We start from the raw sequence: 72,089 nt of genomic DNA on the forward strand, positions 1-72,089 counted from the left end.
GGGGGAATAGTATTTCATATTATTTATGTAGGCCTTATGTAGCCGAAAGTGACAACTAAAGTGATTCTTGATTCTTGATCCAAGGCTATATTGGCATCACATTTTTTGCTTGTTTTTTTTTGTTTGTGATTATGCATTCATTTGTCCATAACTTAAATCTTGCAGGTGGGGTTGATTTAACATAAAAATATGTCAGTGTACATTATTACATGTTTTGTATTAATAGGCTAGCCTAGATCTGCAAAGCAATAAGCAACTAAGCCTATAAAGCTGCCAAATAATTGTAGTGGGGTTAAAAAAAAGAATCACACTCGCGTGAAGTGCTCTTATCAGCATACATCATCTCATTCCCTGCTCAGCAAATCAAATCATCACATTCCGTGGTGCACACAAGCACACAAAGCTGGGCATAGCAGGGGCTAGCGCCCCTCAAAAATACAATATTTACTCTAGGTGTAGAAGTATAGTAGCCTATAGTATAAAAAATGGAAGCATGGCCTACTCAAAATTTAACTTAAGTAAATGTACTTTGTTACTTTTCCACCCACTGACATTGACATTGATGAATAGCCTTCATACCAAACATTGTCCCAAACTGTAAGAGACAGCAGCAGCAGGCAGTCTGTTTGTTTAGATACCGTAGCATGTTTAAAGAGGTTGCAATTACTTCTGGTTTGCTAGTTCAATAAAACCTGATGCGTTTACACAGCATTGTAAATAGTGTTTCTGCTACTGTAGCCTACGTTCCTGGGGTAGATTATGTCACTGTCATTATGGCACGCACTTTTGTACGTCAAGGGCAGGGGGTCCATAGACTTGGCTGCTACATGACGAGGTGGCAGCCAAGTCTATGGACCCAAAAAACGTTGTTTTAAGCATGCCCACCCAGGGCGTCATGTGTGGGGCGGCATGCCCCCCGCCCCCCACCATTCTTGGTGTTTTTCTACATTGGTTACAGTTGTACTGTTTCTTTCCTTTAACCATCCTGGCTTGTTTGTTGTATGAAACAAAATTTGTTACAAGATATCGGCCACATGACGTCCTACTTTGTCATTTAGTGCCCTAAACAAACATTAATAAAGTCCATAGACTTGGCTGGCAAACGATTTACGTCATAAGTGCCTCATCTTATCTTCAAAAGCCATGTATTGGAGGCCCTCAAAAAGATAATTGATGCTTGAATCAACAAATAGACTAATCTAGCCCTATTTTGGGCATGCAGTTTAAAGGGAACAGTTGTGACATTTTTCTGAAGATTAAAAAAATAGTGCTGAAAATAGCAGATCTAAAAGCTCCAATGGATCGTATCGCGACGTGCCGTGAGCTTGTAGATCTGATATTTTCACTATTATTGCATGACACTGTTGTGCGACGACGTCTATTAGTCTATTTCGATGAAGCAATTTGGTGTAGAGGGAAAAACAGAGGGGGGCCTAACAGATCCCTTGAGGACTCCTGTCAACAAAGTATATTGGGTTCAAGTGGTTAGAGCCCCCAAAATTCATCAATGAATACAACTTTTACACAATCCATTCCTGGTATGGATCAATAGTCAACTCAATACAGAGTGGCTCTGACATTATAAAGAATTGCTTGAAATGAGATGTACTCATAGACACAGATTAACTCACAAGTCATCTCCCTTCTCTCTGTGTCTCCTGTTCACACAGTGTGTGAGTGTTAGCAATTAATTACCAGTCAGTCATGCTAGTGGATCCTTCTTTTTTGTTTATTGAACTTTCATTACATTGTGTAAAAACACTGGAGTTGAAGACTGCAGCTCGTCTCTCTCTCTTGTAGCAGCAAGGTATGAAGATCAGATCATGTTATTCTGCCAGCCAGACAATAAATAATCTGCCTCTTTGGATGATGTCAATGTTAAAAACTCGATCAAAAGCTGCAGCGTTAATTTCTATTTTACACAACTTTATAAACATATATTTATATATGTTTGTGTGAATTACTTTTTTGCCTATATTTATATAAAAATACAACAGTAGTTTGTAAAATAGATTTGAAGTAAAATATAGAGGATTAGCAACGAGTCCATCATTATCACAGGATGGCATTGTTGAAATGCAAATGAATAACTAAACCAACATGGCTGGAATGCAGTTTGCCTCTGAAATTCCTCATTATATGAATCGTGTCATGCGGAGTCATCTTCATCATCATCTTCACCGAGGGTCACTGTCTCTGTGCTGTGAATCCACTCGACTCAACATCTCCCACTGCGACAAAGCTCCCCCCAAAACCACAACACACAGGTGAAGAAAAAAAAAATAGAAAAAAAAGCATGTGATATTACAGGCAAGTCTGTAAATAGACTACAAAAGTCACAGTACAAAACAAAAACAAACAAAAAACAGATGGAGCTATATAGCACGACCAGGCACACGCCGCCGACTGTTCAGCTAAAACTGGATAATTTGTTTTGTAAAAACGATACAATTAAGAACTAGAAAAGAGGTCTGTAGCACCTTAAGGAGCTTTAGAAGTATATGTTAGCAGCTCAATCCAATACAAAAAAAGAAGAAATATTGCAGTATTGCAGTGTTTCTTACATACACATTCAATAATGTTCACTGGTACCACACTGAAGCTTATAAAGAAGGTTGACATGAATTGCTGAAGGTCTGTGTCTCTCACTGAAGAGCATCTCCCATCTTGCTTTGTTCATCAGGAGGGCGGCGTACTCTACAAAGTACTAGCTAGAAGACCACCGATTACCAATAGTTTTGACTGATATACAGTATGTGTATTTTTTGGGGGGAAAAGAAAAAAATAGTCATCTAACTTAAACCACTTGAACGTTATTCATTTTTCCTCAGACCTACAAGCTTACAATGCAACCATTTTGAGCTTTTAGATCAGATCTATTGTTGCCAAACATTTAACCCTTTCGACTAATGACCAAAATGGGGACACCAGGCACATCGGTTGCAATACCAATGTAGCAAAAAAAAAAAAGAAATCGGCCAAAGCAATATTTCAGTTGAGCTCGAGCAACAAAACAAAAAACATTATTATCCTTTCCAATGTCAAAAATACCTCCAGGGACAATTGGAGGTAGTTTCACATTCATTCAGCGGCCATTTTTCTGGGGGTGAGAAAACCCACTCCATCAAGTGAGTATGACTTAAGATCAAAATGGCTGCCGTATGAATTTGGACAATTGATTGTTCGGTTCGGTATGTGATTGATTAGCAAAGTGTCTTTTCCTCCCAATACTTTCACCAGTGAGTGACGTCAGTGGGCTAAGGAGCGCTCCTGCTAATAGACCGCGATGGAAGCGCGCTAACGTGAGCAAGTTGCCGTATCAAACGTTGCAAAGTTAGCTTGAGCCGCCGGCTCAGCCCCGTCCGAGTTGCAACCAGATAGGCACAGAATAGTAAATCCTAGTCCCCCCTACTTGTGTGCGGTCCAAACGAACACAGCGAGCACTCCCTAACCCACTGACGTACAGTCGTACACTCACTGGTGAAAGTATTGGGAGGAAAAGGCAGGTTGCGATTGATTACACCAGTAAGCTACTGGAGTAGGTTTCTGGATGAATAAGAGAGGTCTGATCCACAATCAGATGTAGCTTTTCTTCTTACAACTAAATTAGCTAACTTAAATTAGCTTATTTTTTTATTTGCAACAGCATAACTGGGTCTGAATCGAAAGAAAGATTTTAAAATAAAAATGTCCCCATGACTTCACTGGATTCAGCCAGTGTGTTACCAAGGTCCTTTAAACAAGGCGGGCTTCGCAATGAAATTATAGATTAGATCTATTCACTTGAAAACAGTCTTCAGACTTGAAACAATGAGAAGGCTGAACTCAAGTAATTTTTTTTTTAACAAAATCAAATATTGACTTTTTGAACAACAAACTAAACATATGTATATAAGTGCTATAGTCGGCATGCTGTACAATTGCCTGTGTGATCTCACCTATATAGGGCTGAATCAAACAAACAAAGAGCATCATCTAAACATAATAAATGTGAATTTCAAGGTAGGGTTACTAGGGTACACTAACTGTTACAAGACTCCTCAATGAGATACACAGAGCACTTGTGCAAGTAAAGCAAAATGACACTTTGATAGGAAAAAACACTGTCAAAATTGTACCTGTAAAAATAAAACATTTTATATTGTATTTACATGTTATTGTTCTCTAAAGAGCTAAATATATCATCTACACATTTTTTGTAATAAAGGTTTTAAACAAAAAGGTATTGGAGGAAACAAAGGCATTCAATGTACAAAAAGTGCTATGATTACAAAACAAAAACAATTACCATATAGCGGCTTGCTAAAATTTCTTGTAGAACCACAAACCTTCACAAGATACAAATAGCAAACTTCCATAATGCTTTAAAACATGACACATTCAGTTCCACATCACACGACCCTTAAAACAATTGTACTATTTCCATTCATGTTCCCTCAAATCCCGTCAGTCATGAGAGGAATAGGAGAATCTTAACACTATTGTTTACCTTTTTTGATTCTCGGAGCAACAGAGTATATGATTATGTGAGGTAAATGGCAACACTATTAGGCACATGCTGATAGTGTACAGTATGCATGGTATTGCATGATAAACTAAACTAAACACATAGAGGGTATACTAAGATGCAGCAACTCACAACCAAACGGGGTCTGGTGCAGTTGAGCTGCGATGGCGACTTGTGCGTTGGGCTATATGACTTTGTCCGTGCTGATGACTGACTGAGCAGCATATCTACTTTACATTGCTTCATTTACAAAGGACACTTATTGGTGGGAATGAGCACTTGGATAGTCTGTTTTCACTCACTGAGACAAACAAAGATTGTACTGCAAAGTTCGAGTTGCTTGGAATGAAACAAAAAAACAAAACAATTTGAAAAAGTCTACTTTCTAATCTGTTTTTTTTGCCATGCTGGTAAGGATTTCTCTATATTATGTATCACAGTCATAACTGTAGTTCATTTTAGTGATTTTAGCTCATTTTAATTTAAAGTGACAGGCGCTTCCATGTTACTGCCAAGGTACCAATCCGTTTTTTTCCTGATGTCTGAATTACCACTTTTAGTAGGCTAAAGTCTTCCAAGCAAGTGTCAATGGATTTTTTTCCCATTTTTTTAGGCACCTTGAATTAATTTACTGGAATAAAGAATGAGGACTTGATTAAATTAAAGTATCAAAACAACAGCGATTAATTCATTCATTCCAAAGTGCTGTGCCATTTGTTTCACCTATTCTTATCCTTGATATGTGGCCAAATTATGCTTGCAAAAGGTGTGACACTTGGCATGTCGCTCATCAAAAGGATGCATGTTCACTTTAAAATGATGTTGAGGCAAAAATTGGCCATTTCTGTCAAGCGACATGTTACATCAAATGTTTTTGCCAAAGCACAGATTTTGCTTGTCACTGTTCAGTATCACTGCTAAAACACATCAAAAACTGCAGCTTGTAGGTCTGCTATTTTCACTGTTTTGAATATCTTTGAACATCTTTGTACATTTTAGAAAATGTAACTTTTTTTTTAACATGAATTAATGCCCTAACTCCTGACACCATTTACTGTATGACACAAGGGGCACTGTCTCTTGGCACATGTCTTGGTTATACGTCTCTCAGTTCACATCTCTGTAGCACTATGATTTCAGATGTAGTTTTGAGTGGCAGAAGTGTAAAGGCCTATTCATACTTCAGTTTTAGGTGATAAGGTGTACACCGAAAACTACAACATGGGTGGTAAGCGACTCACCATTCATCCAAAGAAACACATCTCTCTGTTTTTACTAACCACCGTTTCGGTGGCCACCATATGAATAGGCCTTAAATCACCCATGCTTTGGCCTAGGATTTCTTTAACCTTTGTCTTTTTTTTCATCCAAGGAAGGTTTGCTAAGAACACACTCTTTTTCATCACAGCCCTCCCTGCTCTACATTCATACAATTAAGGCTAATTTATATCCATGATTATGACACTTAAAAAGTATTTTTGTTGAATGACACTTTTCGATAGTTCGTGACACTGGGCTACAACAACAAAGCCAAAACTACAGGAATAATTATGCAAATTTTCCTCCAGGCTATAGCTTTAGCATTCAGTTCAGAATCCAGATATAAAAGTGCAGCCGGCTGCCACAGAAAGTGGAGAAATGTCATTTTGCAACATCCCACGCGGTGAACAAACGTGCATTTGTAATAATTTCTAACTCCATTTAATGGAATTTTGGATAAAGGCCGTTTGGAAATGTCAATTTTGTCTGTATAGGATTATAGGAAATATCAGCTAACATGGCAAACAGACCGGTTCTACTGACGTAAAAAAAAAAAGGGTAGCTCAGTCCGTAGAGCTCACCTTTGAAGCATGACATTTGGGGTTCTATCCCATAGGTACCACCAACTCAACGTATGAATACCATGGCTTGGGTAATTGATACCTAATTTTTAAAACGGTTGTGGAAATAGTCAATCTACAAGCTCCCTCGGTTTAGTGTATGATAAAGGAGATAGACACCCTCGTTGCTCAGCTAATCTCCCTACATACTTGTGTCAAAATATTGATTATGGGGGCGAGGCTGTCGTTATTGAGAAATAAACCCCTTCAGGGTGTTTCAAGACCTACATCAGCCTGTCAGGGTTTATTTCTCAATAATGACCACGTCACTGTTCATTATGATGTATTGTATATACGAACAATGCAAGCATTTCACTGCTTAGCATTTGAAAATAGATCTTAAATTCTAAGTGTGTAAATGGGCAGCCATGGCTTTATAAGCAGTTGTACGAGGACTTGACTGACATTTTGATCATGGCCTGTGTGCTCATCGTCTGGTGTTTGTGTGTATTTGGCCGTTATTTAATACATATTTTTTATGTAGACTACAGGAAAGAAAAATACTAGTGATATACATGGCTGATGGGATTCAGGTTTAAAGTTAAAATGTAGATGTAGATCCCAGTTGTAAAGAAGTTGTAAAAGGATGATGCATTTCTTAGATACTGAAATGCTGCTTTACCAAAAATAAACATACAGTAGCTTATTGGCAAGCGATACTTCATATCACGTGCGATTTTGCCAACCGACCCATTTCTATCAATTCCTTTTGACCACGGATAGGAGACTGTGTGCTTGTTTTCTTTCCTGTATAAAACTAGCCCTTTGATAAATAAAACAAAATTACATTAACAAGAGGGGTAAAAGGGAACAGGTCAGTAGCCATGTTCAAAACCATCAGCAGGGACACAACATTGAACTAGTCTAACACACCATAATTAATGCAGAACACAGTTCCCCGGTGCTGATGGCCATAAGTTAAAACGCCCCTCCAGTCAGTAAGTAGGGATGGATCACTGTCAGCTAGCCGTTTGGATAAGCCTACAGTAATAGCTCAGCAGTGTTTTTGTGTGCCACGGTTCAGACCCGGAGTGTGAATGGTCGGATCTCAGCGTGGAAACGTGTCCGTTTCATTGTTGCCCGTTGACCCAGATCCGTATAGTTGAGCTTTTGCTCTCCAGCTGGGGTCGCTATGGCTCTGCTGTCTTGTCTCCAATGCCTGATGTATGCTCCGTCATACCGTGGCGTTGCGTGCCGAAAATAGCAGATGTATAAGCTCACAACAGCTGTTTTTGGCGCGTGACACGGGCGTACAGCGAGGTATACATCGGATTAGATGGACTTTAGTGGGAGTCGAATGTGGCCGATGCAGCAACATGACATGCCTGACATGTTGCTGTTCGGAGCCCGCTGAATGGATAACACTGCACATTTCATTAACTAGCAGCCATGCGTGTTTGCATTTGGTTGACTTTGATTTGGGGGCTGGGGAGGGTGGGGCTTGTTCATAAAGACCTAAAGATTTTTTACGTTTTTGACAAAAAATAATAAAAAAGCAGCCCTGTTGAAGAGTTGAGGTGAAACTGTCACGGATCAACTACCAAAGTGAAATATGAAAACCGTAATACTGTTGCTCAGTAGTTGCTACTCAGTACCTAGTGTAGAAAACAAAAACAAAACCAAGGATGAGTTTGTGGATCGCTCAAAAAAACTTACCACAAATAGTATAACGAAGACGCATTATGACAAAAGTTCAATTGTGACGACTTGACATCACAATAGTTCAAAGTGCTATATGAAAAAAACAATATACAATGCAAAATCTGCACGCTAAAGTCAATAAATTCTAAAGCAAGGAAGGGGGGTGCAGTTAGGTATAGAGTGGAAAAGAAAGGAAAAAAAATCACTGCAATCTTATTTCTATTTCAATTCATCTATATGAAAACGCCAAATCCCAAAAAGATGATTGCGTATAGTGGTGGTGGTGGTCATGGTGCTCAGGGTTCACAACGTTGTAATGACAGGATCTGTGTTATTCTCAAAAAGATATCCCAACAGTACCCATTCAAATGCTGACTGAGCCAAACCACTTGTCGAGGTGTGTGTGTGTGTGTGTGTGTGTGTGTGTGTGTGTGTGTGTGTGTGTGTGTGTGTGTGTGTGTGTGTGTGTACTCTCAGTGCCGATCATCACATATACATCTATCGATTATGTCAGTGTCTGCACATGTAATCATATATACTGCACAGAAGTGCTATCACGTCATATTTTGCAATCATGTGTGTGCGTGCGTGTGTGCGTGCGTGTGTGTGTGTTTTACTGGCATCACTAACTGCACTGAATAGACCGAGTGTTGGTGTGTGTGTGCGTGTGTTGCGTGCGTGTGTGCGTGCGTGTGTGTGTGTGCATGCGTGCGTGCGTGCGTGCGTGCGTGCGTAGCAGTACATATTCTATCACTGGAAAGCATGGTGGAAGCGGGGCAGTGTGGTGGCTGTGCCATGGTTGGAGATGAAGGAAGCGACCAGCCCCTGCAGGGAGCTGTCGGCCCCCTCGGGGCCCCCGCCGTCTGGGGGTAGCTGGGGGGGCAGCTGGACTAAGGACATGGGCTCCTCGGCGCCGGGGGGATAGGGGACACCGAGCCCCCCGCCGCCGCCGCCACCTCCCGCCGGGTTGTACTGCGGCGCGTTCAGAGGCAGGAAGTTAAAGAGCTGCGAAAAGTCCAGCAGGGAGGAGGAGGAGGCCAGCGAGTCGCCCGCCGCGGCCGCCGCCGCAGCAGAGACCGACGTGGCGGCGGCCATCTTGGACAGGGAGACCTCCTCGCTGCGCTGCTGCTCCTCCAGCATGCTCGCCACCTGCGGCTCCAACTCCAGCTTGGAGCCGCAGGGGAGCTGATGGGCGTCCTCGGCCGCCACCACCGCCGACGAGGAGGAGGAGGGCATGGCGCTCTGCAGCTCCATCAGGTACGTCTCCAGTTCTCCCTTTAGGTTCTGCTCTCGCTCCTGAGCGGAGGCAGTGTATGAGGTAAAGTTGGGGCACAGCGGGTACTTTAGAGAGAAGGGGTGGTGCTGCGCGGGGTTGGGCAGGGCCTCGGGGGCGTCCAGGACGGGGTACATGCCGAGCTGGAGCTGCCTGGCGGGCGCCAGCGCGCCCGGCGGCAGCTCGCCCCCGGACGGCGCCAGGCCGCAGGCGAACGGCTCCAGCGGGTCAGCCGGCTCCGTCTTGACCCTCAGCAGCTCGCGTGCGTGGCTCTTCTTCACGTGGCGCGTCAGGTGGTCCTTCCTGCCGAAGCGCTGCGCACAGTACTGGCACAGGAAGTCCTTGCGTCCGGTGTGCACCACCATGTGGCGCCGCACGTCCTTGCGGGTGTAAAAACGGCGCTCGCAGTGCTCGCACCGGTGCTTCTTCTCTTTGGTCCCGCTGGAGGACTTGCCGGCGTGCGTCTTGAGGTGTTCCAGGAGCACGACGGTGCTGGCGAACGGCTGCAGGCACACCTGGCAGGTGAGGTCTCCGCTGTTGGCCGCGTGCAGGGCGAGGTGACGCTTGAAGCCCAGCTTGGTGTTGTAACTCTTGCCGCACTCCTGGCAGGCGAACGCCTCCTTGTATGGGTCGTGAGTGTGCAGGTGATTCTTTAAGTGATCCTTGCGGTGGAACATTTTCTCACAGTATAAACACTTGTGGTTTTTCTCTGGCGAGTGAGTTGCCATATGCCTTTGAACACAGATGCATGAGAAAAAAAAGACATTAAGCAGGCGCTCAGTGGAGGTACAAAAGTTAATAAAAAGGTACGGTTGGTGCTTCTAGAAGTCTCAACGGGACTATAGAACAAAAAAGATCTGAGCACTACAAAGAGGTAAAACAGGAGGTAAGGGGGCGGAACAAGCCCTGATGTGTTGGCTTAACTTTAATAAAGTACCCTGATTTTACACCCTTTCTTTCTTGTACAGATCCGTGAGAATCGTGAATTATAAGCAAATCTTCTTTTAACCACTTAATTGACCGGTGTCCCCCAGGGGACTAAATTAGGCTCATACTTTTTATATCTCTTCTTTGACAATAGTCAATTTACAAGATTGCAGATCCGCTATTTTCGCGGAATGTTCATTGTTCACTCCATACACACACACACACACACACACACACACACACACACACACACACACACACACACACACACACACACACACACACACACACACACACACACACACACACACAGTGTGAAAGCTAGAGTGCATTGTCATTATCATTATTGTTCATTGTTAATTATTTTCAACATCATCGTCAAATCAACATCTTTAACCACTAAATGGTGTGTGAATGCCAGAGGCAGTCTGTACCGTAGCAGCTTGTATTTGGAGACAAAGGCCTTGGTACAGTCAGGGTGCGAGCAGCGGTAGGGCCTTTCTCCTGTGTGTGAGTACGAGTGCACCTTCAGCTTCTCCACGCTGTTGAAGGCCTTCTGGCACACTTGACAAGGGAAGTTCTTCTTGGGCTTCCCCTCGGCTCTCCTGCGCCTCCCGGTGGCCGGCGTGAGCTTGGCTTTCTCCAGGACGTGGTCACGGTGGCCCTGGGTTCCTGTGGCCATGGCACCCTAAGGCAGACCAGCTACATGGACAGGGGCGCACGGCCAGACTACTGCTGATGGAAGGGCTCTATCCAGTTTTATGTGCTCAACACCGCCCGGACTCAAGGGCCTGAGGAGAAGAGAAGAGAAGAGAAGAGAAGAGAAGAGAAGAGAAGAGAAGAGAAGAGAAAAGGGGGGGGGGCACCGGGGCAGGCAGAGTTAGAAGGATGATTTTCTGCTTGGTGACAGCTGAGCATTACAATGTAGCATATAAAAATGCTTGCGAACCGAACAATCCAAACGACAGATCAAAAAACAACCACAAATAGAGTTTTGTGGCTGCTTGTTTGGCACAAAATGCACCTCATATGATACACATCACCACTCAGCAATCCCTTTAAGAACCTCTTTACTTTCCTTATTCCTTGTTTACCTGGTGTGCGAGCTAATCAGGATTTATTTATTTTGTTGATGTTTTGTTTGGTAGAATTCTTTTGATTACAGCCATATTATTTCAGTTAATTTGTGTTTTATTCGCGAAGTAAGAAGAGCACAGAATTAGTAGCCACCAAGGAACTTCGAAGGAAGGGACATCTACGTCATTTTCTCTATCTAGCAATTCCAGCTGGCAGATTCGTTGCACTGGGTGGCAAACTGCAGCCGGGATTGTTTTCTTTATTTCTTTATTGATAGAAAATAAATGGTAAATGGTGCATTTATATAGCGCCTTTATGCAAGGCGCTTTCATTCACCCATTCACACAACGATTGTGGCGGAAGCCATGCAAGGCACCAACCAGCACATCGGGAGCAATTTGGGGTTCAGTGTCTTGCCCAAGGACACTTCGACATGTAGACAGGAGGAGCCGGGATTCAAACAGCTGACTTACCAGCCAAGGTGCCTGGACCAGGCCGCAGCCAGGAGTTTGATGGTCAATGAGAGCTGCCTGGACCAGCTTTGACCTTGGTCAAAATAATAATTAGGAAAATAAAGGAATCATCACACATTGCTTTTCTATTTGCACGCTGCATAATTAAGCACAGACTTTGTGTATGTTTCTGGCTGTGCCAAAGCATGTGCTGTTATCCATATCTTTGCGATAGTACAGATCCAGAAACGATACCTTACGCTGTTTAGATGCCTCAACAAAATTGCGCAGTGTACACATCGTCAGAACAAGTGATCAGAAACAACCTGCCATATGTCTTGTTTTATATTCCTGATCCGATTATATGACAAGGGCCACAATCGTTCAGAAATAGTGTTTGTTCACAAACTGGTCCACCTTGCTCACACCTTGCTGAATGGCACACGCCCGGCGTCCAGCGCTTCTCAATATCTTACCAGCATCAGGGCAAAGGCAGACATGTTTTCCATCATGTTTGCTTATATTTTCCTGTCACAGAACATGGAATAAACACCACCACAAACTGACTGGACATTGGGCTCATTCTCATCCCTGACATGTGTGAGATTCTATAAGTGGTGCTGGTGCCTCAGTGGCTGGATTGATTTGAGTTTGTTGACTAGAATTCATGCTTATTCCAATGTCGCACTTGTAAGCCACACAGGATATAGGAGTGTCTGCTAAATGCTTAAATTGTAAATTGTTTGCATATGCTCCTGTGACATCAGTTGTTGTTTACTTATGTTATGCTCATTGATAGTCTGCAGTTCTGGCAGAATTGGTGGCCGTTTTAACCACATGAAACCTAGCATATGGCGAATGATAGCAGATCAACAACACATTACAAGTTAACACAAAAGTATAGGGTCTAGTATAGAGCGGCGCAGTCCCGCCCCCTTTCATGACGACGCCAGGCCCAGGAAATAATTCCCAATGCATTTTTCCCATAGACATTTCAAAAAGTATTTATTTAAAGACCTTTTAAGCGTCGTACAAAGCCAACTCGAGTCGTGACAAATCATGACAATAAACACAATTTTTTGGACCAAACAAATAATTACAAAGAAGAAAAACAAGAAAAAGTGTTGTAACCTGCCGTTTTCTTCTTCTTTCTAATTAGTTGTTCGGCCCGAAAAATTGTGTTTGTTGTCATGATTTCTCACAACTCGAGTTGGCTTTGTACGACGCTTAAAAGGTCTTTAAATAAATTCTTTTTGAAATGTCTATGAGGAAAATTAACGGGGAATCATTTCCTGGGGCCTGGTAGGGGCGGGACTGCGACGCTCTATAAACCCCTGCATGTAAGAATGCACCACGAGGGCAATAGGAAGTAATTGCTGATAAATTACTGTATATTTACCTTCACAATTTGTTTGGATAATTAATTGTTTCCTGTGCAAATTATTATGAGCCGTATTCCTATACTTTAAAAGTAGACATGGGCCTAGCATGGGCCTACCAATTGTCTAAATTAAAAAATAAAGCTTGTTTTCCTATCTAGCTATCAGATCATCATAGATGCCATATTAGGCCAAATCAGTGGTTTTCAGTGGGCCAGGGTCACCAGTGGTTCTTGAGGGGGTTCCAGGTGGTCCCGAGCTAAATGATGGAAAGTTGGTATCCAAATGGGCCCTTATATATCTTTATACTCTTGAGAGTGTTAAATGAATTCAATACATTGCATATCGTCGCTGTCGGGTGGAAACCTCATATAAAACTGTTACTTTTCAGGACTGAAATTCAAAAGCAGCAAAAGTAGCAGATCTACAAGCTCGTTTTGAGACGCATTTCGAGCATGTGTATCTGCTACTTTGGATGCTTTTGTGTGACGCTGTAGTAGGATGAAGTAGGGCATTTGCAAAGAAAACCCCCCCACAAAAAGTTAGAATACAGAGATGAGAGCTTTCTGCCCGACAGGAGTAACGATTATGTTTTTGAAACTCTGATTTTCCACTTTTCAGAATGTGTATACTTCAGTTTTGTCAGAAAGCAAAAGTGGAGGACAATGGCTGGAAACACTGTAAAGGGAACGGATAGCATGCAGACAAACATAAGACAGACAGACTACATGGTATGAACTAGAACTTTTATTCTGAAGAAACTAGGAGCACCCGAATGAATCAACCACTTAGAGACTTCTACTTTGCAGTGTGCATGATCGCTCTTAAATTCAATTTGTTTTGTCGTGTACCTGCCCTACATTTGTGGAGGTGTGTATTCTATTAATTTAGTAAAATCCTCTGAAAAGAAAAAAACTTTCATTTTTGTCGGCTCAAAAAATGAAAGTGGGAGTCAACCCTTCCGGTTGGGCGTCGCTCCAATGATGTGACGTAGCGCTGCACTGGGTGGGAGAGGAGGGGCCGGGGGTGACTGACAGATCGGTGAGATCCAATCAGGGCGTGCGCAAATCTCTGCCGCGACCCGCCCCTCTAGACCAGAAACCTAACGCACAACATTAGGTCAGGCTACTGTGCACTGAACAACAACAATATTGCCTGCTTAACCCTAAACATATTTTGTGTTACACCATCACTAAACATCACTTACCCAATGTAAAATATTCCATAAACAAAATATTTCTTTAGCAAAATATATTAGAAGTACAGCAATACACGGCAACTTGAGGTGCTCTTCTTTAATATTTCATCATGACTTTTCACCCAAAAAAATAGATATCATGGCTATCATATGAACTTCTCCTTTGGTCCACCCATTCCTGGGACCAGTGAAAAAAGAAATCTATCACTAAACGTGGGTGAAATTCACCCGAACACCTAAAAAACAGGGATGTGGGCAGGGAAACAAACCTACCTACCTTCTATGATGAGCATCATGAAGGTACTGAAATACCCACCCCACCTCAGACATCAGCAACATTATGAAAATTACAAAAATATAATTATCTGGGTGAAAATCAACAGTGTTTAGTATTCTAGGGTTAATAAGATTATAATGAAATATAAATGCATAAATATCTAAGACAACTATGTTGTGTTCAAGGTACTATTTAGTAATTATAAGATGAGTATATATTACTATATTACTATTTGATTATGATACAGTATATGAACAGTGGTGGGAAGTAACTAAGTACTGTACTTAAATACAAATTTGTGGTACTTTTACTTTACTTGAGTATTTCCCATTTTCAATACTTTTACTTCTAGGCTACTTCGCTACATCTCAGAGGCAAATATTGTACTTTTACTCCACTACAATTATTTGAAAACTTTAGTTAGTAGTTACTTTGTAGATTTTGATCATTACAAATCATATATTAACCACTTCAGCCCTACATTTCAGCCATTTGAAAACCTGTATTCTGTATAATGAGTACTTTCTACTTTTGGTACTTTAAGTACATTTTCATACCAATACTTTTGTACTTTTACTCAAGTAAGTTTGAATTCCAGACTTTTACTTGATTTAAAACTTTACAGTATTGATACTTTTACTTAAGTAAGATTTGTGAGTACTTTTTCCACCACTGCAGGATTTGTTTGGCTTCTCATCCAGCTAAGCAGGATAAAACTCACCTCAAGATTGAACTAACCCTTATGATAATTATTCATATATACAGATTACGATATATATTCGTCATATATCATAATGTTTTATGCTCAGGTGTTGTTTGGCAGGTAGGTATTTCTCTTCCAGAACATATAGCCTAAATGCTTACAGTATGCAAGCTATGTGTAAGTCTACAGTGTTATCATTTCAATGTTACACTGTACCACTCCTCATGATTACAATTGTGTCAGTTTTCAAATATATCTTAAAGGATCCCTGTCTAATAAGGCTTATGCCTATTTTAATTACCCTCTATTCTATATCAAAAACACTTTAAATATTGTATTCGTTTTAGAAACAGTGGGCCTACATCTTTTACTCATAAGGGGGACAACATCCGTCGCAAGTTGATGATGTCATTTGCCCATGGGTGGTCCAGCCCTATGGAATGTATGGTATAGGATATGGCAGTGGTTTTCAACCTTTTTCATATCAAGGCCCGTTACTTTTTCGCCATTTGAGCCACAGACAACCATTTGATGAGATTTAGCATACTCATACTAAAAACGAAAGAATTTTGTTATCGTTGGATAAGGGTAAACCATGGGAGAGATAACAGGAAACATTGATCAAAATAACAATTCTTCTATATTCTCGTAGAGTTCTTGTAAATTAAGCAATGCAGATGTTTAACAATAATGTAACTCTTGAGAGACTAAAATGAAACCAAATGGACCCGTAAGAATCCATTTGGTTTCATTTTACGCTCCCAAGAGTTAAAGATAAGGGTCCATTTGGTTATCAACTCTCCATCATTTAGCTGGGGACCACCTGGAACCCCCTCAAGAACCACTGGTGGTCCCCGGACCACTGGTTGAAAACCACTGGGCTATGGAATGCATGTGCAAATAAAAAATGACTTCATAATTCCTACGGTTATATGCATCAAAACAATATTTTGTGTTTTATTGGCACATGCAATCCATATACATTCCATAGGGCTGGACCACACATGCATGGATAAATGACATCATCAACTTGCGACGGGTATTGCACCCTATTGAGTGAAAGATGAACTAAAATAAATACAATATTTACGGTGTTTTTAATTTCAAATTTTAGTTATAGAGGGTAATTATAATGCATTAAGCCAGGCATATACGGCCTATTATCCATATTTATGTATCAACAATGCTGTAGGCTACTGAAATACTTTTACAGAAACAATGTGTACATAATCAAAATCCTAATCCCTTATAAAACTAGTTCACTGAATTTACTCTGAATTAGAACCCTTTTTATCCTCACAAAATTAACTATAGGTTAGAAATGTTGGTGTTGTCATTACAAATTTAATTAGATCATGAATCCACATTTTAGAGATGATTCTTTTTTTATTGTACAGTAATTCAAATTTATATTTCTGCTCTGATACGATACAAATTTACAAACAATCACAATTAATGAATTACCCCTATAAAAACTCTAAAACATTTTTTTTTAAGTATATCCTTCTCAAACAAGACTATTACTCCAAAATTCTACTCCAGCAACATAACCCTAATGTATCAGCAACTACTAAACATTCTCAAATGGCAATACATGGAAGTGAGCTGGATAACCGACAGTTAGCTGTGAATATACGTTTGACATGCTTTCAAAACCAATGATGTTGTTTTCAAAGAACAATTGGCATACAGTGAGGTTAATTAATACAAAACTGTATTTTTGTTTTTTGCCTTGTGGATGGGAAAATGTAACATTTACACACAAAAATACAGATCTATTTCCACTCCAATGTTTTCTAATGAGGCAAATACATTTAAACGATTTAATGACTTTCAAAAACCTTAAAGCTCTCTTTGGTCATTATTAGCTCAGTCATGTGAAATCAAGGGGGGAAAGTAAAGACACCAAAACAGGTTTTAAGTTGCTTTAGCTTAATATTGTTAAAACTGGCAATTGATCAAACAAACAAGCAAATACTCAGAAAACAGAGTTGCACTGCAAAACACCCATGTTTAACACAATGTAAAAGGCAAATGTAACGGACCCCGGAGCGAAATGGAGGAAACGCTTTTAATTTGAAGGACTGTCAGGAAACAGGAAACAGGAAGCTCGCTCGCTCACCTGAGCCAGACTGACAGACAAAAGACAGCCCAACATCAGTCAGAGGAAATGTTTGTTCCTCACCATGCTTCTCTCAAACAAAGAGGATTGAGAGCTAAGCCTAACCTCGTCAACAGGATGAAATGGAACACAAAGGATCAAGTGAGTGCAGAGAAATTAAATAACAGATCAAATGGAAATGGAACTTTCAGATTTTAATTTGTTGATTCATTGGTTTTAGTGACTCTCCTGGAGAATGACATGGTCGAGGGACATCATGAGTTAGCACCTAGCTGGAGAGGGAACAAGGTGAATGTCAATTTGTATGGTTATTTGTTTGTGTGATATTGTTGTGGGATTTTATTGTTGTAGTTGGTGGTCTGCTCATGTGGTATTGTGGTTTGATGTATATACCTTTTTAATTGGTTTATTTGTAAATTGTATTTGTTTGTCTGTTTATATTGATTATGTGTGCCTTATATTGATTATACGTTTTGTGCTTTGTTTTTAGTTTTCACGTTGATTTAATAAAGAAACTTCACATCATCAGTCGGCCTTCAACCTCTTTATCCAGCCGGGTACGCTACAGTGAAAACTTGACCCAACATGGCCCCCCCCACCTCCCCTGCAAGACATCTACATTGCCCCAGTCTCAGATTCTGAGGCCTGTACACCAGAAATCGGCCTACTCCACTCTGTCAGCCTGCATCACAGCAGTGGTTAGTGGTCTGATGGATGATCACACACAAACACAACAAATGCACAATTGAACATTACACACACCTCCAGAAACAAAATAAAGGCTCATACAGAGGAATGTGAACTGTGGACATTTACACATTTATTTTTTGAAAAATGGTTTAAAGGGTTTTCAAGTGCCATGTGTCCATGCATATGAATTACGGTTGATAAGGTTTATGCAAGGTCCCTTTCATGAAGGTTTCATACAGTTTTAATACTGTGGTTTTGGAGTTTTTATGCAATGTGGTGATTTCATTGAAGGGTTTGTTCAGTGTTTAAATACTGCACTGAGGTTTCATTGGTTCACCTTTTATGGTCATTTTCAGTCCTTTTCTGTGCTATATGTCCAAACTATAAAATGCCAGATTTAAGTGTTGAGGTACATGGGTCTGATCTAGACCAGGAACTGGACAAACAAATGGAAAATGTCGACAAGGAAATTGAGGACTTGAAGGATGCCCTCCAAAGGGAAAAGGAACCCGAGGAAAGACAAAAATTAAAGGAAGCCATTCATGATAAAAAACAAACACTAACAGATCTCAAAGAAAGATGGACGGATTTACAAGACAAACTTCAGGACGAAACCATAAGCCCTCGACGCAGCAACCGTAAACAAGTTCCAACAGGAAAAATGCTTGCGTATCAAATGGAAACTACAGAAAAAAGGGTCAAAACATTATTAAGTATGTACGAACAATGGAAGGACATAGTGCGTACATTAAGGACGAATCTAAGAACTAAAGTTCCGGATAAGGAAATAGAACTCTTAATAACCAAATTGGAAAAAAGCAAGGACAACATCATAGGGCTCTACAACGACATTCGAGAACATGTCACACCGGATACGGATGTGAGGCGGCGGGTTGACGCATGTGAATCCATTACAAAAGACCTCTCGCAAATAGCATATGACACAATGCTGAATAATGAATTTGATGCGGAACGACAACTTAATCGCCTTCATGAACTGCGTGACCGTGATTCTTCCCATTCTATATTTGGTGCTCAGTCACAAGTCAGTTCCAGAAGAAGCCACCATTCTAGCCACCATTCTAGAACTACATCTGTGGCAGCCAGTCGACTAGAGGCAGCAGCGGACCTTGCTGGAAAGGAGGCTGAATATGAGGCCCGAGTGGAAGAGCAGAAAAAGAAAACCAACATAGAGATTCAGAAGGGAGAACTCGAGCAGCTACAAGCGGCAAGGGGAGTCAAGGTAGCTCGAGCTAAACTAAGTGTTTATGATCAGGCAGTACAAGAGGAGGTTGCCATTCGGGACAACAGCAATCCTAACATCAATATAGGAGAGTCTGCCACCTCAAAGGAAATCCAGCGCTCAGACATCACTACATCAAACGCACCCCTTGACATTATTTCCGTCACCCAGGCAATTCAAAGCAGTATGATCTTAAACAGACTTCCCATTCCTGAACCATTCATATTTACTGGAGAACCCATAAGCTTCATTGAATGGAAGGCTTCCTTTTGCTCGTTGGTAGATCATAGGCCCATTTCACCTGCAGAAAAGTTGTATTACTTAAAAAGATACGTGGGTGGTTCGGCTCGTAAGGTTCTGGAGGGCACCTTCTATAGGAGCGATGGTGAGGCCTATCGCGAAGCCTGGGACAGATTACAACAGCGCTATGGACAGCCGTTCACTATTCAAAGAGCCTTTAGAGAAAAACTCACAAGGTGGCCTAAGATTCAGAACAGAGATGCCATAGGACTGAGAGAATTTGCAGACTTTCTAAAATGTTGTCAGGATGCCATGCCCCATGTGAAGGGTTTAGAAATCCTGAATGACTGTGAAGAAAATCAAAGGCTCATGCTAAAGCTACCAGAATGGACAGCTTCCATGTGGAATCGGCAAGTAGCTCAGCGTCTGCATGACAATAAGGATTTCCCCAGTTTCAAAGACTTCTCTGATTTTGTGGCCATGGAGGCAGAAATTGCATGTAACCCCATAACCTCTTCTCACGCTCTCAGATCCTCAGATTCCAACATGGAAAAAGGACATCACAGAGAAACGAAGGGAAACAATGCTAGTGTTTTCCACACTCAAACAGACACGGATGATGGCTATCAATACCCAAAGAGTTCAAAACCTCCATGCATTCTCTGCCAAGACGGTAGGCATCAGCTTCATGGCTGCCTAAGGTTTACAGCGATGTCTTTAGAGGAGCGACAAAATTATGTGGTGGAAAAAAGACTTTGTTACGGATGCCTGAGACCCGGTCATAACTTTAAACGTTGTCGTTATCCCCAGGTGTGCGAGGTCTGTACAGAAAAACACCCTACCTGCCTCCATAATTTTAGTTATGCCATGGAGACACCCACATCTATTACAGCTCCAGCTCAAGACAATATGAACGATTCAACTGCAGTAACATCACTTAGTGTGTCCAGAGACGGGTCTCCTAACACCTCTATGGTTGTGCCAGTATGGGTGTCAACTAAGAACGAACCAAATACAGAGAAACTTGTTTATGCCCTACTAGACACTCAGAGTGATACAACATTCATTGAAAGGGGTTTGAGCCAGGCCTTGAGAGCAGAACTGTATCCAGTTAAGCTGAAACTGACCACCATGAGTGGAAGTAACACACTTGTCAACAGTGAAAGGACCTCAGACCTCCGAGTCAGGGGATACAATTCAGCTATTTTTGTGGACCTTCCAGTAGCCTACACGAAGGACTTGATACCTGCAAATCGGTCTCACATTCCCACCTGTGAAACGGCGAGGCAGTGGAATCATCTCTGGGAGATAGCAGATGAGATGCCATCGCTTAAAGACTGTGAAGTGGGCCTGTTAATAGGCTATAATTGTTCTGCAGCGCTGGCCCCTAAACGGGTCATTCTGGGAAAACGAAATGAACCATACGCTGTTAAAACTGATCTGGGGTGGAGTATCGTAGGATGCTCTTTGCCACGTCCCCACTTTTCAAACCCCACAAGTATATGTCATAGAGTCATCACCAAAGAGCTACCCCCAATCATCACCGCTGATGCCATTCGCATGTTGGAGTCTGACTTTAAGGACGGTGATGCAGATGACAATGACTCTGTTTTCAAGCCCAGGAAAATAAAGTTTGAAAATGAAAAGAAGGCCAAAAAACGGAAACAAGACTACTATGATGAGGCTGTCAAGCCCAAGAAGACAAAAAACAAAAAAGGTCAAGTTGCCGACGGAAAGAAGAAAGCTAAGAAGGAGCCGGAGGAGAAGTGGAAATGGTGGGAGGAGGAGAGGGCCAGAGACGGCTCCAAGTGGAGATTTCTGGAACACAAAGGACCAGTGTTGGCACCACCATGTGAACCTCTTCCCAGCCGTGTCAAAATTTACTATAATGGAAAGCGCATGTCAAAGAAAGAGAAACAGAAAGTAAAATTAGAGAATGAGCACATCCTGCAGGAGTATGACTTCTGTCTCATGGACCAACGCAAGGAGAGCATTGCTAATTTCCGCATTGAGCCGCCTGGACCATTTAGAGGCAGAGGAGACCATCCCAAGATGGGCATGCTGAAGCGTAGGATCAGACCCAAGGACATAATCATCAACTGCAGCAAAGACTCTAAGCACTCCAAGGCTCCCCCAGGCACAAAGTGGAAGGAGGTTCGTCATGACAACAAAGTAACCTGGCTTGTATCCTGGACCGAAAATATCCAAGGTCCCATCAAGTACATATTGAACCCCAGTTCAAGGATCAAGGGAGAGAAAGACGTGCAGAAATACGAGACGGCCCGTCGACTGAAGTGTGTGGACCGCCTGAGGTCCCAGTACCACGATGTCTGGAAGTCCAAAGAGATGCGAATCCGACAGAGGGCTGTGGCACAATACCTCAATTCTGAACAAGCACCTCCAGGAGTTGATGGAAGGTCTGACGACCAAAGTTCTCCATACTTACAATGCCTCAATCACTCTCCAGCAGCAGCTGAAGAGGCTGACCAGTGCGGACGAGCATTCTGTGCAGAAGCTGGGCCTGTTGTTGGAGACTGGTGAGCCTGCTTCCTAATTGTCGACATCTCTGACCCTGGGAGGCTTGTGCTCGGATGGATTGTTAATACACACTGTTGCCTCTGTTCTGACTAGAAAATCATATGTGACTCATACACTTCATGCCCACGTATGATTTTGGTGGGAGTGTAACGGACCCCGGAGCGAAATGGAGGAAACGCTTTTAATTTGAAGGACTGTCAGGAAACAGGAAACAGGAAGCTCGCTCGCTCACCTGAGCCAGACTGACAGACAAAAGACAGCCCAACATCAGTCAGAGGAAATGTTTGTTCCTCACCATGCTTCTCTCAAACAAAGAGGATTGAGAGCTAAGCCTAACCTCGTCAACAGGATGAAATGGAACACAAAGGATCAAGTGAGTGCAGAGAAATTAAATAACAGATCAAATGGAAATGGAACTTTCAGATTTTAATTTGTTGATTCATTGGTTTTAGTGACTCTCCTGGAGAATGACATGGTCGAGGGACATCATGAGTTAGCACCTAGCTGGAGAGGGAACAAGGTGAATGTCAATTTGTATGGTTATTTGTTTGTGTGATATTGTTGTGGGATTTTATTGTTGTAGTTGGTGGTCTGCTCATGTGGTATTGTGGTTTGATGTATATACCTTTTTAATTGGTTTATTTGTAAATTGTATTTGTTTGTCTGTTTATATTGATTATGTGTGCCTTATATTGATTATACGTTTTGTGCTTTGTTTTTAGTTTTCACGTTGATTTAATAAAGAAACTTCACATCATCAGTCGGCCTTCAACCTCTTTATCCAGCCGGGTACGCTACAGCAAATACATTATCAAATGAAATGCTGAAAATATTAATTTGACCTGTACAGTCGGCTATAATACCAATTTAAATGTAGCCACAGAGAGTGTGCCATCCGTGCACAACTGCCAGTCAACATCTGCAGAGCTCTCATTCATAAACCAACCACAGCCATCAAATCATGACAGAACATCCACTGCTCCACATCCCATGTGTTGACATGCAGCTTCAAAACACGACCATGCACTCTCTCTCTCTCCCCCTCTCCCTCTCCCTCGCTCTCTCTCTCTCTCAACAACAACAATTAAACAATCCCCGTTTAGACTATAAAAAGGGGTTACAACAAACCAGCTGAACTTTCTGAATGTTTCACACAGCAACCATGCAGTAGCATATATATACAATTAGCCCCTCAGCAGGCAACAACAGTAACAATGTCATTATATAATGCAGGCTATTACGCTACAATACCACTTTTTGCAACCTGCTACTACAAACAGACGCCTGATGTTTATGATCCAACGCACACAGAACATACAAGGCTGCTCAATCAAAACCCTTAAAGCACAACCTAATTAGTTTGCCTTAAGTTCTCCCTCCATTTTGGTAGTTTATTGACAAGCAACCATTCTTTCCGATTCTTGTTGATCGGTCCTATTATTAAAGCGGCTATCCTTGGCTCGAACTGTCATCTCGACTTGCGAGGAGGACATGATCAATACTCAGCAAATCATGGATTGTTAAACTATCATGATCGCATCGGCTAATAAAAGCCCACAGACAGTCTAATAAAATGTAATTGTAATATATTCCGCATGTTGGCCACATTTTGGCGTCACCGATTCGGAAACGAGACGCCTTCAATCGATAAGGGTTAAGTTATGTTTACATTGTTTCCACATTAAGAGGCACAATTAAACGCGAACGTGGCCAGCGTGCATATTGACATTATTATTATACCACTGTCTGAATTCAATTGCGCGTGTTTGTGTGTGTGCGTGCGTGTATGTACCCTATGTATGCGTGCGTGTGTGTGTGTTATGTATGTAGTCTATGTGTGTGTTCCTGACTGTCGGCGGTCCTCCTCGCAAAGCGCCGTTGTTATTATATTCACAAATAACTAAACTAAAACTAAAAGTGTGTGAAAGTTTTTTGCCCAAGTTTTCTCCACTCTGCTGGTGCCTCGGCTTGTTGACATTCACGGGAACGCAACGTGACACTAGCTGCGACGAGTGACATAATTTATTTTAATTTATTTTTTTTATCAATACTTGTGTGCCTTGCTTGCCGTGGGTTTTCTCTGCGGTCCCAAACTGGGTACTGATTAACACAAACTTTTTCCCCCAGCAGCTCACCCCCTCTCTCTCATAATTTAAATAACCCCGATATTTTAATTCAAGAACCGGGTAACAATTTACTTGATTCACGCCAAACTCACCCCGGGCGCTTTAACATCCTTTCCGTTGGGTTTTTCTCGACTTTCAACTGTTTTCCGAATTTTTAATAATTTTTTTCTCATATTTTTCGCTAGACGCGGCGGGCCTGAAAATTGTTTGCTTTCCCCTCTTTCCAGCAGCCATTGTGTGTATGCGCTGCGATGCAACCGAACTACAACGTAGGACACGCCCATTCCAAGTTCCTCCCCCACTCCTCGTCCGTGATTTGCGTAACGCGCTGTCACTTTCACTTCGGTGTCATTTATAGTCCCTTTTAATAAAACTCAATTTTTGGACTCGCCAGAGATACTGTCAATCGCTTTAACTTCACTTTAGTTTCATTTACATTGGCGGGGTGGGCTAAGATGTTCGGCACGGCAATGCCATTGGCCCGTCAAAGTGTCATTTTATTGGACCTTCGGTCGTTGTTCGTGCGTGGCTCGTCCCATTGGCCACGCGGGCTGTCCGTTCTGAAGTAACCGTGTATGTGATTTTCCTCGTGCGCTGTTGTGAGTGAGCGTCCATGAGCAGAGCAAACAACCCACCACAGGTTGACATTAGCCACGTTACACCGCCACATGTGACCCCTCGAATTCTGTGACGCCAGGGGTCACTGTTTTGCAAGCAGCTGTGAGGGTGACAGGTTGTCTGCTTGATCTCTGTGGGGCTTGCCCTTAGGGGCGACTCACACGGTCGCAACAGATTGATGTATGCTTGTTGTATACAAAGGGTGTGATACATCTTGCCCCAATGCATTTCCAATGGGAGTCACATGGTTTGACACAACATTTGTGTTGTATGAGGGGGAGGGGGGCAGTCGAAACACAGCCGAAAGCCATACAACAGCTTGTAGTCCAAAATGTTGTATCAAACCATGTGACTTCCATTGGAAATGCATTGGGGCGGCCATGACACTTACATCTTGCTTACATCTAGCATGCATCAATGTTGTATGCTAGATCGAAAGGTGTGAATGTTGTGTCAAACCATGTGACTCCCATTGGAAATGAATTGCGAGCTTGCATCAGTAAACAAGCATCAGCTATACATCAATCTGTTGTGCACGTGTGAGTCAGGCCTTAGAGTAGGGCTTGCCTTCTGTGCGGGCTGCATAGACATATCTGGCTGGCTGTCGATCAGTGGGTGACTATCATCACAAAAAAGGGGAACATTTTGGCAATTAAATAAAATTATATTTTTTATATAATAAGTAGGCCTATCAATTAAGTAAGTAGCCGAAAGCAAGCAGGCAAGCAAGCAAGGTTAGTAAAGTTAAGATAGTTTGTAACGTTTACTGAGTTTCTTTTCTTGATATTTAAGGGTCCAAGCCGGACGGGACTTTGGTCGGTCCCTTTATTGTATATTTGTCTGTTTTTTTACTTCTTCTTCTTCTTCTTCTTCCGCCAAAATAGCAGTTATTCTGGCTTACTCGTGAAAGTAGACCTAGCCTACATGAAATATTGGATTGCATAAACATCACTTAGTAATAAGGAAGTCAGAATGGACATAAGCAATAATAAAGCATTTTTTATAACTGATAAGCAATCAGCCTAATGGACATATAGATAATAAATTAGTAGATACACATAGAGCTCTTCACAGGTTAAAAATGATGGACTTGAACCCTAAAGCGTTATTATAGTATGGAGTTTCGGTGGTGAGGTGACCACCGAGCTACAACATGACGTCACGAGCCGCGGTGAAGAGCAAACCACCCCCAGCCCCAGCCCCCAGTCCCAGCCCTTTTCTCTGTTTTTATTAACCACCGCTCAACGTTATTTCGGAGCGGTGGTCACCTCACCACCAAAAATCCAGACTATGAATGAGCCTTAATGGACCCCTGAAATTGGTTCTGAGATCCGAGTGGAGCCGACAATGAATACTCACACCATTGAGTCCATGGAGGTTTGATGCGTTTTGGGCGCTCTCGGCTTTCACTTTAACTGACAGGGAAATAAGCCCAGAGGCTGAGCCCCTGCTGTTTTCACACCTATACTACAGCCAACATACAAAGAACGATGATTGTTGTGTATTACTGACGCCTTGAGAGAGCAACTGCTGAATGGTCATTGCAGCGACAGGCAAGCATGCAGCCAATACGACAATTACGCGATTGCACAACAAAATGGGAACGGTGTTGACCAGCACCCATGTCGGGAAAAATAAATAAACTAGAACTGCACTCTGTCGAGTGCCTACTTGCTTGTTGCACACAAGTAGGCACTAGCGCAAGCAGAGCGTGCAAGTACTGTAGACCGCTACAAACTTTCAAATCTCAGCCTCTCTGTGAAAGAACGTTTGCAATATTGAATTATTAGGTTTAGCTATTTGCTACGTACCTTGCTTTTGGAGGAAAAAAAGTAGTATTTTGAAGTATGGTAATGATTACTTATGCCTGTTATGGCAGTGGTGTCAGATTACATACAGTACATGTATACAAGGGGCATTACCTTTAGTCCACCCGACACTGAAACATGTCATCGTTACGTCACCATCGATAACCAATTATACCTTGGCATTGGTACATATATTCATCACGTCATATGCTCATATGTCTATATATATGTATATGTCTATATGTATGTATATGTCATTTCTGAGTTGGTTAGTGGTATAATGTGGTTACTCGGGTGGTTTGATGTGTATGTCCCTTTAATCCTCCTAGTCCAGTCATCTCCCAATAGTGCGGGGACATATAGACCCTTCTTATCCCCCCTCCGGCGCCTATGTCTTGGAATGCCCATATATGGACCTTATTTTTCCTTTATTTTTAATTAACGTTTTCGGGCCGGGTAGGGCGTAAAATGTGTGATAATTAGTAAGGCCAGCTGGGGCCTCTGCCTAGCCCAGTTAGGGCTCAGGTAGCCGGTAGGCCTTCATTTTCGGGCCTGTTGAGAGCTTTAGTTTTCGCTGGTTGCGGCTTAACATACAGGTAGTTAAAACTGAGTTTGAAGTTACGTGTTTATATAATAGGAAGGGTGCGTGCCTGATAAAAATGAATATCAATAGGCCTATCAAAATATTGAATCAAGCAACTTTAAAACTGTCTGCTCTCTGGGGTCCACACAAAAAGCCTAGGTAAACGTTCAAATGACCCCGCAAACGTTTTAAAGTGAAATACCCCTTTAAGCTGTAGCGTTAGCCAGGCGACCTCTGGAGTTGCCTGATCCGGTAGGTCACACATATCGATGTAACCAATATGGTGGGTAGGCAGACTGCAGAGGCACTGCTAGTAGGCAGTTGTACAAACTAGCATTAATAACCAGTGCTGGTAGTGCTACTACAGTGTATGCGATGTTGTGTAGCAGGTAGCTAAAGCAATGGTAGTACGCTGTAGGGTTTCTCAAAAACGAAGCAACCTTTCTAGGCATAAAAGGTAAGTCAGTGAGTGCAGTATAGTGAGTGAATTTATTGTAGCATGTGGTGGTCTGTTGTTGATGTACGCGTAACACGCCGTTCTGTCATCAGGTTGGATAATAACCTTCAGTATAGCCTGCCCTATACACACCGTCCACTAATTAGCCTACTTCTGATCTGAATAGACTGGGAATTGCAAAGGTATGAATACATGCATAGGCTACCTATTATTATCTGCATTGTGTCATTAGCCTCAATTCAGTCATGGCAGTTATTTAAAACTTATAACAGTCTTCGTTAGCCCCACGGTGCATTTGAAATCGTCGATGAAGGTCAACGAAACACAATCACAATTGTTTATGTTTATTATTATTAGCCTACAGCAATAGTGGTTGTAGATATGGGCTTAGCTGCTACAGGGTTGTGTGTCACTGGAAGTAGCAAAGAGCTTTCCTAACTATTCTTCTTGTACCAGATCTATATTAATATGGATCACTGTATTCTCGTGTGTGTGTGTGTGTGTGTGTATATATATATTGGGGGGACTGTCAGCTTCATATTTATGGCTGCGTTTTTTGATCCGAGTGATTATATTAATACTTTGTACATTTTGTTTAGCAAATGTACAGTACACATAATGTACACATTGAATTGTGAACAAGAGAGAAGGCAAAACATTTTGTTTCATTAAGAGCGTCTGCTAAATGCCTAAATCATAAATTGTATCTACGGATAATCATTTCAAGTTATGTGCATCATTGGTAACTTTTTCTGAAAAGTGCTTATTTGATAAGCAATGCTTTATTCATTTATACATTTGGGACAAGGCTTTATCAAAATGTTCTCTATGAAAGTTGTTTGATAGGCTACTATATAGGATTAGGGCGCAAGCAACTCTAGATTCTATTTTTAATGTTGATGAATCTAGAGTTGCAACACCAACCGTACCCTTGGCTTAGGGTTGACGGTAGCCCGTCTCCGGACCCCCCGGGTTGAGCTCCTTTGGACCCCTACGACGTAGGGTCCGGTCTCACCGGATTCAAGCGACATGGGACGCAATCTGACTTTCCCTGACTTAGCCCTGTGCTGCGGTGTGGGTGTCACGCTGACATATTCCAAACGAAGCATATGAACGCTATAGGAGACAACGAACCATCTGACCCCCCCCGCGAACGGCTCAGAAGCCGTTAAGTATTTTTAATGTTTGTACGACCATTTTGGCAGCTCTGAAATTCTCTCTTGTTGACATCCCATTGTACCGCCTCTCGGCATCTCGGTTGGCTAGCAGCGCCTCCCTACGCGCCTCGTAGGCGCAGCTAGCCAACCGAGATGTCAACAAGGAGGGACCGAAGAGAGAATTTCAGAGCTGGCAAAACGGTCGTACAAACATTAAAAATACTTAACGGCTTCTGTGCCGTTCGGGGGGGGGGGTGAGAGGGTTCGTTGTATCCTATAGCGTCCATATGCTTCGTTTGGAATATGTCAGCGTGACACCCACACCGCAGCACAGGGCTAAGTCAGGGGAAATCAGATTGCATCCCATGTCGCTTGAATCCGGTGAGAAGGAACCCTACATAAAGTCATCAAAATGTCAGAAACTTTAGTAGGGTTCCGAAAGGAGCTAGGTTGACGGCAGAGTACAGCATCTTGTAATGAGTCTGGTCCACAAGATTCGCTACACCACCACCATACCCATGTACCTGTCTAAATACTTCCTTAATGTCAACGAAGTCCACACCCACAACACCAGAGGGAGTTCAACAAACCATGTGCAACCCAGATTCGGCAATTCTTTTCGCTCCTATGCCACCAAAATGTGGAACGCCCTACCAACAGTCATTAAGACATGCAAATCCCTTGACTCCTTCAAAACCGCTCTCAAAGGGCACCTATGGACGGCTGCAATTCAAAACTGGCCCCCATAAAATCTGAATCCCCCACCCACCCCTTTTTCCCCTCACTGTATATGTTTTCTTTTCCCTTTTTACCTCCTTTAATTTCCTGTTCTTTGGCTATATAGAAGTGTATATTTGTACATGTCTCTAAATGTTATGATGAATTGAACAAGGTGGACCCTCTTGTAAACAAGTGTAGTGCTTTATTGGGCGTCCACTCACTGTTAACAGTTTTTGTATTGAGTTGTGCTTGAAATGTACTGTAATTCTGCAAACTGTTAATAAATACTTCAATCAATCAATCAAAAACCCACTGAAAGTATGTTGTCCTTATTGTCACATTGTCGTTGCTAAGAGCTACATGATAACATTGCCTCATATTTTTAAAACCTTATTAAATGAGAACAAAATAGGCAAAGGAAAATAAAATGGGAATAGAAATATAGACTTCACATAAAACAGGTGGGCCGACTTGGGCCAGTTTGCACTGCTGCAGCTTGGGCTTAAAACTAGTCAGGAAAACCTTAAAGCCATACCGTAAAAAACAACTTTGCCATGTGTTTACATAACTATTTCCTGAGTCTATACTGTACATCCCTGAGTGTCTACCAAAATAAAATGCCAAAATACAGCAAGAGGGCAATGTTTTTCTGCAGGTAAACACCACCATACTGCTCTAGTGGCCGATAATCTGTGGTATAAAGGATAGAAACCAGTTCAGTGGCCTTGTTGTAGAGTGTCCGTCCTGAGACTGGGAGGTCGGGGTTCGATTGGAAACAACAATGCTATTTCTTCCATTTGAGTGTTGCAGCAGGTTTTTCCGCTTGTGCAGTTTTTCTTCCTCTCAGGTTGGGGTTCGAACCCCAGCCGGGTCATACCAAAGACTCTGGAAAAATTGGCCCCAATGTCTCCGTGCTTGGCACTCAGCATCAAGGGTTGGACTGTGGTAAATCCCTGCGACATAACTAGCGTCATATCCAGGGGATGTACTTGTACATCATGTCCAGGGGTAACGCTTTGTAGAACTAGTGAACCTTTTAACACATCCATCTCTGTATACAGATCCAAATGGCATTTCGGAATGAAGACATAAACCCATGCATTGAAGTAAGCCGATTTGCAAAGAAATATTTCCCAATATGTCTATTGCTACATGAGTTAAGATGTTTCAAGTAAATTCAATTACTAATTTTTACTTTACTATCTTTTCTAGGAGAGTGATGCGTCTCAGAAATGCTTGAATTACTACAATTATGACAAGAGTATGTGTTCAGCATATTTCATAAGATACAGGAACTGTAGAAAATATTGGGTGAGTGTCCTATTTTCTTAATCAATATTAATTTAAAAATCACACATGTGTGAAGTGAGCGGTGGAACTATACTGTAATTGTTATACTGGACTCCTGTACATTCGACAGACATGCTGAAAAAGACTGGTGTTACACTAAAAACTCAGCTTCCCATCATGCATCTGTGCACATTGTGAAGCTCAACAGCGCCACTTTCTCACCTGTTGGTACTCTAAACATATACACGCAACCGCTAAAACAAAGGGGGAAATCTGTTGAAAAAGGTTTTAGACAGGCCAGAGTCGCCTGACCACAAGGGGAGGTTAACATGCTTTTTTTCCCATAGAAAAGAGGTGGCTGTCAAGTGCATGCACTGAGTATCCGTTTCTTGTTCCCCACACCAATGATGACGTAGGTAGATGTCCTTGCATAGCTCATTGGATTGCACAAGCTCATATTGGCCAATTTATGTTTTTCACACCAAACCTTCTCAACTTTGATTGGCTCCCACAAAGTTTTACAGAGGAGTTGTGTTGGAACTAATTGAGGTGTTAGCAGCCACCTTTATGAATACATTGGTGAAGAAAGCTAATTATTTTGCAGATGGCTAAAAAAAGTTGGCATAATTGGTAAAAAGAAAAAGAGAGAAAAATGTTCTCACTTTAATAATGGGTTCATTATGATCCTTGACCCTCAACGCATAGGTCTAGATACCTTATTTGTTCATTTAAGTGCAATATTGGTTTAGATATTCATAGTGAAAATAGATTTTTTTCGTCGCCACGACTGATTTCAGTCATTTGGATTCTATCAGTCAGCATGTCTTCAGCTCCCAAACAATTGTATTAATGGTGCAACATTACGACCTTGTAGGTCTTCATCAGGCAAATGTTTACATGCATTTAAATACTGTACCAAAGTACATCAGAGGCAAGAATGTCAGTTTATTCTTCTCTAATTTAGGATCATATTAAAATAGAGTGCCAAAGTGCAAAAGACGTCACTCGCTCATCCCCTGATTTGCGGAAGTAATTTATCTATGGAGAATAACATTTGGTCATCTTAAAATCGTCTTATATAAGAATTGTGGTCCAAAAATAAACAAACTATCTCTGCAATATTGTCAGAGGTGTCTCTGTATCATTTACGACACTCATATTTGATACAGTCTAGCGAAAATGTAACTAATTCGGCAGCAGTAACACTAGCGTTTTCTCACAGTCAGTTGATTCTTCATATCCATATGAGTGAAACCACTGGGATGATTTTTTTTATTTTTCAAACAGTTCTTATATGAGGCGATCTAAAGGCTCATTCATAGTCTGGATTTTCGGTGGTGAGGTGACCACCGCTCCGGTGGTGAGGTGACCACCGGAGCTGAAATAACGTTGAGCGGTGGTGAGTAAAAACAGAGAGAAGGGCTGGAGCGGTGGCTGTGGTTTGCTCTTCACCGCGGCTCGTGACGTCATGTTGTAGTTCGGTGGTCACCTCACCACCGAAAATCCAGACTATGAATGAGCCTTAAGATCCCCCTATGGGGACTATAAAAATACACAAACCTGTGGAACACTCTAGCGAAATTGAAGTCATACTTTGGTGCTCTATGAATATCAGTGTTGTTGTAATAGTACCTATAGTCTCTCGAAACAGACTGTTGCCTCTACTCGCACAATTTTGTGTAGAGCATTTGTTTCGAGCAATATTTGTTGTTTGCTTCCTTGCACAAACAGCAGGGGTCGGGACTCGGGAGTGATGTACTTTCAAATCCTAGGGAAATAATAACCTCTTTGTGTTTGTGTGCATGTAGCATAACGTAATGATGGACAGAAGAAGAAATGGTGTAAGACCGGATATGCCCACTGCAGAGGAAAGGAAGGAGATGCTTTCTGCCATGGGAGGAAAGCCATACTGAACAGTGGACACAATACATGATCCAAAATGACACTCATTGAGGACTGGCAAGGCCAGGAGATTTCTTTTTGACAAAGGTTGCCAAAATGTTGTAACCCCTACAACATTGCATTTACTTGTTGTTCATGCACTGCAATGCCAGAGTTGTCTCGCAGCACTTTAAAGGCTGGGTAGCTGATACGTCTGTCGTCTTCTGAATGTGAAGCATATGGAACAATAAAATGTGGACTCTTATATTTCTGAGTGCGACCAGTCATTTGGATAACGCACCAGAGTGGTCAGAGAGCGCAGCCGCAGTGGTAGAAGACCTATCTCTATCTATATCTACATATCAACTGTAAAAAGCTAAAATGACACAGATGCTTTCCAGATTTCCGTGGGTTATGGAATTGTCTTGCCCAAATAAAACCCAGTTCCCACTTGCTTATAATGCCTGCCTGCAATTTACGATTTTACTTTACTCTGAGGAACGATTCTATTGTGTGTGTGTGTGTATATTTGAGTCTACTGTCGTGTGTGAAACAACTGAACAAAATTAATTGGGGTAGTGTACGTAGCACTTTTACATTTACAGGCCATGATGGTCTCATGTTAACCATTTTTGGCACTTAATATGAATTATGAAGTTATTAATCTAGAATGCTGTATTTTAGTTTTCATTTTTCTAGACGTACAGTAGAGGCACTCCACTCCTGTCATTTCGTTATGTATTATTCTCCAGTGGTCTAGTCCAGTGTCTCCAGTGGTTGGCTTCCCGCAGGAACCACTATTTCCCTAGTAGAACCTAACCCTAAAGTAAGTGGGGAACATAGAACCTCGGGAACATAGGGATGACGGTAGCTCTGATCCATAGCTCTAATGCGTTGCACATTAGAGCTATGGACCAGAGCTAGGGATGACGGATGACCCCGTAGAGGGATGTGCCCTGGACAAGGTGAAAGGTGACATCACTGTAGCCTATTAAGCCTAACGTTTTTCTTTCCTGCGGTTCTTCTGGGCCTTGTTCTTTTTAAAAAGGTTTTGACAGCAGTCACTAGGATCGGATAGCCTATCACAACAAATGTACATTTGTTTTTAACAAATGTACAGTTTACCTTTACCGTCCCATAGCTAGCCTGCTAATTCCAAGACCAGCACATGTTTACCTTTACCGTCCCATAGCTAGCCTGCTAATTCCAAGACCAGCACGTGTAATGTGTTATGTGAGATTAGATAGTTTACCACAGCTGTCTACAAATTGCAACCTACGGTTTTAGCACCACCATGTGGAGAGACTACCAGCAGCACTCACGGAAATACAGTTCTCACGTCATGCACCCCCACCTGGTAAGAATGGTATCTAAAAAGTATGATTTTTTTTTAGGTAGGCCTACATACTGTAGCTTTACTGTAGATGTTACTACTAGAGTTTGTAATTTAAACTAACAGGAAGTATGTAATGAACCTTCTCTGCTAGCATGATCAATTATCCTCAGAAGTTCACATGTGTAGGCCTAAAAGATTCTCCCTGTTTAAGGTAATTGCAATTTATTATTTCACTAAAATTAGGCTATCTTGGCTTTATGGTGAGTGTGAGTTTGTCCTACAAACGTGAAGCAGCTGTCACAGTTCTAAATTATTCTCTGATACAATTTCGTGTGTGTGCGCAGGCTAAATAGGCCTACTCTTGAATTTACAAATGGCCACAACACCTGTGGATAAACAAAACGTTGAAGAGAAAAGGTTTTAGGTCTGATAATCTGATAAATATTTGGCAGCTTTTACATTTTAATCCAGAATTGGTCGATGTCACCACTGTACAAAAACAAAAACAAAACGAACAAACTGTACAAAAAACTAACTTTCAAAAGGGTACATTGCTGTCCAGAGGGTATGGGGCAGGTGCTTTAGCACTGTCTGGGCACGCCCCTGTTTATTCTTTATTAGTTTACATTTTGGAGTTTCCCTCTCGACCTGTATCCATTTGTACAACACAACATGCACTGCAGCTTATTCTTTAACATAATAGGCTAATAAGGCTATATTATATATAGTATATATACACACTATAGGCTACCATATGTGTCGTCCTTCTGACTGTTATTTGCATCTTTGGGCAACATGACTTATTTATTTATAGTTTTTCCTAGGATGTTCATGTATGCCCTAACTAATGTTTCATCTATGATTTGACCCCTGTAGTAGACCCTGCCATTGCCTGCCCTCAACTTTAACCATGGATGCCTTTATTGATCTCTGTCATTCATTTGGGTAGGTTAAACGCTATAAAGAATATCTTGAAATAATTGCGTTCCTCCGTAGAACTCAAAGTTAATTGAACCACGTGAACACAGGGGTTGACACTAAGGTCTCAGAGGCACTTGCCCCTTGGGCAATTTTCAGGTCATGTTCTACTTGCCCAAAGGTCATGCCTACTTGCCCGAAAAGTACATTGTACATTATAAAATGATAGGTAAAATTTGAATTACCGTTCAATTTAATACTTATTTATTTTACTTTTTGGGTCTGTGAAAAAAAAAATCATAACTCAATTTGTATGCCAAATACCTAGCTAGCTATGAATGTGACTATGGGTTCACATTTGTTTTATATTTTTTTATTGAAAAAGCACATTATAGTTAAACAACCTGAAAGCAAACACCACCTGCCCGAAAGATTTATTTACCTGCCAGGGCAGGTGGGCAACCTGTAGTGTCAACGCCTGTAACACTATCGTCTCTGTTTCGAGGGGCAAACATTGGGTGAAAATAGCAGATCTGAGTTTGAAGACCGGCTGTTTTCGCCAAGAGATTTGGTGGACAAGGGGAAAAGGATGACGATCAGCAGACAGTCAAGGATAGATCCCTGCAGGATTCTGGTCAACAGTATATATGGTTTAAGGGGTTAACATGTGTAACACAACACAGTGTGGATGTGGATAGAATCGTATCATGCTGTATTTGTAATGTAATGTGTCTCAGATTACCTGTGTGGATTGCATCGTCTCATGCTGTATTTGTAATGTAATCAGATTACCTGTGTGGATTGCATCGGTGCTTCATGCTGCCAGCCGTCTGAGGACTGACCACGCCCGACGCAAGAAAGCCTACAGAATCATCCAGCGGAAGCTGGTCAGTAACCCCCAATAAAATATACAGCTTTTCTATGTTGTGTTGTTGGTGAGAGAGAAAGAGTGATGAATGTGAGACACTGATGATGGTGATGTGCTTTATTGATTGACTGGCTAAGGGACCCTAAGCGTCCCTAAACTATACCCCCATGGGGTCTACAGTCCCCTCTACGCCTTGCCGATCTTCATCTTTATTTATTTTAAAGTAAAATAATATTAATAATATTTAATAATAATATAATAATATTTAAGTAAAGCCTTAAAGTGGTTTTCGTTGTGTTATGCTGTGTAGGTGCTTCGCGGCGTTGGTGTCACGGAGGTGCACGCTGGCAAGCCCACGTACGTTTACCCTGCGGAGTTGAAGGAGTTGATCCGCTCTGCATTCCCAGATAATCTGTGTGACTACCCTGATCCCTGTCATTTACAGGTCAGCATGGGCTCACAAAACATCAAGGTTGATGAGGTACAGACAGACAGACAGACAGACAGACAGACAGACATTGAACATTAACAGTTTGCAGGAAAACAAAATCACAGGTAAGCTAAGTACAGTTCAATACCAGGTTTGCTAAGAGTATTTAAACCCAAGAAAGCCAATGGCTTGTTTCAATTAAGTCCTTCATACTCAATTCATCAAAAGCAGACACACCAAAGAAAGAAAGAACAAATCGCAGTATGTTGCCACACATGCATGTTGATAGTGGTATTACCGTATATACAGCATTGCGGAGCTAATTATGACGATGAAGTGGACAGTCTTAAGTACTAGTCAGTAGTCACGTTTTTTTAACGTTATAATGGTTTTAACTGACTTTTTATTAGGGGGCTAGGTAGACATATCCAGAGAAATGTCTCCCTTTTTATAGTGAGCTCATCCTCTTCTGTTTAAAATGAAGTGAAGTGACAATTTATTGACTTTTAAGACATTTTTAATACCTAGAAAAGAACTGGTAACAAACATTCGCCAAATTGTCAAATAATATAAGAAAGAGGCAAACATTTTGTAAATATGATTATTTTTGGGGGGGTCGCAGCCTGAAAAGCTTGCGAGTTGAGAACTACTTTTTAACTACCAACAAGTTCAGAGCTTTTTATTTCCCCATAGTTCTGTATATGTGTTACTTTTATTGCCTATTCATGTCATGATGTTCACATCAGTCATGTTGTTGCTGTATCTCCGTTTCCAGGTGGTGTATGTTACCATGGAGGACCTGCATGGAGTTTGTTGAGTGCACAGTGCACACACACTTCCCCATTTTGTGTATGCATGCCAGACAGTGTAATTGAAAAGGTCCTTAAAGGTCCTTGTCACTTCAATGTCATCTGGGGACCCCCCCCCAAAAAAACAAAATGTGGGGACTGCCCCTGGGGGTCCCTACCCACAGGTTGAGAACCACAGTCCTAACACCTCTGAATGATATCTACTTTACTGATAGCGCGCGGCCTTCGCCGATAACATGACGTAAGCTACGTTTCATTAGCTACAAAAGTCTTTTTTCCTCCTCCATAGTTTTCTTCCGTTTCCAACCATGGTTCCCACGGGCTGCACTAAATATCTTCACACAATCACCAATATAATTGTCTACAAGCTCACAGCAACACGTAGTGTTGTGCTCTCTCGCCCCACGCAAGGGTTTAAGTTTCCCAAACATAAAGTAGTATGTTACCACTACTGTAGTAACTTACTGTACAGTTTTCAGTAAATCTACAGTGAGTGTTTTATTTCCCCCCCGGTGTGCGGGAGGTCAGTTTCAGTTGTAAATAAAATGTTAATAATTTCAGTCTCAGTCCTTTGTTTTTGTATTAGTAACGACCAATGTAATTTAAGATGATGAAAACCTACCATAAAAGTAATGATTGTTTTGGGCATGTAATTATAGGTGAAAATGAATAAGCTAATAATCATAATCATAACCAGTAAGACGCCTGAGGGCGTCCACGCATCCGCGTCCACGCATCCACCTCGTTTACGGCAGACTGCTGGGCGAGCGGTGGCGCTTTGGCATGGGCGGTCAGATCAACATGGAATTAATTCTGTACTGGCCATATAAGGAGCATGTCTTTTCTTTCTTTTCTTTTTTTGGATCAGCACTTTATTTGGATTTTTTACAAATAGACAGAAAAAACAAACACAAACAACAGAATATATGGACATTATGCATGAGCGCAAAAACATAATATAAGGATAAGGATAGACAAGATAAACAAAGAAAAATAAAACAAATTAAAATGTAAAATTCGTTTACACGACCAATCATCATCAACCGTATCACATGTATACTAAGACAGTAAACAATCAAAATGGCATTGCCTGACCATGGATCACATCAAGGGCCTGCAACATGACTGAGGCACACGTTCATAAGGAGCATGTCTTGAGTGTACAGGGTTTGATGAGGTCAGATCAACATATGGAATGTCAGAACAGGTCAGCTCCATACAGTATATGGAGATCTAAGGGTGGTAGTGGGGACATTCTCTTGAGTGTACAGGGTAGTTTTCGCCGGCTGCCGGGCGCGTCTACACTAATAACTTTGGGGCAGGCCCGTCTAGAGTTTGAATGGACAGGTGGGCCTGTTGAGATCTCTAGTTTTTGCCGGCTGCCGGGCGCGGCTGCACTAATAACTTTGGGGCAGGCCCATTATGGATGGGGAAGGATCAACATATGGAATGTCAGAACAGGTTCTGAAATATATTTATCCATATAGCCTATCTGCCTATGGAGATCTAAGGGTTTGAGATTTGAGGTCAGATGTAGAGTTGCTGGCCAATAGTGATGACATCAGGGATCTCCATATATGGGCTTAACTGCGACAGCAGGTCGCATTTACTATGACATCAGGGTCTCCACATCTCCATCCCTGATGATATCACATGATGTCACGAGACCTGGGCACCATATATGGTGCCCGACACACTAACTGACGGGAAATGCTCGATTCCATAGTTAAGTGCCACCTTCAGTCGCAATAATAGGCCTAATACTCACATGCGTTGTGAGCTTTGAAATTGGCTATGTTTTTTGTTTTTTTTCTATTCATCATATGACAAAACACGTAGGCCTATATGTATGGTACCATATATAACAAAAAGCTAAAATAAATGAATACATGATATAAATTGCACTTAGTTGTTTTAATGCTATGGGGAGGTATACGATATGCAACTTTTGGCAAATGGAATGGTTAATGGAAACGATGTTAATAGTGGCAGCGGTGGCCGAAAGGATAGCGGAGCGGTCTTGATACCGGAAGGTCGCCAGTTCGATTCAGCGGTCCGACACGTTAAAATTACCACCGCTGAAGTGCCCTTGAACAAGGCATTGAACCACTACGATGAAATGTGTTCTATGAGCAGGGCCTGGCTGGAAACAAGTTCTTGAGCTTAGCCCAGATACCCTGGGTAAATATAGTAATCATTTCATTTCATTTCATTTCATGCAAAGTCAGTTTTGACATTATAAAAAACTTCAAGTTAAAGTTCAGGAAACCCCCAGTTCTCATCAGTTGCAGTGTGTAGTAGTAATGTATTAAGACCACTAGGTGGAAGCAGAGCATATGAAATAAAGAACATCGAGCTATCATGGCTTTATTCTTTTGCCAAAGAATTATTTGACAAAGGCTCTTTATCTTCAAATCACCAAATTAGATGGTAGACTTCATTTTGGGCATAATTATTTGCACTATAGGGTGGTGTTGGGTTAAACAGACATGTAGGGCCTGTATATACTTATACAAATAAATCCATGAATGTCTCTTTGTCTGCGTTGATTATTGTGTTAATAAATTACAGTACTACAAATGCAAATTTGAACAAAATTATAACTTTTCAATCACAAGGTATTATTATATGCTCCACACACTTCCCCGGTATATTCCCAGGTCCTAGGGGGTCAGACAGGTGCATTGTTGTTGTTGATTAGCAATTAAGGTCACAGTGTGGCGCGTTTTCTTTTTCAAGCAAGTGGCAGTCGTTTTTGGAGTTGTTTTAGTTTACTTGTGCTTTAGTTTAGTTGGTAAAATGAAAAGGAAGCAGACAGACCTCCCTGAATGCGGTTTTTTTACGTCTGTTTTTTTGGTAAACAGACTGACAGAGCAGCAAAGGTCAGTAAAGACACTCGATTCATATTTTTAGGAAAATGAAAGCAAAAATGGAGGGAAATAGGCAATAAATCACGCGCGTTTCGAATTTCGGACTTTTACTTAACAGAGTAGCTCTACATTGCAGTGTTGATACTTTTACTCAAGTAAAAAACTTTGAGTACTTTTTCCACCACCGAGTTTTACTTTGAAAAATGAAATTACAGCAGGAAGCGAGAGAGATAACTAGCTTGACTTCTTCTACTGACTTGACATGTTAATTACAGTCTGGTGGCGCGCGCACGCACGCGCGGACACACATACACACACACACATCGCAGCAGCAGCACGCAGCGACTGTCCAGCGGGCAACAACAGTGAGTGCGCTACTTGCAAAATATACATGCATCATTCATCCCGGCGTGGCACGGATCGAGGAGCGCACACATAACTACATTGGATGATTGGAGAAGTAATAGGCTGCGTCGGAGAATCTATTGTCTATCACTTTCAGAATAGACCCATGCTGACAGCCCAGGAACGCACTTACTTAACTTTTAAAGTATGTGTAGCCTAGTAGTGTGTGTGTAGTGTGAGTCAGAACGAAGTGCCATGATGCGAGGCGATACAACGCGCCTGGACTCTGGAATAAGGATTTTGAAGTTGTAGATAAAGTTATCCCCCCCTCTGCATCATAAGGGGAACAGACTGAGACATGGATGATGGCAGTGACATTGCGCCGGGCAGTGGACATCATCATCGGACCTCGCCGTCCGAGGAGAGCCGTGGTGGATCGGCGGACCATCACAGCAGCACGGAGGGACGCTCGGAGCTCCTCATGTATCTGACCTGCTTACCGGAGCGCTACAGGACCGCTAAATTCACCCTGGCGGCCTATGTCCTCTGCTGGGCTCTGCTCAAGTGGTACCAGGTAAGGATTGATTGATTGAATGCGTTATACAACAGTTTGCAGAAAAACGCACAGTACAGTTCAATACCAGCCTATAGGCCTACTCACTTTACTTAAGTAAAAGTATCAAACGCTAATAGGCCTTTTATACGCTGTTACAAGTGAAAGTATGGAATTCAAAATGTACTTGAGTTTTAGTACAAAAGTATTGCCATCAAGAAGATGTAGGCCTATTTAAAGTACCAAAAGTAAAAGTAGCCCACTCATTATGCAGAATGCCCATTTGAGTTTTCAAATGTATACAAAAAAATAGTACGTTTGTCTCTGAGATGTAGTGGAGTAGAAGTAAACACAGTCTATATTGGAAATAGGAAATACTCAAGTAAAGTATAAATACCTTAAATCTTATAGTTACTTTACACCACTGTAGGGGGTGTATGATCAATGTGTCCATACACGGACAGATTTGACTGTGGCTGCTGTGGCATATTTTAGATTTATTTAGATTTTACACACCAATGTTCCTATTTTAACCATAACACCCAATTACTGAATGTCAAGTCTGCAGGTTTTCTTCCGAATACATTGATTTACAGGAGTCCACTGGTGCAGTGATTCTCAAACATTTTATTTTCCATAACTCTGAGAGTGTACAAATGGCATTTATACACTCTCGATTACAGACCTGTAATGGTCATTTTATAGGGTTTGTCTACTCATTTGACTACTCATTTTGTATGTCCATGGCAAAAATAGAAATTTGACGGAAATGTTGGAAGATAACACTACTGATTCTCAATATATATTTCAAGGACCCCCCTGTTATGTATAAATTGAACTATCTGATAAGGAAATACATACATGTGGTTTCATCTCAGAGGTAGGCCTACATAACTGCAATAAGGGTCCATTTGGTTCCTTGACCTTAACTATCACTCATTTAGCTGGGGAGTGGAGTGGACCCCAGGGAATCCTCAGGGTGGTTGAGTTAAGTCCACATGTCCGAGCCAAACAGAACTATTTCAAATGAAGCTCAAATGTAACCCTTTTTTTGGTTCTACGAATGCAGGTGTTTGTCTCTCTGATGATGTAACACCAGACGCACACCAGTAGTTCTCAAACATGTCAAGGACCCCCACATGGATATACTGTATATAGTCTACTCACTGTACAGTATATGTTAGTATAATGTAGGCTAGGCTATTTGGCCATGGACCCCATCTCCATTTGAAAGGATTTTGTGCCAGCCAGGTACGCTCATAAGAGAAAATTGGTGTCAAAATTAGAAAGAAAGAAAAGACTTGAGGCTGACCAAAGCTTTGATGCTCACTAAATCACTATTCCCACTGTTGTTGCACTTACACTGACTAGACCAGTGGTTTTCGACCCTTTTCATATCAAGGTCCATTATTGATTTGGCATTTGAGCCACGCATCACCATTTGATGAGATTTAGCCTCTCAGACCCAGAATGATTTGTTGTCGTTGGATAAGATTTTGTCCACAATTCCATGCTGTATTGATGTTGGTACTATAGGAGAGATAACACACAAACGTCGATCAAAGTAACAATTCTTCTACATTCTCTATGTAGACTTCTTGTAAATTAAGTAATGCAGATGTCAAAAAAATATTTAACTGAAACCAAATGGACCCACACAGGTATATTTCATTTAATTTTACGCTCTCAAGAATTAAAGATCTATAAGGGTCCATTTGGTTACCAACTCCATCATTTAACTGGGGGCCCCCTGGAACCCCCTCAAGGACCACTGGTGGTGGTCCCAGGACCAACCCCTGGACTAGACAACACGTGAAAACGTAAAATACTGTAACTAAAAAACAAGGATGGATAATGGTAGAATAAAGATTCCATCTTCTTGCAGGAATAAATGATCGAACTTGTTTGAAACAAGAGGCAATTTCCTCTGCAGTTGGATCTGTATAGGGTTTTTGATTGATTGATTGATTGATTGATTGATTGATTGATTGCGTTGCGTGCGTGCGTGTTGTCTCCTCGTTGGTCTTGACGATCTGTTCTGTTCAGGTCACATGCACCCTCCATCATGCTGCACCAGTTAGCACTGATGGAATTAGTACTCACTTACATTTTGTACTTAAGTAATAGTATCAATATCCTATTGTAGAAATAGTCTGTTATAAAGTTCGGTATTCAAAATTTACTTGAGTAAAAGTACAAACACATTGGCATCGAGAATTTACTTGAAGTGCCAAAAGTGCGAGTACTTGCAGAAGGTCCCATTTCACAAGTTTTCAAATGCATAAAATTAATAAAAAATCCTTTACAACTAGCAGATCTACAGACGTGTTGTGACTTGTGACCTTGTATGATCGGCTATTTTCAAATTGCCAAAGTATAGGGCTGAAATGGTTAATGTATGTTTTGTAATAATAATCAAAATCTACAAAGTAACTAAAGTTTTCAAATAATTATAGTGGCGTAAAAGTGCAATATTTGCCTCTGAGATGTAGTGGAGTAGAAGTAAAATTATTGGAAATTGGAACTAATCCATTAAAGTAGAAAACAATACCTTAAAATTGTACTTAAGTAGAGTACTTGAGTAAATGTACTTGGTTACTAATCCACCACTGGCAGTTAAGAATGACCAAATTGGGTTAGGAATTTGGGCAAAAACACTCTCGTGTGTGGCCAGGTGTAGCAGGAAACCTCGACCGTATTCCAGATGTCACGGCGCGGTGGCGTGCCAAGAATTACATAATAGAATTATGCTCCTGTACCGTACGCACGTCCACAATATGAATAATGAGTGGCTCACACCAGTTACACCCAAAATAGTCCACTGTCATGCTTGAAAGAGAAGGAGAAATGAGCGGTGTTGAGCTATTTCACGTAATGCAAATCTTTCTAGCAATCTGGTGCAGGCAGGGGTCATCTTCATCGCTTTTCAGGTCAAGGACCCACTTAGCTGAGAGAGAGAGAGATGAAGCAAGGACCCTGAAAATAGCCGATCTGTGTTGTGACTTTTGAGCTTGTATCTGCTATTTGGATCTGCTATTTTTGGCTAATGTTCCCCTCAGAATAGGGATGTTAGGATTCAAGTGGTTAATGGTTAAATAAGGTGCCTATTACACAAAGATTAGTTGTAACACTGAGGAACCCCTAGGGGTCCCAGACCCCCTGTTGAAGACCCCCATGGTGCACAAGTTTGCATTGCACTTCACGCCGAGCCACTGATGCCACGCCACGATAGTGGAATGAAAGGGTTGCCATGACTCGCTGCACATCGACTTGACACAGCCATTAACAGGCCTAATAAGAACAGGGCGTGTCAGGAAAAGGGCGAAGGGGTGTAGCACACGTCCCAGGGGTGTAAAACTAGCCTTGGCGTTGGCACCGGTTATTCCCACCAACTGCCAGGGCAAGAAAAGTCTTGTCTTGAGACTGCCTGCAAGCCTGCCTTCTCCCCCTCTGTACTTGCTGGATTAGGAAATGTTATAACACCAGACCAAGGCAGTCAAAACCTCAGGATTGTAGCACTTGTCACACTCAATTTTCTGGTGCAGGCTGTGTTGTATACATGTATATTTGTCTTTGTCTCAAAAATGGCTAGAAATCTCTTACCCCATTAAGATTCGGTTTTAGCTAAAAAGCATTATTTGATACTTTTATTTTTGAATAATCTTGAGTTTTTAAAGAAAACACTGTTGCTTCTGGTGGTCCAAGGAATAATAATAATTCAAATAACTTGAAGCACCTTTCAAGAAACCCAAGGACACTTTACAATACAGAAAAAACTAAACTAAAACTAATTTCCAAAAGCTTGAGTAAACAAATGTCTCTTCAGTGCAGAATTGAAAGAGTCCAATGTAGGCGTCTGGCGAATCTCCATGGGGAGAGAGTTCCAAAGGACAGGTGCTGCCACATAGAAGGCTCTATCACAGAGGGTCTGCTTTTTTCCGTGACGGATGGTGAGGAGCCCTGTGTCCGAAGACCTCAGGTTCCACTCAAAGGTGTAGTCCTTGACGAGGCCTGTCAGATACCATGGGGATAGGGCATGGAGAGATTTGTAGGTGAGGAGTAGCAGTTTGTAATCTGGAATCTGATTTGTTTAAATGAGTAATGTGACATGTTAGACTCATTTAAACCAATCGGATTTCAATCTCGATGTGGCACAGATCTGATTCAGGCTAGATTTGTCTCCCAGTGTAAATGGAGCCAAATAGTTGTGATTTTAGTTATTATGCTAGAGGTGGTTAAGTCAGAGTCACCCTGGCTGAGAGATATGCGAGGCCCTGTGTGATGACAGCAGGGTTAAAGGCTTCCTATACCTACATGCGCAGCAAAGACGTATGTCTTTTCCCCCCCCTCAGGCAGTAGGCACAATACGTTTGTTACAAATCATGCAACATCCACTGTTGTGACTTGGTATATCCTACACGGCACTGCTAATGGACAATAGAATCTTTGAACATCAAAGAATATTTACAGGACCACAATGGAAACAAGCCCTCTTACGGCTTCCTATCCAATTTGCAAACTGTTAATAAAATCAATCATCCTACTATAAATGTGCCACATCTCTGCGTGTGTGCATGTGTGTGTGTACGGTTGTAATGCACATAACTCGAGAACCTACCCACTGACTTGCCCAGTGGGCCTAATCAGCCTAAATCCCCTCACCTGTGCAATTTCCAGCCTCTGCCAATTGATTGCCATGGCAACCCCTAGCCTACTTAACCAGTCCACTTTTCACATTCAGTCAGTTTTCTGATTTCACCCAACACCTCAGTTTGCCCTCTTCAGACACAGGCAGACACAGTAGATCTCCATCTCCATGTGGGACACCGTCAGACAGTTAAAACGGGTGCTATGACAATTGACAACAGGTATTATTAGGTTCCCAAGTTGCATCGTTCTCAAGTAGGCCAGTAGCCGACGGGCACATACAGGTCTAGTTGAATTAATCAATCGATAATATTAATTTGTGCACATACTGAGACAACAAAAGAGTTATGATCTAACACTTAACCACACTACGGAGAGGACTCCAGCTGACTTTTAAATGGACTGGTTCTGCGAAACAACCATCTTGCTCCGATTGGGAAATTGCTTTTGTTGAGTGGGTTGAACCCCTTTGAACATTTATTATCATTTTATTATATGCAAGGCCGTTCGTAGATCAGTTTTGACAACTCTAATTCTAAACTCTATTTCCACAAATAGAGTTTATTAGAGATGGTTTTCCACTCACAACAAATTTTCTCAGTGTACATTTTGCCTTTGATGTGGTGCAGTAGCTGGAGCAACTGACTGGTGAAAGGCCTTTGAAGGCTGGTACAGTAGCTAGGCTACTGTGAAGCTAATTGGTTGACTTATACAGTTATAAAGTAACTAAGTATAGTGGCAAAAACATACCTTTGTGGGTTAAGGGGGGCAAGGTAAAACCCTGCTATAAATAGTGTTGATTTTGACAGCACATTTTGATTTAGTTTTAGTCATAGTCTTTTGAGTAAAACTTTATTTAGTCATCTGAAATGTTTTAGTGTTATTCAAGTTTTAGTCGACTAAATGTACAGTTGATATGTTTCGACTAAAATTGATTTTGTGTGCTGAAAATAGCCGAAAATAGCTTGTAGATCTTCTATTTTCACGAAATTCAGTCAATATATTTGCTCGTTTCACTCCCAAACTCTGGCAACACTGGACCAAACCCCACACTACTAACGCCTGTCGTTTGATTGGTCTGCCTGCTGGTCAGGTGATGCAAGCTTCACAAGTTTGGCTTTTGACCTGTGGTCTTTTATTAGCATCATGTCAGGAAGCAAGAAGGCCACATTGACTTTACTAACTAACTCCCTCCCTCTATCTCTCTCCCTTTCTCCTCTCTCCTTTGACCTCCCCCTATTGTGCCACAGATGTTAAAAGGCTTGGCAGGGCAGCAGATGCCATGCGGTCAGGACTTTGTTGCCCTCTCTGACGTGTCCACGAAAATTCACCCACAGTCAGGTTCCACAAGCATTCCAGCTATTCACTGTAGAACGATTATCGTTCGTTTTTTAAGCGTGTCGTCGGCCACTTAGCGCCGTTCTCGTTTTGGTCAGCTCACCGCCCCATGTTGCGTTGTTTTCTCTCAGCATCAAAGCACCGAACACAAGGGCGCCACAGGCCTATACAGTTACCATTTCTCGAAGTGTGTGATATAATGGTTTAAGTTCAGTGTGGAGGGTTAACTAATAAACGTGTTTTATGAGCCCACACTACGCCGTCTGCTCCTGGTGAAATGGGAGCAGGGCTGGAGCTCATTAAAACCATGTCACCATGTCTTTTCTCTAAAGCAGCTGTGACACCGGCAGTATTGAAAGTGTTTAAATGTTTAGCATCACGGTCTCAGAAGAGGAAGTGCTTGCTAGCCGCCATTAAGGCTTTTGTTATTAATTCATTTTTTCTTCCTCTTCACAGAGACTCCGGTGTCAAGCTCAACCTGTACAGGTAAGCACTATGCAGACAGGAGCACACAATTCAATTCATTGTCTTTATACTGGTTCAAGGGCAAAATAACTAACAGTAGTTATAGGAACAAAACAACTTAGTGGATATAGTAACAACAGGTTAGTGACTATACTATCAGTGGTTATCTGTGGTTATGGAAACAATGTGTGTCAGTGCTTATAGTAAGAAAAGTATGCCGTAGCAGCACTTGCCGTAGCACTGTTTACTGAGGTTCTTGATTTACCAATTATCCTAGATTACTATTTGTGTGCATTTGATGTATTACCGATTGTGTTTACATTACCTTGCTTACTGTAAGTCGATCTGGATTGTAAATTGTAAAGTCACTGCCAGTGATTGTAGTAACAAAGTTACTGTCAGTGCTTATAGTAACAAAGTGGATGTCCAGATGACATAGCGTGGGCGGTTGGTTTGGTGGAAGCATATGGAGAAAGCCTGTTCTGGTACTGTTGCCTTCTGTCTAGGGCCAACTGTGGCTACGATTGTACCCTACTTAAAAGAATCTCAGTCTGTCTGTTTTCTGAGTGGGCTGAAGAGGAAACAAAGTTCTGAATTCATGACCACCTGCGGGTTCTCTCTTCTTTGACTAAAAAAACAAACATGTGAAAGTGAATTCTTGTAGTAGATCCATCCTTATGTAGTACACAGACACCTCTAGGGGAATAGTTTTACATGCATCCTCAAATTCTTGACTACGTTACATAAAGACATCTCTTTGTTAAGATCTCAAATGAAAGGTTATATTGCCCATAACACTTGGCATCCATTTCTAATGATCCAGCTTAGCATCTACATGCTGTCTTGTGGCAAAGAAACGTAAGACCGCTTAATGGAACGAGCGAAGATAATATGTGTGAGAGTTGTCATATTTAGATCTAATCATAGCGGGTTGGAGCTTGTTTGATGCCTCAGGCCGTGAAAAGTGCCTGCTTGAATGAAAATACTTATCTCTGGATTGCATGCATAGTTCACCTCCACATCTACACGAGAAGCTGCATATTGTACTGGAAGCAAAGTGCCTCCACTGGTGACTGTAGTCGTAGTAGAGAGTGATAATTTATCGCAGTCAAAGGAGAACCTTGTTCTTCTCTTGCTGAAATGGATTGTCTAACTCTAAGCCAAGGCTAAGCCACTCGTTCTTCTCTTGCTGAAATGGATTGTCTAACTCTAAGCCAAGGCTAAGCCACTCGTTCCCAAACTGGGACCCATTGTGGGTTGCGGACACATCTCTCCAACTTTATGGGTTCCTTTATTTTTGGTTTCCCACATTTTTCCTGGGCTCTAGTCTACACTCTCTCCGCCAACCTGGGGAGAGCAACGGACTGACCTCATGCTTCCTTCAATGCATGAGCGTCCAAGCCACTTCTTTGCACCTGACGGGGGAGTTTCTCCAGTTGGACGTATCGGGTGGAAGGAACAAGTTATTCCAACCAGTTCCTTTCCCCTCCATCCAGCGCTGTACATTTTGATGCTTTAGAATGCATTTGATGCAGGCATTTGAAATGTTTGTAAACGGCGTAAAATCCTTTTCCATCGAAACATCTAAAGGGTATATAATGTGAATAATGAATGTCACCCAAAAATGAGTTTATCAAATCAATTCGTTTCTGGATTGTTTCTTTTTAATAGTCCTTGTTTACAATTTCTACATTCTCCTCTCTTCACACGTAAACAATGTGTGAGCACTGAGCAGTGGAATGAGACACATAAGCATTAATAAGCACATGTTGGCAGCAGATGCTAAAAACTCATCACTCCATACAGTGTTAAAGGATTTGGCAGCCTTTGAGACGTTATTTCACCTCCTACCTGGTTTAATGCTCTCTGGATCAATGCTAATGCGCTCTTATATAGGCTCACAAGACTGCAGAGCAGTGTTGCCAATTTGCCATGTAGGCTTATTATAAGCGACCTTGGGCTTGTTTTTCCTGTAAAGTCGCTTGTGAATATTGGTAGTTGTGGCTTGCATTTCTTTTTGGGGGGGGGCTCGTTTTTAAACTGCAGTTGCTTATTTGGGCTTGCTTCCTAAATGTTGTTTAAACCAGTGGTTCTCAAACATTTTCATGTCAACCCACCCCCCGAATGTATACGTATTTGTCCCCCATCTAAAGATATTTGGTGCCAGGGCAGGGACCCCTATACCAGATTTGTGTTGTTAAAATGCTTTCAAAAAATATTCAAATTGTTTAGCTATTTTTTCAATAATTGTTTGAAAAGAGCGTTGTGAGCTTGTAGATCTTCAAATAGCTGAAGCCCGATGCATATACGTTTAAAGTGCTCATGTGGCCTATAAAAATGGCTTCTTTTGGGCTTGTTTTCAGAGACCTGGTTGCTTATTTCTCCCTCTGGCAAGTGGCAAGTTCAACCCTGCTGCAGAGAGCTACTGTGTAGTTGAAAGCACATGGTATCTAACTAACAGGCTCTGTAACATTTCAAACAGTGTTGGGTGTTCATTACAGAAGCCTCTGTTAAAACAAGCTAAAGAGGAAGGAAAGGATTGTCTTTTACCTTATATGTCCCTATCAGTGGTTGAAAGTAACTCAAGTACATTTACACAAGTACTGCACTCAGTACTGTACATTTTGTACTTTCACTCAAGTACATTTTGAATTCTGTATTTTTGCTTTTTGTAAATGTAACAGTATTTCTATAGGCTATTGCCGTATTGATACTTAAAAAAACCAAAAACAATGTGAGTACTTTATTCCACCACTAGCTGCTTTTATTTGTAGAACTGAATTGAGATCCAGTGGAACTGGCAGCCGTAAGCTTTGAAAATCCCTCCATAGTGACCCTTTCTCTCTTTGCCGTCGGGGGGGGTCGATAGTGTCGCAGTGCGAGGGGAACCAAATCAGTTCCAGCACTGCAGCGTGACCCATGGCTGAACCTAAAACTCCCTGTGCACCACCCTGTATCTGTCAGCGCTCTGCCTGTATGTCTGTGTCGAGGAGGGAGTGGAACTTATTGTGCCGAAAGCAACCAAACTCCATGCCACAGTCTGGGAGCGACAGGGCAGCTAGGGAAAATTGGATCGTTTTGTTTTTTTTCATCTCCAAGCCCTCTATGTAATTTGCCAGGCGACAAAGGGGTTAAGTCTAGTTGACAAACCGCAGTAGAGTAGCAGCCTCGATATAAAATGCGAGGGCAGACTTTACTGTTGCAGCTTGAAGTTCAGTGAACACATCTGAGGAGCTCTGCTTTGTGGTTACACTGAAGGTCAGCTCATAGACAGACATGTCACATTTGTACAAATAAAAAAGTAAGTAGTTCGGAGAGGCTTATTGTCGGTGTCAGCTGAGAACGCGGGAACCTATCCCTGTTACAATTCACTAGAAGACCCTAGGGCTGTCAAGAGTACACATTTAAAGCTGCTATAAGCAATAATATGTCAACATTTTAATTACTTTTTCTTTTTTTTGGGTATTCAGACAGCCAGCAATGGGTAGAACGCTCCCAAAATGTTTTAGTCTCTGTGACACATCTAGGGGCCACAATCTTAGCCTCGGTCCCAGGCTTACTTATCTGCGAAAAGAAAAGCCTGGTCACAACGTAAGGCAGAGAAGCTATCGGCGGATGTATCCCCCGGAACATCCGTCAGATGTATTTCCCCCGGATACGATATTTTCCCGACCAATCACAACACTTGTTTCATTCGCGGAGAATGTAAACTGATTTGTAAAGCATCAACGTAATTTCCTCGGGCGATACTTCCGTTAAAATCCCGCAACTTCCGCCCAAACAAATGATAGTCTTTACAGCGTAGGTCTTGCCCAGGGTGCCACAATCTGCATTCAAAGATGTTCCTAGAAGCTTTGTCATTGGTCGAAAAAAAACCCGGTTGCAATGACCAACCAATCAGGAAGCAGACAGGCCAATCGACCCAGTACTTACCGCACGACTTTCCGCACCCAACCCAAGCCGTGCTACTCATATGCTGAGTTGGCGGTGATCGCCTAAGGCGAGAGGTCTACCGACATGAAAAGCTTGTAAAAAGATTTATAGAAATAATTGTTTATTGGGGGCCTGAAAAAAGTGTAACTATTTGTTTTTGTAATCCATCAAATTAAATTTTCCCAATTTCCCAATATTCGTTTTCATTTACCAATCGCCTCACATGTAGTCCATACCACTACCAACCAGTACTTTTGGGCTGGGGGAGGGTACCGTCCTTATTGTTTTTTTTTTTGCTCTGTAATTCTGAGGCACCACGAAACGAATTGAACCACAGTATCCATTCACATTGGTTGGCAGGTAGCGTACTTTATCCCTGCACAACATGGATGGCTTTGGATTTTTCTTTCACACATTTTTTGTTATCAAAATATGTCATTTGTTTTCATTGATCTTGTTTTATTAATGAATTCATAATTACACCATATTGAAATGGGTTAATAACGTGTATGTTTCAATCGTGATTCATTTTGAAGAAAAACAAGGCTTTTCTCCCCCCCTGGGACTTGGATTTGTCCCAGATTACAATAATCAGTGTTTTTGGCAGTAATGAATGGTTTGCATGGACAAACCTTAGCCTAGCAACTCTTTGTCACTTTTCCAGAGTTCCCCACAGACTGGCCATTTTCTCTGCCTCGCTGTTGGAGCCCACTTTCTTCTCTTCGGTGGCAGCGGTTCACACAAGACTTGAGTCAGTGTGTGTTTGTGTTTGAGGGCATCTTAAAAGACTCAAGACAAGCGAGAGCTGCCAGAACGTACCCGCCCGGTGCTAGCTGCTAAGTGCTGGCTTGTCTACGGTCAGTGTGACAGCGTGACCCACTGTATTGGCAGTCACTGGATGTATAAGCATTAGCATAGTCTGTGAGAGTCTGGGTGTCCACCCGTGGGGATCGGATGGGACTATGTTGTCCAGGAAGCCACGTCAACTAGACCCTCCAGAAATACGTGGGCAAAAATCCTTGATTATGCAGGCTAAAATCCTTGATTATGCGGGCTAAAATCCTTGATTTTGCGATGAAATATGCAGGTATTTATTTGATTTTAATGCGGTGAAATTGTGGGAAGTTGCAAAATATGTGGAAATGTTTGAAATATGCTGGGTTTTATGTGATTTTATGCTGTGAAATATGTGGGACTGGGAAGTTGTAAAATATGCAGGAAGTTTGTGTGATTGCAGCCTTTTTGAAAACACTTTACCCCTGCATAATCTGCGCCATTTGGCGATCACATAATCACATATTTCTAGAGGGTCTAGTCAACCTACTTGTTGTTTTCTGCTTTTAGATACTTACTGTTAAACAAAACATGTGAGTACTTTTTCTACCACTGCATATAGTCATACAGACCTATGAACACACTTCACCGGACATTGTCAAGACAGCGTAGGGCAAACCACCACATGCAGCTCCCCTTTAGCGTGTAGGTGTTTACTGTTTCTGTTTTTGTTATGGACACATCAAGTATTTGTGGGGAACAAAAGAAGCTGTGACACTGAAAACTTTACCCTGTGGTATTTGTTGAGCATTTCACATCATAACTCACGACTCGTGAACCTTCACAACGTACTAACACATTTGATATTTTAAAACCGTGAATAGGACATCTTCAAAGTTTCCCTTTATGCTAACTGTTGAGAGGTGTCATTTCAGTGACTTGTGGTGACTTGGTATCAGTAGCAAAGTCAAATCAAAAGTGTGTGGTTTTGCGACCACACACGCACGCGCACACACACACACACACAGCAAATAAACACTCACAGCATGCACGCACACACAAATAACAAACAAACACAACTCACAAGACCAACAGTCTTCGCACATGGAGTTTCTGGACAAGCCCGCCCTCCACCCGACCTCCCCTCCTCTCATCTCTCTCTCTATCTCTCTCTCTCTCTCTCTCTCTCTCTCTTGTGTTGCCTCATGTGGGGTTGTCGAGCTAGATGCTGGGGTTGCATGCCGGCTGCCTGCCTGACTGCCTGACTGTGAGCTGTGTGCTAGTGCTACTGTGTGGAGAGAGAGATACACTAGTGGAGAGGAAGTGATAATATGTGCGGCATGCCCTGGAATTTCACCTCCACCTCTCTGGTTGTATAAGTCTGCATGCGCCGGCATCCACAGGGACCACACAACAAGTGGCAAGAGGATGTTCCAGACGCATTATTGTCATCATGGCACAGGTGAGGATGGCTCCCCCCCACCCCACCCCCCACACACTCCTGCAAAGGGGTTATTGTGTGGGAACAGCTCTGGGAGACGGGAAGAGGAGTTTGGGGGGTCCATAAGGGGTCTTTTTTTTATTGTCTCTGGCAACAGTAGTCAAGCTTGTTACATAATGACCTCCCTTGTTAGTTTTGCCCATGGTTTGATTTGTGTTTTCATTGTATGAGCCAGCGCGGGGCTGCAGTTGGGTTCACAATGAGGCGAGCTTGGAGTTTTGGGGGGCGATGAGCTGCAGGGAGTTCTTCTCACTGTTTGCCCGCAGGCTGCTGCTGTGTGTGGAGCTCGCTTCATTGACTTTAAGTACGGCCACTGAAGACTGAAGACTGTGTTGTCTGTGAGAACGGCAAGAGCTGGGATGTTTTCTGCCTCTTTAGTGGCCTTTTAGTTCCCAGAGTTTCTGTCCCTGTCTGTCTGTCTGTCTGTCTGTCTGTCTGTCTGTCTGTCTCTGTCTCTGTCTCTGTCTCTGTCTCTGTCGCTGTCGCTGTCTCTGTCTCTGTCTCTGTCTCTGTCTCTGTCTCTGTCTCTGTCTCTCTCTCTCTCTCTCTCTCTCTCTCTCTCTCTCTCTCTCTCCCCTGACTAAAATGTGAGCAGTTATGTGAGGAAGGGCCCACACTCCTTCTTTCTACATGCATGCCCAATGTGTTTTTAGCATTATGTGAGCACTGCACACATGCACTTACCACACACACGCACGCACGCACGCATGCACGCACGCACGCTGCGCACTGTGATCCCTACATCAGCGTCCAAAGGCAAACCTCACACATTCCTCTCATACAAGAGGGTCAAGAGGAGGGGGGGGGGGTGGACATATGGGGATGGGCCACTGTCCGAACAGGTTTAACACACAGTTGACACAAGAGAGATTCTGCAATGTTCTTTTCCCCCCTCTTCTCTCATCTCACATCCAGTCAAAGCTGAGGAATGGTGGCCCTCATGTCATTTGTCATTTCAATTCATTGGTATTTCTCACCAAGCTGGAATTTGTTTATCCCAGATGAACAACAAGTGTGTTTGAACATTGAACTTTTATTTTATTGTATCTTTTTTTTTAGGGGCACCAGCCAATGTCTGGCTTTCGGAAATTATGTCATAATGGCAGGCCCGGTCTATGGATTTTTGAGTTTTTTTGTGGCTTTCACCTTTATTTTTTATTTTTATGGAGGGACAGACACTAAGTAGGCTGACAGGAAATGGGGAGAGAGATGGGGGGATGTCATGCAGTAAAGGCCATCAGGATCGGGTGTGGAACCCACGGCACACTGCCAGACTGGATTACCAGCCAAGGTGCCTGACATATGATAAGAGCGCCCCTCACGTCACACAAGTGTGATTTTTACTAAATTGATGGCTGTTCTTTAGGACAGGGGTTCTCAAAGTGGGGTCCCGGGAGGTGCCAGGTGCCAGGGGGGACCCCAGCTAAATTAGTTAGTGCCACGTCATTTTAACCACTTTATCCATATTTTATACGTTGGCATGCTATGGGAGTTTTCCATAGCAGATGTACAAGCTCACAATTTGTGCGTCAATTTGTGCCTCAGGTTTTAGTGGGTTAAATTAGCTCCAGCGGTGCAGTGCTGCTCATTGCATGCAGTACAACAGCGTCCCGTCAGTATTTAGAGCAGGAGCACGCACACGCACATTCACGGACGTGCACATCGTGCGTATACCAGTGAGTGTCTACCTCGCGCGTATTGATAAAAAAAAACACCATTCACACCTTTTACCAAAGCTTACAAAAGCTGCCGAGCGTCAACAGCAATGAATTAACATAGGAATGACCGTTGGCCCGGGCCGGATGCATATCAATGGTCCATTGTGTGTGAGCAGTAGCCTTACAGTAGGTGTAGGCATACTGTCAGATGTTAATCTGAAGCAGTCCAAACAGAACGTTTGGATAAAAGTGGCTGATGGATTCATGAACTTATACAGAGGCGACGTCCGCAAGGTAAAAACTAGTCATTTCCTCTATATGTTTCCTACTATTTATGCACTCGTGAACCTACGTAGAATTAATCACACATTAATTTATGCTTGTAGATCGGCTGTTTTTGGCGATTTGCTGCAGTGCTGGGTCAGACTTGCTCCCATTGCATTTGTTCAGCCTAGTGTCTGGATGTTTTGGTACTCAGGTCAAAGTATCGGGGCCGGTTCCGAGTACGAGTACTTGAGGGTGGTATCGGCCCGAGTACCCGATACCAGTATCGGTATCGGAACAACTCTAATATTTAATGTTAAAACAACAAAGCAGCAAGCGGCAGTGCAATGCGCACTTCGTGCCATGCTGCAAGCTTGTACATCCGCCATTTTTTTAAATATCTTGAAAGTGTGAGAACTACCGATTTAGAATTTGTAGAATCGGCCTCAGGTCTTCTTGTTTCTACAGGTATTTATGCTAGACATTGCTAGCTAACTCCTTCTCTGCTTTTCTTAGTGTTCACATACCAACGAAATGTGACATATTTTATCTTTTGCTTGTCAGTCAACATTTGTGTGCGTGTGCGTGTGCGTGCATGTGTGCGGGTGCATTTTGTCCTCCACACTGTACCAGCAGTATCACAGGCTATCTTGACTCGTACCGGGTCACTCCGTTTCCTTCCAGTGCCTGACCACTCAGTGACCACTAATTTCGGAGGCGCTCCTCTCTCGTCTCGGTGCAGCCAAAACCTGACGTCTCCAATTAGAGATTGTCGAATGTTGAAAGGTCAAGCCAGATGCGGACCACAGTTAGTCGGCTGGGCCTCTGCCTTCCTTTCTGTTGTTATTTTGTGCCCTTGCTATTTTCGAGGCCTGTTATGCTAATGGTGTCCAACCAGCTTGTTCCTATGTTTGTTTGCCAATAAATATCACAGAACTCGCAGGCCCTTTTGTCGCATTATTCCATGCAGTCGTGCATTTCTTTGGCTCTCAAAGTGGGGTCCAAATACATATTAATTTGGGGATCCCTGGCATGAGAAAGAGAACCAGTGGTTTGTCTGTTGCCCTGCAGTCCCACACCATTCCACAAACTTTTTTTCACACACACACACAGATTCCTGTCATGGAGCAGCTGTCACTTGATACTAACGGGCTCCGAGCACAGAACAGAAGACAGCTTACTTCATGACATGTTATGGAAGAGCAGGGTTTTTTCTTTTATGTATTAGTAGATTATTGTGGAGATCCATTTAAAAGCAGGGCTTCATGCTGAAGAGAAGGGTGATTGACTTGATTTTATATAAAATTTAACTAGCGATTAATGAATGATAAAATGCAATGACATTTTTTTGTGCCGGATTCCTTATCAAAAGCAACTTTTTTTGATCAAAGTTTCTTTATTAATTTTTCAAGTCACATATGAGTCCAAAATAGCATACAAAAATTGTTGAGATTCCCCCCCCCCCCCCCCCCCCCACCCAGAGTTCCCGCTCTGAAGGAGCCACAATCCCATTATCTTGTACCATTAACAAAGATACATTGAAATAAAAGGAAAAGCAACTTTGCATCTTGATTTGAATACTGAAATACTGAAATGGATGAAATCCAATGGCTTCTTCGAAAACAAACCAAAAGCTTTGCTTTGGAAAATGATCAGCAGTAATGCCAAGTAAACCATGAGCTGTACTCCATGAGCTAAACCTACCGGACCCGCTGTATCGTGGTCCTTCAAGAATAACTATGCTTTTAAGAGTTGTATTTATGCACTCACTATTTCAGTGCAGTACTTCTTTGGGATGTCCTTACATGGGTTGGTGCATCAGGCTATTGATATGCAGCAACTATCCTTTGGTTTAAAACGAATACGAGAGCGCTCGCCCCAAAACACGCTCGCCCCAAAGTCAAATCCGGCGACATCGGAACGGTCTCCACCAGCTATTCCTAAACATAACCTCAGTAAAACGGTGCCAAGACCTAACCATATTCCTAAACTTAACCTCAGTAAAACTATGCCTAAACCTAAACGTAATTCTAACCTTGTACTCCATAAAACAAATACAAGAATACAAAAAATGCTGAGGGCATGCGGTCCGTGGAAATAATGTGGGGGGGGGGTTGTTTGGGGCGAGCGTTCCGGCTACCTTTAGAACATTCTGAAGTGGAACCGGTTTGAGTCTAGACTGGAGATCGTGGTACACCTGATCCCTCGGTTGGTTGTGCCAGGGAGGATGGATTCTCAACGTCAGGCATTGTGTGTGTGTGTGTGTGTGTGCGTGTGTGCGTGCATGTGTGCGACGTGCGTGTGAGTGTTTGTATGTCCGTGTCCTGGTGGCCTAGTTCTTTTTTTTTCTATGAAAGGAGACCAAGCTTGAAAGATTACATAGTTTTGATTTAGATTCCCTTAATTATACTGTACAGTAGTAGAGAGACAATGGCAGTGGTCGCATTTCTTTCCTTGAGTAAAAGTACACACCTCCTTTGTTAGAAATACCTTGTTACAAGTAAAAGTCCGGTATTCAAAATGTACTTGAGTAAAAGTACAAAAGTATTGTCATAAAAATATACAGTACCACAAGTAAGTACTCATTATGCAGAATATCCCATTTAAAAAGTTTGCAAATGTATGAAATCCTTTGAAAACATTTTCAAATAGCTAAAGTATATACACGGCTGAAGTGGTTAGTGTATGTTTTGTAATAATAGTTTTAATCTACAAAGTAACTAGCGATTGTATTGGAGTGAAAGGTACAATATTTGCTTCTGAGGTGTAGTGGAGTAGAAGTACTGAAAGTTGGAAATACTCCAGTAAAGTAAAAACAAATACATTGAAATGGTACTTAAGTACAGTACTTGAATGAATGTACTTAGTTACTCTCCAGCACTGGACAATAGAACAGGGTGAAACATACAGTAGGTCTGGGATGGATGGAGACATTTCCATTTGTTGTGACAGTGAGCATATCATTCTAGAGCTTGTAGAGGAAGCGGGAAAGATGTTCTTCAGTTTGTCTCCAAGCAGCCACTGATGCTGGTGCTTCACACCAGCCAGTTGACTTTACTTTACACTAATGGTTCTCAAAGAAAACAAAGAAGAAAATACAGTAGTAGCTGATCTACAAGTAGAGCGGCTATTTTCACAGTGTTTACAGGTGGAACCATGTCGATTCCAAGTGCTTGTCATGGTGGGGGGTTCCCTGGTCAAATATGATTATTTTGGGGGCTCTCAGCTGGAAAAGGTTCAGAAGCACTGTGCTATGTGAGTGTGGGCTCTGACTTGCACCGGGCGTCCCTTGATCCACCCCTAACCCAGACCCCCCTCACACGCACGCATGCACGCACGCACACACACACACACACACACACACTCACACTCACACTCACACTCACACTCACACACACACGGGGGGGACATACAGGAAGAGAACGCAGTCAAAACGAAGGAGGGCCGGCAGGCGAAAGGAGGCAAAGAAAGGATCAAGCCAAAGAAAGCATTCTTCACAAAGGGGAGAGAGAGAGAGAGAGACTGAGCAGGAGATCAAACGCGGCCAGAAGGGATTGTAATGACTGACTGAATGACTGACTGGCTTTTCTTTTTCTGGGTCTGTGGTTGGACTGGTTTCCCCTGCCTGGTCATTAGGCTTTCTCTGGCCTTCCAGGCCCAGCACAGCCACTCTGTTGCGCGTGCGTGCATGCATGCAGGCGTGCATGTTAGAGAGAGAGAGGGTGAGTGAGAGAGATAGACAAAGACATCCAGAGAGAAAGACGGCAGAGAGACAGAAGGAAAGAGGGAGAGACAGGGAAAAAGAGTAGGCAAATGAGTGAGATTGGCACAGATGACTATTAGGATGACCCAATTGACATAATTCCATTGTTGCGTCCTTGACAAGTCTTTTCTCTGGACGATCCGTCCATTGAACTTGCGTAAAAAAGAGCAGAGTGCAAGTAATGTCCTCATTGTTTCGGAACAAGACGGTGTTAAAGTAACGAGCTGTGCTCCACTGACTTTCAACACAGCTTTCAGAGAGAGAGAAAGAGAGATTCCGTCAGACCACAGAGAGACCACACAGTCCGAGCCATTCACCGGGCTACAAAGACATTAGCATTTCAGCCTAATTGTCTCTCCCTTGTCCATACATTGAACACAGGCGTCGACTGACTCGCGCTGATTCTCCAAGTCTACACAGACAGTGTAGACTGTCACCGGACACACACACACACACACACACACACACACACACACACACACACACACACACACACACACACACACACACACACACACACACACACACTGGAATGGAAGTTTCCGTTGAGGAAGAAATTATATGGTTGCTTATATCTAACCTTTATATTTTACCACCACTTATCATACTTATATAATACATAATTGTGATATTTGGTATCAAGAGCCTAGGGGCCCTATTTTCGCCTATTAAAATTGTTCAACTAGCCGATCTACATCGACACGTTGTGAGCTTGTAGATCGGCTATTTGAACTATTTTAAAAGGTTTTTCAAAATAGTAAAAAAATGGTAAATAACTTTAGGGTTAAGAGGTAAGGGGTGGTGCAAGATATAGCCCTAGGACTAATAGCCATTGTTTATCTTACAGCCTATCTTGTTATGGTTCACTTGTCCTTGGAGGCAGCCACAGTATAACTATGACTTCTACCCTATACCTTTTCCCCCTCCGTTAACAACCTCAACCTTATCAAACACCATGGCAGGCCGTGGACAGCTGATTTGCATGTCCGCCCGAATCGGCAGAACAAAAGGTGTTAAGTGTCTTCTTGCCGAGGGGCGGAAGGGAATGGGGTGGAATAGAGGCCTGGCCTTTTGAATCCTTACCAATGTTGCCGGATTCTGTGAGAGAAATAAGCAACCGGGCCTAGAGGAGAACAAGCACAAAAGAATAGGCCACATGAACACGCCATGATGGGATGCGTTGCGTTGTGAAAAGTTTCGAAACATACCAACTACACAAATCTGGCACGGGGGCTCCCTTGGCACAAAACATTTTCAGAAAGAGTTTCGGGACAAATACATATTCATTTGGGGGGGCCCATTGATTGATTGATTGGAATATGTATTAACAGTTTTACAGTACAGTACATTTCAAGCACAAACTCAATACAAAGACTGTTAACTGTGAGTGGACGACCCAATTAAGCATTACACTTGTTTGCAAGAGAGTCCACCATGTTCAATTCATCAAAACATTTAGAGACGTACAAATAGACACTTCTATATAGTCAAAGAACAGAACAGGAATTCATCATAGAGGTAAAAAGGGAAAAGAAACATATACAGTGGGGGGTAAAAAAGGGGGGGGGGGGATTCAGATTTTTACGGGGGCCAGTTTCGAATTGCAGCCGTCCGTAGGTGCCCTTTGAGAGCGGTTTTGAAGGAGTCAAGGGATTTGCATGTCCATGACATGAAAATATTTGAGAACCACTGGTTTAAATAATTAATTTGGTAGTATATACATACCAACAGTCCTACAGTCATGAGTGCGACACCCTACCCAAAACTGCACACCATGGGTGCTTTTCAAACCGCCATGGGTTCGTTTTAACCCGCAGCACATGCCGGGAGTGACGGCATTGTCTGTCCTGATGAAGGTCTAATCGACCGAAACGTCGACCTAATAAAGAGCAACATTTTGGCAAGTGTCTGGCAGTGTGTTTGACCTTTTCTTTGTTTTTCAAAGATACCCCTTTTAAAGGAGAATTCCATACTAAAAGGCTTTCTGACCTTTATTTGTAGTTGTTACGTCCCCACCAAAGAGGTCCAGGTGTTATTTTGTGCAAAAGCTCCTTATTGGCTATTTCCCCTACCATAAGCCCTAAATGAATTGCATTGAATTGAATGGGAATTGAATGGGGCTATGGGGTGTTGTGCTAATTCGCTTATTTCCATCGCTCAAAATTATTATTTTTTTGTATATATCCTCTTCATAATGTAAATAATATCCCAAGCGGCACACTTTACTACTTATTTTGATGGAAATAAGCGAATTAGCATAACACCCCATAGCCCCATTCAATTCCCATTCAATGCAATGCAATTCATTTAGGGCTTATGGTAGGGGAAATGGCCAATAAGGAGTTTTTGCACAAAAAAACACCTGGACCTCTTTGGTGGGGACGTAACAACTACAAAGAAAGGTAAGAAAGATAAGAAAGCATTCTAGCATGGAATTCTCCTTTAAGGAAGTGACGGCATTGCCAGACATTAGTCCGACATTAGCAGACTGTAGGACTGTTGGTATGTCTAACCAACGTATGCACTCCCAAAAAACAGCCACATGCAACTGCCAATATTTACAAGCAACTTTACAGAAAGAGAAGCCCCAAAGTAGCTTATAATAAGCGGACGTGGCAACAGTGCTCCTTCCGTAAAACACTGGTTGCTCTTTGAGGTTCTAACCTTCTCTCTCTGGACCCACACTTGTTATGCAAATGAAGGAGCGAATGAATGCATGATGATTTCCCTCTGTAGCTGTTGGTTACCCGGGAAATATGGAGGGCCCTGCTGTAGCTTTTCAGCAGTCCGTTGTGCATGGAGAGAACAAAAGAGAGAAAGTGCTGTTTTTCTATGTGCAGTATAGGACCATGCACAGACCACAGGCAGGGCTGTACTGCAAGCCCCCAGTAAGGCTATCCAACGTTGAAGGTGCCACTACCTACTGGCGAAATGGGGAATTGCAGCTCTTTCATGGAGGTGGACGGACGTTCATGACGCCACGTGCGTAAGCCCGGACCTCAAATTTGAGGTCTGGGGCTAGGCTAAACTTACGCTCGCTCGAGCCATTGAGTTATAATTATACTTCCGGCAGTCTTCCGGGTGCTTCAAAACGCCACTGAGCAACCTCCACCGAAATGAATAGCGGGGGGGCAGGGCTAACGCTCCGGTTCGGTCTCTATCCTTGTATTACTCTATGCTGTACTGGGACTAAAATTCGGCCCTGACATTTGACCTCAGACCGGCCCACTACAACCGGCACGCAGATGTCCTTAATACCGCCACTTTTACTGAACAACATCCCTCCATGTTCTGGACTCTGGAGTCTTAAGTAAAATAAATGATAAAAGTACACAACATATAAATAGCTTAGCCTACACTACTCACAAACAAAGAAAGTGTTATTATAGGGAGGCTAAAGCACATCATGGCACTGGCAGCAAGCTATCCTAGTCTGGGGAGATCAGATCAGATCTTCACTGGAGATGATGGACATCTTACAAACCTGGACATACGAGTACTATTATGAATGGGTTAAGTATGCACATGATTACAAGGAAAAATGAGTCTGCATGCAATCAGGACTATGACGAGTTAGCTATGTACATAGTGAAGGCCTGTATGTACATGTGTGTACGGTGTATGCAAATAAGTTGTTTTTATTGTAACAGCAAATATGTCATTATTGGCAGAAATGTTCATTAGTTGCAAAATGTGCTGATCTACAACTTAAGGACACACCACTTTGTGACTTGTGTCACAACGCCTCTCTGTAGAAGACTGCAAACATCTCCCTCCATGACCCCCTGGATTGTTCAGGAGGAAACCCCGCTCCTCTTTCTCCATCATTTAAGAGACTCATCTAAAGAGTCTGTGGCTTTTTTCGTTTTTCTTTTGTCATTTTGACGAGGAGGGCGAGAGGAAAGTTCAAGCATTTTTCCCATGCTCTCTCTTGTGTAGCGCCAAGAGTGTCGCTCCTCACAAAGAGAGCGAAGTAACAGCTCTCGACTTATATCTCAGCGCTTTTTTTTGCAACATAAAGACACGCTACCCCGTCAAGCCCATTGACACCGCAGACCCTTATTTCCCATTGGTCGGTCTGGTTTCCGTGAGCTCATATAGCGTGTTGTTTGTGGCAGGCAGCACATGTATTGTAATGCATATCAGTGAGGCCACCATCTTGTCAGAAACGTTCTAGAACCCCCCCTCCCTTCCCTTCAGCCCTCCAGCATTGACAGGGCGTTCGCACACCACACATACTAACCATTCAGTGAAGCTGAAACCGTGACACGGTGTGTTGTTTACAGTCAAGTCTCCTGTGGGCTTTGTACAGGGTGTTAACCTGTGACCTTCTGTGCATATTGTGTCGAGCATAATATATGTGCCCACCTTGTTTGGGGAGCAAACCCTATCCCCCTCCCTAGGCTATTTTTTAGCCTGTCAGAATAGGGAAGCACGCTAACCGCATGCTGTCTCCATCTCTCCACGTGAGCTGCAGCCGAGCTCCACAGGCTTATGCTATCGTCTCTGTCGGGTGCTGGAAACCTCATATTCTATATACTAGACCGATGCCCGGCTGTAGAGCACCGGAGTCAGTGACGATGGAAGTTGGAGATCGATGCCCCACCCGGCTATGCAATACCTATTGTACCCGTTCCACCCATCTGTCTGTGTCCCATTTATGCCCATATGGAGATTTCTATATCTGTCTCTCTGTGTCCCTTTATTCCTATATATGGAGTTCTGTGTCAGGCATGCCCAAATATGAAGTGTGTTGCCTGAGATTATCTCAATGTGACGTCATGGAATCTACAGTTGAGGGGACTTAGGCTCATTAGGTCCACTGTCAGAGCCTGACCCGAGCCTTTTGTGGTGAAGATTCAAATTCAAAAGTAGCAGATCTGCAATCTCGTTTCAAGCTTGCAGATCTGCTAATTTGTATGCTTTTTAGTATGATCATGTAGGCCGTTGACTCACGAAAAACACCTCAAAATGGTATAGTAGTTACTTTACACCACTGGCTATAGCAGCACAGAAGGAGTGTGTGGTGCCCCTAGTAACCAGCCTGCAGTGCCAAGCTTTCAGGCCACCAACTCGCCAGTGGGGCAGGGTGGAGGAGATCGTGACCGTAATCCCCAAAGAGGAAGCCCTACATTTCTGGCACAGCGTTTTCCTTTTCTTTCTCTCTTTCGTTGGTACAGATATGAAAGGGAACGTTTCTGATTTGTCGTCACTCATTTCCTCACTCGGTTAAATTCTGCCACTGTCGTACGTAAACCTTGTATGCCCAAAAACATTACTTGGAAATGAAAAAAGAAAAGAAAAAAGAAAAACTCAAATGGATCCAGACAGTTAGTTATTACTTAGTCCCTTAATACTTGTTATCGGTAACAGACAGACTCTCCACACAGAGAGCAGCTTTTTGCAGCTTTTTGCTTCTACGGGCTGACGACGTGGAACAAACTCCCACTGTACCTTCGACAGGCAGCCTCTGTAGACATTTTTAAAGCACAGGTCAAGACCCACTTTTACACTCTTGCTTTTCTTTTCTTTCTTTCTCCATTGCTCTGTAAAGCACTTTGAGCTGCATTTCATGTCATGAAAGCTGCTATACAAATAAAGTTTTATTATTATTATTATTATTACCACTTTCAATGTCATTTTAGCAAAAAAACATATGAATTAATCTACATACAACAAAGTGTAAAATTGTGCATTGATTTATGAAAACACATAAAAAGATGACAGTGATCAGTCACCACTGGATTTTATAACCCAGAGCTTCCTTTAGATTTTCCCAAATTAAAATCGTTTCAAATCCTTCATGCACTACATTTTTTAGATATTTAATGCAGGTTGAAGCCTCGAGCACAACCTAATCCCAAATGATTTCTGTTGCCGTTCGTCGACATTCCTCGACGGTAACGGCCTCTCTCGTTCACCTTTCCGTCGTTCCCACAGCAGACAAAAGCGCCGTCTAAAAAGAAGACTATTCTGTCTGAACCTGCCAGAGTATAGAGGGTTCACCGGGCCGCCACAATGGAGCCTAATCAGTCGCGGTTGGCAGTTAGAGAGCAGAAAAGTCTCTCCAGGTGAAGCTCTCTAAGCCTGTTTTGTTCCGCGCTTGTGATTGAAATAAAAGAGGGCATGCCTGTGACTCTCAGAGATTCAATGAACGGGGGTACGCTAAGGTCCTTAGCTCGCTTGGAAAGACAATTATCATTGTGTCTCCCTCTGGGGTATTTGCCAAGTACATTTGCATCTTGCATTTCCCTATCCTAACTGCTTCTAACTATTAGGAGCGGTGCAGGGAGGCTATTTTTAAGCGCCCTGGGCGGGGAGCAGTTGGAGGTCAAGTGACTTTGCTCAGGGACACTTGTCTTCAACACGAAGCCTGGAGGGAGGATCTGCGGATCGAACAACATTCCCATTCCCAGATGGCCTTTCTTTCTATGGGCCGATTCATACTACTATTTTAGAGCCGAATAACAGTCGGTTCGGCTCTGTAGAGCCTACAATGTGACGTCATTTGAGGTTCGGGGGGGCGGGGACCGTCCTAAAGTCGGCTCTTCGGTGCTACTGAAAATTTCTGACGAGCCGAAATCATTTCGGCACTACAGCGCCGAAACAGCGGTAAGATATGAGTATGAATCGGCCCTAAGACTCCTGACCCGCGGCCGTCCCGGTCACACTGCACACTGTTCTTAACCAGTTCAATCCTAACCGGGGTCCCCCAGGGGTCTATACTTGGTCCCTTCCCTTTTCCCCTCCGCACCATTGGTTCTCAACATGATTTTTTGGGGGGGACTTTTAAGACCTTTCTTAACTTAGAAAAAGATAGTAAGAAAATAAAGTAATCAAGAAACTATACTATATAAAACTGCTCAAACATTGGCCAATTTGTGAAATAATATAAGAAAGAAAGAAACATTTAAAAAATAGCCAATCTAAAAGCTCACAACGCCTCTGTTGTGAGCGTGTATATCTGCTATTTTGTATTGTATATCTGCTATTCATAAGAGTTGTGGTTAGAAAATAATGAGATTGTGTTTGGGGTATAATGTTACAGTGCTGCTGAATGTCCTCCAGTTGATTTAGAGCCGGAAAACCTTTCTCCCTCTCAACCTACCCTAGTGACTGTATTTGATCAAAGGATTCATTCACTCAGCGCTCCCACTGGCCTTTGTTATATCTGCCGTCCATAATGTTTTTCTATCCTTCAAAAAGGTCGTTCCCCAGATGCTGAGAGGTGGCTTATTCACATGTTAGCAAACATAGCCTACAATTCAGGCTAGTGTACACACATGCACACACACGGACACACACACGGACACACGCACGCACGCACGCACGCACGCACGCACGCACGCACGCACGCACGCACGCACGCACGCACGCACGCACGCACGCACGCACGACAATAAATTATGCATTATGCAGACAGAGACCCACCCAAAAGACGTGCACACATGTGTTGGCACTTTTCTTTCCTTTTTCCATTTTAAAGTGTTTGCAGTGGTCTGAGTTGGCCAGTTTTCAGGACCAATGGTGGCAACAGACTAGAAAGCAGGGATCACATCTTCTAACAGCTGCTTAAGGTCATTGTTGAGATACTGTGTCGTTAAAACAGCTTTACCTGGAGAAACACTATTCTCTCGGGATGGAAAGAAGCTGTGAGGGGAGGCATGTATGTGGTTGTCGTCCACAGTCTCCACACCCTAGGAGGATAGTGGAGGTGTTTGGCAGCGACACCAACCACAGGAGACAAGGGTAGTTAACTAAATTGGGAGAGATTAGGGTAAATCAGCCAAAAAAAAAAGAAGATTACAACTACAGTTGACATCAAAATTCACAAATGAGGAACACATTTTCTTTCCATTAGTAACTTTTTGGACATTTTTTAACTAAATATACCGGTAGATAAATAAATAAATATATTCAACTTACTAAATATATTGGGAATAAAGAGTGTCACAGCTGCAAATTGCAAATATAATCAATAAGAAATACAATACAACACTAAACCATACAACAATACATACCGTAGATACAGTAATAGTCATAGTTTATACTCACTCAAATGGAAACAAGCCCATTTTTAGGGGCTATCCTCTTAGCACCCTTTTGTATAAATCTGTACTACTGTGCCTTTTTTGCAAACTGTTAATAAAGTATTCAATAAAAACACCAAAAAACAAACCCACCATTGTGGGACAAACAAAATTTGTTATGGCTTTCGGTCGACTCATTTCCTATGTTGTCCAGCGGCTCTGATCCAGATCCGGTCCCCCAGAACTGGACCTCCCTGGTTCTGGAATCGCACCACCATTCTTCTCTGTCTGTGTGTAATCCTGACGGGGCCTGCCCTGAGCTGAGCCCAGGGAAGCACATGTACCGTACGTAATGGCCATTTATTTCAGCTCTTCTGGGAAGTAGGAGCTCACAGCTGCCAGCGAACGATCATCTGAGTCACAGCTCCATCTGAGTCTCAATGCTGTGTTCTGTTTGTGCCGCAGCACACCACAGGCAGCCACACAACAAGAATCACAACAGACCAGCGCTGTGGTTCTCAAACCTTTTTGTTGCCAAGAAGGACCCCCCAAAGTGATTATGTATTTGGCTGCGGAGTGCAGACCATCATCTGAAAATATGTTGCGCCGGCGGCGGGACCTCCAGAAGCAAAGATTTGAGTTAAGACTAAAAGTGTTCTCTTAAACATAATGATTAGCACAACATTTCATCAAACAAACATAGCAGATCTACAAAAAGTTTAAAAGCCCCCAGCCCCCCCAAAAAACAATAAAACATTTTGAAAGTATTAGTTCTCTGACCCCATCAGTTAAACAGGGTAATCAGCTGGTCATATGAAGGCGGTTCAGTGCTCTTTTGGGCAGCTTGCGTCACTATTAGATTGGGATAAATCCCTCTTTGAATAGGATTAATTCTTGCAATTAGTTCACATAAAAAAGGCCTCTTTGTATTGAACGCACAGTGAAGGACGTCAAACCACGGCTTCTATTGGACGTTTGGCAGCAATTTTCAACCCATATGGCCAAAGGGTACTCCTAATTCTTCAAGTTAATCAAGTTAATCATTGGATTAGTAGCTATATGCTTACCGGTATTACTCAATTCTCAATCTGGGAACCCATTTTGGTAAACACGATTTTTTTTGCGCAGGAACAGGAACTCTGTTTGGCTGCTCCCCGGCCCTTTCTTAGTCCGCTTCCTCTTGGGTGCTTCAGTGTTTATTCCTACTAACAACAACGCTACATGTTTGAGTCAGTGGTGCCGACAATCTGCTGTTATAGCACAATCTGTATTCATGAAACCTAGTCAAACGGTAATTACATACTTTTCACAACAGGGGGCGATGTTTGTCCTCCTGATGTGTTTCCCCCCCTGTACCTGGTATACCTGTAGTACTCTCTCCGGTCCTGAATCCATTACACTTTGTTTTGATCTGTTGACTGTGGTTGAACTACATTTATGTCCTCTAGGGTCCTGTAGCTGTGTGTGGAGGAGGAGGAGGAGGACCGGTGTGTGTTTACATGTTCAGCATTAACGCTGTGTGTGTGTGTGTGTGCGTGTGTGTGTGTGTGTGCGTGTGCGTGTGTGTGTGCGCGTGTGCGTTTGTGCGTGTGCGTGTGTGTGTGTCTGTGTCTGTGAGAGTGAGTCAGACAGCTGTGAACACACTGGCTGTCAGGTTCTGTGTGTAAACACCATTGTGAGCCACAACACGTGCTGCATGTATGACCCAGCAACACTTGACCAATGACCATTACCTTACTGTGACTGTTCCAACAGCAAACTGAACCATTTACCACACACACACACACACACACACACACACACACACACACACACACACACACACACACACACACACACAGTTATTGCGAGAACATTCCATCAACGTACACTGACCCTGTAGTGTTTAACCTCTGCCACTGCCTGTTTAACCTCAGCTGCCCAAAAATCTGAACATAACCCCGGCTCTAGTTCTAACCCTGACCTTTGATCCCCCTAGCCCATAAACCACAAATCAGACGTCTTCTCTCAAGGCCATGGTTTATAGGCTTCCTGTTTGACTTCATAGTGTCTCTTTCTCTCTCTCTCTCTCTCTCTCTCTCTCTGTCTCTCTCCCCTCTCTCTCTCTCTCTCTCTCTCTCTATCTCTCTATCTCTCTCTCGCTCCCCTCTCTCTCCTTCTCTGTCTGAGTGTTGCACACACACACACACACACACACACACACACACACACACACACACACACACACACACACACACACACACACACACACACACACAGGATTAAGCTTGCTGACTTCTAGCTATGCATTTTCTATTAGTGGATTTTGTGCGAGCTAACGGGAAACCACAGCAAATCCTATTTACATGACCCCACAGGAAGTTAAATAACACAGGATTCCTCGACATGCCTGGAAATATACAGAACATTGCTTTGATCATTTCAAGATACTTAAAGGATTAGGGCGATTCTAAGGAAAGCACGCATGGGGAATTGTGCTGCAGTCCTGACATTATAAAAAAAGACACATGTAGTTGTTGACTTGCGGTCATTTCACATAACTGTGAAGTACATCAGCGGCGTGCAAAGAATATTCTAGATAGAACTTTACACTTTCCACATAATTATAGTACTGTAGTAGATGTAGTCTATTGCTGTATCTGTCGTCTCTGTCCAGTGGAAACCTCATACGTCCAAAACTGTTAAAATTAAAAATAGCAAAAGTAGCAGATCTGCAACACGTAAGGGTCCATTTGTTTCATTTTACGCTGTCAAGACTTTAATTATTGTTAAACATCTGCATTACTCAATTTACAAGAAGTCTACACAATTAGATCATGTGGAATAATTGCTATTTTTGATCAATGTTTGCCTGTTATCCATGGAATTGTCGACAATCTTATTCAACGATAACAATATATTATACGTTTTGAGTCTGAGAGGCCAAATGTCATCAAATGGTGGTCCGTGGCTCAAATGTTAAATCAATAATGGGCCTTGGCATGAAAAAGGTTGAAAACCACTGAAGTAGGGCATTCATTATTATTTTTATTTTTTTTAAGTTAAAATATGGAGAATTGGAGATAAGAGGTTTTTGGCAGACACCAACAATGTATTGTTTACTAGACCGCCGGGAGCGATGCAAGCCGGGGACAATGCAAGTTGGGAATGCAATGCATGCCCCACCCGGCTTATGTTGTGCCCGTTGTCAGAGACCCAATGTACCGATTTGTCCGTCTGTATCTCTTTTACGCCCATATATGTATCTGTCTGCGCTTGTGCCTTTTATGACAACTAAACAAAAGCTTGCACATCTGCTGCAGTAGTAGGTGCCGGAGCAACGGAAGTCATAGGCAATTCAAAAGTAAAAGTCTGCACTCCGTGGCTTAAGGGACTCCCCAGCCAGTCCAGTGCATTCACTGTACTCTCCCTCAGATCCTTAAGGGACTCCCCAGCCAGTCCAGTGCATTCACTGTACTCTCCCTCAGATCCGTGGCTTAAGGGACTCCCCAGCCAGTCCAGTGCATTCACTGTACTCTCCCTCAGATCCTTTAGATATTTTTGCACATTTACAGTAGGATCGATTGTACACCCTTTCACTTTTAACCCTTGCTGTTGTAACACCCAGTGTTATCCTATCCTATGCTACCCTGTATCCTATCCTATCCTATCCAGACAAGGAAGTATGGCTGGAAGATGTCACGTTACCCACAGGCAGCAGCTTTACTGTTATCAACCATGTCAAAGATGTATGTCTTCGTACAAGGCCTCCTCTACCTGTGTGGGGCTCCCCTGCTAAGCTCTCATTGTGCTCTGCAACCTCAGCATTAGCTTCTGCCAAGGCTCTCCCTCCCTCCCTCCCTCTGTTCCTCTATCCCTCCTCTCTCTTCCTCCCTCCCTCCCTCCCGTCGTCCCTGCGCCACCCTCTCCCGCTGCTGTGCCTGCCCCGCGGCTGTGATCAGCAGCGCTAAGTCTGTCTAAAATAGCAACAGGTTGTGCGAGCGTAGTAAGTGTCCCAAGCATTGCTGCCGCTACAGAGCTGGATGCAGAGTGCTAGTAGTACAGTAGTAGTAGTAGTAGTAGTAGAAGTAGTTGTGGCAGTGGGGCCTGGAAGCAGAAGAATCACTGAGGGGAGAGAGAGAGACCTTGAGAGGGCATCTCAGTCTCTCTCTCTCTCTCTCTCTCTCTCTTTCCCTCGTAGTTCTCTCTAACCAGATCCTTCACAGAATGCTGAGTTTGATGTATCTCCTTCGTGCTGTCTTCGAGGTAAGAGCTCCCATGCTTGTTTTTGAAACTCCACAAAGCAGAGCTTCTTTTGGTGCTGTAACTGCATCTCTTTTGCTCTTTGTACTACTTTCCCCTCATCCCATCTTTCCCTCCCTCTTATTTCCACTGTCTGCGTTTGTTATCGCTCTATTTGTGTTGTTGCACCCTGCCAACAGCAGTGGGAGGGGCAGGTTTGGCTCTCTCTTTTTGTCTTGGTCATAACCACATTGCCTTGACATCATTTTGTTTTTGTGTTTTATGAATCACAATGGGCCCACAGAGCATTTCTTGTGATGTCTTTGTATTGATTCAGGCCTGTACGTGATTTCCCACCATCTGTATAGCACGAAGACGATTAGCAGTCACACGTTTTTTGTTTTGTTTTTTGTTGACAAGTTTGAACAAGTTATTATCAGCATAATGTTCTGTTTATCTCTCTCCCACCCTGATCATGAGATGTCAAATGAGATTGGCTTCCTAGTTCATAACTTCTTGGCTGCCTCTCTTGAAAATGTGTGTTTGATCATGCTAAACCAATAGGACACTCTTGGATGC

General features: G+C 42.6%; 2 protein-coding genes and 2 long non-coding RNA genes across 4 annotated transcripts; 3 read left to right on the forward strand and 1 right to left on the reverse strand.

Moving 5' to 3' along the window:
- Window positions 1–8,778: 8,778 nt before the first annotated feature.
- On the reverse strand, window positions 8,779–24,465 carry plag1 (pleiomorphic adenoma gene 1; the record flags this gene model as incomplete). The annotated part of the gene is made up of 3 exons (XM_079490066.1): window positions 24,366–24,465; window positions 10,663–11,019; window positions 8,779–10,033 (listed from the first exon to the last, which is right to left on the reverse strand). Exons 2-3 carry the CDS (start codon window positions 10,908–10,910, stop codon window positions 8,779–8,781), a joined length of 1,503 nt encoding a protein of 500 aa, XP_079346192.1. The 5' UTR covers window positions 10,911–11,019; window positions 24,366–24,465.
- Window positions 17,401–18,886, forward strand: LOC306913434. The gene is made up of 3 exons (XR_013788532.1): window positions 17,401–17,577; window positions 17,657–17,724; window positions 17,927–18,886. It is a non-coding gene; the product is annotated as an uncharacterized lncRNA (long non-coding RNA).
- LOC306913436 lies at window positions 22,273–22,954 on the forward strand. The gene is made up of 3 exons (XR_013788534.1): window positions 22,273–22,520; window positions 22,600–22,667; window positions 22,870–22,954. It is a non-coding gene; the product is annotated as an uncharacterized lncRNA (long non-coding RNA).
- Window positions 24,466–27,544: 3,079 nt separating the features above from the next.
- chchd7 (coiled-coil-helix-coiled-coil-helix domain containing 7) lies at window positions 27,545–33,052 on the forward strand. The gene is made up of 4 exons (XM_079490087.1): window positions 27,545–27,739; window positions 30,678–30,722; window positions 30,829–30,927; window positions 32,715–33,052. Exons 2-4 carry the CDS (start codon window positions 30,684–30,686, stop codon window positions 32,817–32,819), a joined length of 243 nt encoding a protein of 80 aa, XP_079346213.1. The 5' UTR covers window positions 27,545–27,739; window positions 30,678–30,683; the 3' UTR covers window positions 32,820–33,052.
- The last annotated feature ends 39,037 nt before the right edge of the window (window positions 33,053–72,089 follow it).

Source organism: Electrona antarctica (assembly GCF_951216825.1).
Source record: "Electrona antarctica genome assembly, chromosome: 20".
Classification (NCBI taxonomy): Eukaryota; Metazoa; Chordata; class Actinopteri; order Myctophiformes; family Myctophidae; genus Electrona; species Electrona antarctica.

What these genes read in the sequence shown, in the direction of transcription:
- chchd7 (XM_079490087.1), top strand. Translation starts at nt 30,684, where the DNA reads ATGGCATTTCGGAATGAAGACATAAACCCATGCATTGAA. An exon ending in ACATAAACCCATGCATTGAA is followed by an intron (nt 30,723 to 30,828) that starts GTAAGCCGATTT and finishes TATCTTTTCTAG; the next exon opens with GAGAGTGATGCGTCTCAGAA. An exon ending in GGAACTGTAGAAAATATTGG is followed by an intron (nt 30,928 to 32,714) that starts GTGAGTGTCCTA and finishes GTGTGCATGTAG; the next exon opens with CATAACGTAATGATGGACAG.